Consider the following 72,089-nt stretch of genomic DNA (forward strand, 5'->3'; position numbering starts at 1 on the left):
CTACTCATATCAACTACACGCCAAATTGAGTTCCCCAGAACTCATTCATCCAAAACACAACAACGGATATTTGGAGGCAAAGTCACCAGAATTGCAGACAAGCTGCCAGAACAAATGTGTGGTAAAACCACCAGATAATATAGATTATTAAATTGTCAAATCTTCCTCCTTACTATATAGTCCCAACCCCATGAAATGTGACATGGCATGCAAAATCAATATTAAAGCAGTAAGCATGTTAAACATGCAATCGTATACAAATCAAAAAATCGATAGCCATGGTAATTTATGCTTTACAAAATAATCATTTCAAATTGTCAATGTGAACAAATCATAATAAACAAATATGTCATGGTGTCGCATACCATGAGAATTAGAACAAACTACATAATAGCAATAAATATCGTAACAATCCACATAATCAGTCACCATGTTATTTTTCCTACTAGATAACACTTTAATAATATTTAATTTATCATATAAATAACATAATAAAAAACAACCTTTTCACACAAAATACTTGAATAAAACACAAACCTTTAACTTTTTTTCCAACACATAATATATTCAAATCCAGGTAGATTGAGACTAGATTTGTACCTAACGTAACCAAATTAAAAATTAGAAATCACTCTTAACCTTAAGAAAAATCGCCTAAAATTAATAATATCTAAAGTTACACATCTTGCTTGTAATCACCACTTAACCTTAATCTACTTCTATCGGAACTCCCACTTTGATGTCACAAAAGGTCTACGATTCTCGGATTAAATCCTTCAATCCAAAAGAATCCCTTTAGTTAGAAGAATATACAACCACTCCCAATAATCAAAACTTCACAAAATGAACGATAGTACACTATGGTTGAAAATGGTGGTGATTCAAAACGATGTTGAGTAGAGAAAAAAGAATAGTAAATTATTTAAGTCAAAAGAAGAGAAATGAAATGAAAAGGATAAAATAAAAGAGAGGAAAGAAAAGAGAGAAAAGAAATAAATAATATATAAGAATGGTAAAATGAAAGATGGAGAAAAGTGATGGCACAATGTGGTTTTCGTGGTGGTGATATGGTGGTTATAGGTGGCAAGTGGTGGTGGAATGGTGGGGGAATGGTGGGGGAGAAGTGTTGATTGACACACAACAATAGAAAAATAAAATAAAAATGGAGGAGAACTTCCAAAAGAGGGTGGCTCACTGTGGTTGACAGGGAGAAGAAAAAGAGAGAATTTGATGACAAAAAAAGATAATATATAAGCCAAAATGCTACCAAGGGACGACATCAACTTGCAACCCAATTTAAAATCCAAAATTGAAACTCCCAACATCTCATTCACGAGGAGACAATGGAGGTAGAATGGATTGATGGTGAATAATCATAGGTGTTACAAAACATAACATGAATGGCTTTGAAAGTGAATGTTACAATATTGAAAAGGAGTTACATCCATGCACATATGTATGAATAGTTTACATGGCTAGGTTGAACAACATTTAACCAAAATTATTATTATTTTTAAATTGAGAACATGGAGACTTAAACTTGGTTCACTAGGGAGTTATTCAAGGTACTTAACCATTATGCCATTCCACTTGTTAATGAACTAACAACAACAATTAAAATTTTGGGATGTGACAAAATTTTCTTGGGCTTTTAGGGAGGATTCATTTCCAGGATTGCCTTGATTTTCTTTGGATGACCTCAATTCCTTTCTGGATATCATAAAACACAATTTCTCGACATTGGCTCTGAAATTGTACTTACTTGGATTGAGCTTCATATTGTATTTACGCAACACTGTGAACAACTTTTGTATGTCATTTATATGTTGTTCTATGGTAGCACTTTTAACCATCATATAATCTAAGTACATTTCCATACATCTCTCTATATGTTTCTAAAATAACTTGTTCACCAATTGTTGGTATGTAGCTCCCCCATTTTTGAGACCAAAGGGCATTATCTTGTAAAAAAAATAGCCCATCTTCAATGATGAAGGTTGTCTTCTCTTAATCTTCCTCTACCATGAATATCTTATTATAGCTCTAAAAGGTGTTTATGAAGCTCATATGTCAGTGGCTTGCGGAAGTGTTTGCCAATCGATATATTGATGGTAGTGAGAAGTTGTCTTTTAAGTATGTTTTGTTTAGGTTGGTGAAGTCTACACACATTTGTCACTTGTTTCCAAACTTGGGCACCATGACTACGTTAGAGATCTAATACGAGTAGGTGACTTCACAGATGAGCCCTATGGCTAGCAGCTTTTTCACTTTTTCTCTAATAGTCGTGACCCTTTCATTAGAGAACGTTCTCTTCTTTTGATTTATTGGTCAGGCACTAGGATCCACTCCCAAGGAGTGTTGAATGATTGATGGATGAATTCTTGGAATGTCTATCGCTGTCCAGGCAAAAATGTCCCGGCATTCTATTAACAGGGACTTTAAACTTTCCTTCTCTAGAGGGAAAGGCAGAGGTGATTTAGGTTACCTTTTTAGGCTCCTCTTTGTATGAGCTGATAGATTTTAATGTTTCTGTCAATTGTGCTTTGGGGAGTTGGATCTTTGATCTGGCTTTAAGACCTTCCAAATCAATTTCTACCTTCCCAATTACATTGGCCCTAGTAGTAGAATGGGAATGCGACGTGCAACAAGCTAGAAAGGGAGGCAAAAGTTTTTGGTTTTTCTCGGTGAGCTACAATGAGAAAATATAGCACTTTCGAGTTATTTTCTAGTCAGCTTTCATGTACCCTTCGCCTGTAGGAATAGGGAACTTCGTAGTCACACAAAAGGTGGCCACCACCATATTTTTCATCCTCATGATTGGTCTCTCAAAAATGACGTTGTAGGCTACTGAATGGTTAACCTCTAGAAAATCCACCAGTTTGTAGTGTTGTGCTCACTATCCCTCAGCATCATCAGAAGGAAAAATGATCCTTTAATTGTGATAGGCTGGTTAGCAAAGCCATAAATTGGGATTGCGGGCTTGAGTTGTGCATCCTTGAGCTTCATATGGTAAAAAGCTTTGGCTGCCAAAATGTCCACGAAACTTCTTGTATAGACTAGAATCCTTCTAACCTAGAAAAAAGAGATATTACTCGAGACCTTCAGAGGGTATTCTGTTGGAAACGTGATGGGCCGAAAATTTACTTTTTATTACACACTCAATATATTACAATACGAAGATTACAAATATTTTCTCAATGACTAGATAGTCTAGCTGCTGCTAGATTTTAACTCACTCAAGGTTTGCTAACCTTCTCACTCTCACTCACGTTGCTTCTCTTATTTCTTTTTTTTCTTATTTTTACTTCATTACAACACAAGTTCAAGCCTCTATTTATAGGCTGATAAAGTGACAACAAATGTGGCTATTAATCCACTTAATTTCCAGCCACAAAACATCTCAATAATGGAGCACTTTGTATGGCTAAAATTTCAGCACTTTGCATGGCACAAAATTGCTCCACGTCTCATGCTTCTAGATTATGCTTGGAGTGGGTTTGATTTCTAACACTCCCCCTCAAACCCAACTTTCATACCGAGCTTCTCTTTGAATTTGTTGAATGTCTCCACTTTCAACGGCTTTGTGAAAATATCTGCCAGTTGATCTTCTGTCCTGCAATGGACCAACTCCACGTTTTTGTTTTTCACTTGCTCTCGGATAAAATGATACTTCGTATCGATGTGCTTGCTTCGGCTGTGCGACACCGGATTCTTGGCAAGTGATATAGCGGATTTGTTGTCAACGTAGATGGTAATTGGACCTTCATTTGAAACACCTATTTCTCCCAAAATATTCTTCAACCACATTGCTTGGCATGTACAAGTTGCTGCGGCCATATACTCTGCTTCACATGTTGAGAGAGCAATTGTTTGTTGCTTCTTTGACGACCATGAAAAAACTGCGGAACTGATGTGGAATGCATATCCGGAAGTGCTTTTCCGATCATCCAAGTCTCCCCCATAATCGCTATCTGAGTAGCCAACTAATTTTGAATCTTGTGAGTGGGTATAGAATAAACCATGGTTCATCGTACCTTTGATATATCTCAAAATTCTTTTTGCGGCAATTAAGTGGTCTTGCTTCGGCTTCTCCATGAATCTGCTCACCAATCCTACTGCATATGTAATATCTGGTCGTGTGATTGTCAAATACCTTAAACTTCCAACGAGACTTTTAAACAACGTCGGATTTATCGACTCCCTTGTCGAATCAACACTTAGCTTCATCCCTGGATCAGCTGGCGTGACTACTGGCTTGCAATCCTTCATTTTGAACTTGTTCAAAATCTGCTCCGCATACTTCTTTCGAGAGACAAAAATTCCATCTTGCATTTGTTTCACCTCGACTCCAAGAAAGTATGACATCTCACCGATATCTGTCATTTCAAATTCTTTAGTCATAGCTTTCTTGAAATCATCAAACATACCTGGATTGTTTCCGGTGAAGATCATGTCATCCACATATAGGCATACGATCATGATATCTCCATATCCATTCTTCTTTGTGTACAGGGTGTGCTCGTGCGGGCTTTTGATGAATCCATTTCTTCGGAAGTACTCGTCGATCCTTGTGTTCCATGCTCTTGGGGCTTGCTTCAATCCATACAAAGCTTTCTTCAATCGGTAGACTTTGTCCTCCTTTCCTTGTATGCTATATCCAGGTGGTTGTTCTATGTAGACTTCCTCCTCCAAGTAGCCATTCAGGAATGCAGACTTGACGTCCATCTGATAGATTTTCCATTTGTATTGTGCTGCGACCGCTATAAGAAGCCTAATTGTGTCTATTCTTGCGACTGGAGCAAATATTTCATCATAGTCCACTCCTTGTCTTTGCTTGTAGCCTTTGGCGACTAGTCTTGCCTTGTATTTCTCTACTTTTCCTTCTTTGTTGGTCTTCGTCTTGTACACCCACTTGACACCAATCGGGCTATGTCCTTCTGGCAGACTTGTTAGCTCCCACGTGTCATTCCTTCTTATTGCAGCAATCTCCTCGTCCATGGCCTTCTTCCATTTATTGTCTTCAATTGCTTCTTCGTATGTCACTGGATCACATTCTGTCATTAGACAGAATAGTGAATAATCGAACTGCGTCTCTACAGGTTCCGTAGAATTGTAGATGTCGTTGAGACTCCGTGTTCTTGTGGGTGCTTCATCTGAGCTGCTGCTTCCGCTGCTGCTGGTTGGTGACGAAGGGGCTGTTGTACCAGGACTTTGATCATCGCCTTGTTCTTCTTGGTTGATGACATCATTGTCGTCTTCATTGAAAAATAATCCTTCCACTTTCTTTTCTTCTTCACTCCATCTCCAGTAATCCGCTTCATCGAACTCGACATCTCTTGAGATAATCAATTTCTTAGTAAGAGGATTATAAAGTCTGTAGGCCTTACTTCTTTTGTCATAGCCTATAAAGATACACTTCTCTCCTCTATCGTCAAGCTTTTTCCTCTGTTGCTCAGGAACGTGTGCATATGCAATGCATCCAAAAATTTTGAGGTGTCCAACTCTTGGCTTGTGACCGCTCCATGCTTCTTCTGGTGTCTTGTGTCTTACACTTTTTGTTGGACATTGATTCAACAGATAAACTGCGCATTCAACGGCTTCAGCCCAGAAAGTTCTCGGAAGGTGTTTACCTTTTATCATGCTTCTTGCCATATCCAGAATTGTCCGATTCTTCCTTTCTGCAACTCCGTTTTGTTGTGGAGTGCGTCTGGCTGTTAACTGATGAATGATTCCATGATCCTTGCAGAAACTTTCATAAAGCTTTGCAGTATACTCGCCTCCTCTATCGGATCTGAGTATCTTCAAATATCGACCATTCTGTTTTTCCACCATTGCTTTGAACTCCTTGAATTTTTCTAGGGCTTCCGATTTTGCTTTGAGAAAATAAACCCAACATTTTCTGCTATAATCATCAATAAAAGTTAGGTAGTACCTGTTTCCACCGAGTGATTCAATGTCGTACGGACCAGATATGTCGGTGTGTACAATTTCCAATGGTCTTCTAGCTCTTCGAGATTTTCCTACTTCAAATTTCTGCCTATGCTGCTTTCCTTTGACACAGGCTTCACACAGTTGATCTGGATGATTAATACTTGGTAATCCATTCACCATATTTGTCTTCGACAACAGCTTCAAGCCAGAAAATCCGAGATGTCCGTACCTTAAGTGCCACAACCATGATTCATTCTTCAGATCCGTCTTCATGCATTTTACTTCTCCAGACTCGATGTCGAGGGTGAAAAGACGATTTCGCGTCATATCAACTCGAACAACTAATTCTCCACTTTTGTTCCTGATGGCGAGTGAGCGGTCTTTCATATGAACTTCATATCCTTTTTCTAGGAGTTGACCAAGACTGATCAGGTTGCTCTTCAAAGCTGGTACGTAGTAAACGTCTGAGATGTACTTCTTCTCTCCATTCCTTTGTGTTATAACAACCTTGCCCTTTCCTTTGATTTCTGCATGTGAGTTGTCTCCAAAAGTTATTTTTCCATGAACTGTTTCATCTAATTCTGTGAACAGCTCCTTTCTTCCACACATGTGGTTGCTTGCACCGTTGTCGAGATGCCACACACTTCTCTTGCGATCTTCATTTTCTCCGTAAGTGAGAAAGACACTTGATTCCACTTTTTCGTTGCCTTCTGCTGCGACTGCTACATGGTTTCTTTCATCCACTTTGTGTGTTGATCTGCACTCGTAACTGAAATGTCCATACTTGTTACAGTTGTAGCATTGTACCTGAGATTTATTTTCTTGAAATCTGCCTCGGCCACGACCTCTAGATCCACGTCCACGGTTGGATGTTTGATAATCTTTATTTTCTTGATATCTCCCATATGATTGATTTCCACGTCCTCGTGATCCTCTTCCTCCTCTGTTTCCACCACGGTAGCCTCCACGGTATCCTCTGCGGTTTCCTCTTCCTTGGCTAAAGTTATTACTTGTTTCTCCGTCGTCGACGGACAACTTGCTATGCAAGGCTTGATCAAGATTTTCACTATCTTCATTTAGCTTCATCTTTTGCTCATGGGCTTGCAGAGAACCCACAAGTTCTTCGAGTGACATCTTTGACAAATCTTTTGATTCTTCGATGGCAACGACTACGTACTCGAATTTGCGTGTGAGTGACCGTAGAATTTTCTCCATCACTCTTACCTCGTCAAGAGTTTCTCCATTTCGTTTCATTTCATTTACCACCGATTTTACACGATTGGCATAGTCATCGATATTCTCGGAGCTCTTCATTTTTAACATTTCAAATTCAGCTCTAAGTGACTGAAGGCGTACCTTTTTAGCTTTTTCTACACCTTGAAATGATTTTTGCAAAATCTCCCATGCATTCTTCGCGTTCTTCACATCTGATATTTTCTCGAAGGTTGATTCATCCATACCTTGAAAGATACTATTCAAGGCCTTTTGATCCTTCTTTCGTGCTTCTCGTAACGCCTTCTTAGCGTCATTTGATAAAGCTGCTTCTGTAGCGGCATCTCCGGGCTCGATGTATCCTTTTTCAACGATCTCCCAACAATCTTGCGAACCGAGCAAAGCCTTCATTCGAATGCTCCAATTTCCATAATTTGTCTTCGTCAATTGTGGAACTTGTAGCTGAATTACGTCGCCCATATCGACTTGTTAGATGAACACCAAAGGTACTCCGAACTGGACACGAACCGGACACGAACCGAACTCCGAACTAAGCTCCGAACCGTAGCTCTGATGCCACTTGTTGGAAACGTGATGGGCCGAAAATTTACTTTTTATTACACACTCAATATATTACAATACGAAGATTACAAATATTTTCTCAATGACTAGATAGTCTAGCTGCTGCTAGATTTTAACTCACTCAAGGTTTGCTAACCTTCTCACTCTCACTCACGTTGCTTCTCTTATTTCTTTTTTTTCTTATTTTTACTTCATTACAACACAAGTTCAAGCCTCTATTTATAGGCTGATAAAGTGACAACAAATGTGGCTATTAATCCACTTAATTTCCAGCCACAAAACATCTCAATAATGGAGCACTTTGTATGGCTAAAATTTCAGCACTTTGCATGGCACAAAATTGCTCCACGTCTCATGCTTCTAGATTATGCTTGGAGTGGGTTTGATTTCTAACATATTCGCCTTTCACAGCTAGAATCTCCCTTTTTTGTTGTTCTGAAAATCTAAGGTCCCATGGGGAAGGTTTGGGTTTTTTTTATAGTAGCTACAATCGACAAGACACTTCCCATATGAGCCTTCTCCTTTGAGTTTGACGAAACCCATTTTATATGTTTTCCTCCTACCAGAATGCCGATAACTCCCTTAAACAATTTCTTTCCTCTATCATTATGTTACAGTCCTAACGACCTTACTTTTCTATCATGAGCTTTATTTGATTGGTGGGGCTCTTAAGATAGAAACTTCTTGAGATGCTATAGAAACTTCTTGAGATGCTCCTTCCGGATTACATTTTCAATGGCATTATTTAAACGCACACATTACTAAATTTGGTGCCCTTGAGATTCGTGGTATTTGTAATGATGGTTGTAGTTGTTGCAACGCTGACTAGATGAAGGTGTGGGGCTGTCTTTAGAATTCTTAGATGCCCACGTTGACTTGTCAAGGTGTCGAGGCAAAAGTATCAGCTCGAGCTTTCTCCACTTTGTCTTCTTTTGATAATTTGTCCACTATCTTATAAAGATTGGAAAGCTTGCTTGGGGTGTTTCCAATAATGATATACCTCATGTGTTAATGTAAGGTTTCAATGATAAAAGCTTGGATGACCTATTCATCAGTGACTCCCTCTACGACCATGGTGGTCGCATTGATTCTTTTGACATAGTAAGAGAGGGACTCACTCGCTCCTTGGAAAATAGTTATCAAGTATGTCGCGGATTGTTGAAGCTTTTTTTCGGCCAAAAAATGACTCATGAAATGTTCGAAAAATTCCTTAAGAAACTGTACTGATCCTCTAGGTAACGACAGGTACCATTGTTGAGCTATCTACGAGAGGCTTGTGGAGAAAGCTCTACACTTCATTCCATCAGATGCCCTCAGTATATTTATGTGGTTGTTATATTGGGCTAGATGGTCTTTTGGATCTTCCGATCGATTATACAAGAACTTTGAAAATTTGAAGGAATTGGAAATATGGTTTTCTAGAACATTGGGTGCCAACGGTTTATTGGAGTAGTTCCAGATAGATTCTCCTATTTTTACCCCTTTCACTTCTTGCATCAACTCTTCCTTGAAGGCTTTAAGTTATTTTTCTATGAAGATATTGTTGTTACCTTGGGAATGTTGAGATATTTTTGGGAGGTCGGCAGTATTCCTACAAAGGTCCTCTAGATTATTATGCTCACGCTTTCTATGGAGGGCAGATTGAGCTTCATCTTCTTAATGGGTCAGATTCTCTCGTCTTGAGACCTCCCATGTAGCCTTTAATTCAACAATGATCTTTTTTTTGGTCAATGATATGTTACTGCTCATACTGTTCATTGAAGCGACGTTCCTATTAAAAAAACTTCTTCTCAAAACATCACAGTTTTTTTTAGGTTTCTATGTTTTGGGGGTTGAGGACCTTATGCATGTAGTCAAGAACCTTGATCTAGTGGACTAGAGGTTATAGGTAGTGGGGGTTGCGTAGTTGTAAGGCAGGTTACAACTTATTGTAAACAACAAGCTATATGGTCAAATGATCCAGTAGGAGATATGCTAGTAGGTGGTTAGTGTCTTATGGTAACTAGGGGAATCAAGGAAGTTTGACGTATAGTACCTACCAATGCAATAGGGGTGACAGGGTCAGTCGCTGGAGGATCCTTCAAAGCCTTCACTAGCTGCTCTAAGGAGGAGAGGAGGACACTTACATACTAGTGGTTGCTGTAGGAGTGGAAGGAGAAAGAGTCTGGGTAAAGTTCAAACCAGTGGGAGTTCTTGAGGCAAGTGAAATGAGGGTGATGAGTGGAGCAGAGGAGTTGACCTAGTTGGCAATGTCGTTGGTCTGGTTGTTTTATATGTTTTGTTTCACCCATATGGTAAGTGTGATATAATTTAGTATATTTAAAGTTGTTATTGCTTTCTAATGAATATCATTGCATGGTCAGAAATGGGTTTGGCATATGTCCTGGTTGTGGTTACAAAATCTAGTTTTGGCTCGATTATACATTAAGAGTTATTGTCGGTTTAATATTTAAGAGAATTTTGATAAAAATATTAGAATTGAAAAGTGAATTTGAATAAAAAATTAAGTCTGTTTAAGATATAGATTAAGTTTGAGTTTTACAGTTAAAGCTCTTGACTCAACTCTTTTTTTTAAAATTTAATAATCTATTATTTTTCTTTGAACTTTTACATATTATACATATTATATTATATAAAAATTAAATATATAATACTATAATATAAACATTTAAAAATAATTAAATTGTTTAAGTTTGACAATTTTATAAAAAACAAGTATTAAATTAATAAATATTAAATAAATTAAAAAAACATATATTTAAAATTTGAGCATTTATCAATTTTACCTTGCAGCTGCACATTCAATTGCAACTCGCTGAATTACGTCTATGGAACTTTATTTAGAGACTAACTTATTTCAATTCATTCACTAAATTATAATTCCTCTTGTTAAAATGAAGTTAAAGCAAATACAAATAATCTTCAAATTTCAATAGAAGCCTGAGTTATAAATACCACTAAGCCTTTTCTAGAATTTATGATCTCTCTAAGAGCAAAAGCGGCTAAATTATTGAAATTGGTTGCATTTAGGCATGGCGTCTGCCACTTGATAAAAGACTTTTCATTTGGGAAATTCAACAAAGGGAGGATTCCATGTCACTTATAAACTCATATGGAAAGGTACCCCTACCGGCATTAAAAGAAAAATTGCAACACTTTCTAGTCTAATCACTATCCCTCGCCTTTATGTTGGAAATCCATTTGGGTCCATACAGTTTTTAGTATTTTTATAGAAGATTTATCAACCCTTCTTATAATCTATCAAATATTTTTTTATTTATGAATGATAAGTGTGAGTTGAAGTCAAACTCGATCAGCTCACACCTAAATCACTTTATTTGAGTTTTGAGGGTTTATGTTTAAAAATATTTTTAAATGTCATATCCGTCACAGGTCGGATACATATATTTGAACAAATTGAAGAGTTGGAGCAATGTAAGCCAACACTAGTTTATGTTGTTTCTGCTAATAATAAAATTTAATCTCTCCTATTCTTATCTAGTCTCGAATCTATTGCTTAATTCTAAATTAATTCAACCGTTTTTTAATGTTGAAGGGTCTTAAGCCTAATCTTATGCATGAACTCAATTTTTTAATATTTGTAAACCTAATATTTTGATTTTAGATGAAAGAAAATCTCAATTATTTAAAAATATAAAATGTCCATAAGTATTATATACCCGACCCACTTGTTGGATCTAAATATAAAATGCCACATTTCGTTCCTGAAACGTCTCACTTTTATATTTTTATTTTGAAAAGGAAATGTACTGGTAAAATTATTTTATAAAAATTTCGACAGCATTTCTGCCTATTTTATGTAAAAACCCCTACAAAATAATTTAGATTTTCACAAAATATCCACATTCAAATTATCTCTCAAATCAATTCCTAGTACTACGATTTTTCAAAACATATCAATAAACTAGATTTCTACGCTTTACTATTTTATCAAAACATTAGTTATAAATACTAGCTAAGAAAACATAATGAAAATATTTAAATTCAGTTTACGACATAATATTATATATATATAAGCCTAGGTACATGCCATTTACATCAACTATAAGGTAAACTTTTCACCAACATTATTTAGCTGAACTTCGGTTCTTCGGATGCTACTGGAACGATCTAACGAATCAAACTACCTGCGCAGAGAAAAATAGACAAATCGTACGTTGAGCAATTTTTATACTCAGTGGTGCTAATATCATATAAATCATTACATAAGTATTGGACACAAATTAATTGATAGAAATAAACTACAACATGATTTAAAATATCATTAATAACATCACAATAAAAGAAAATTTTAATATTAATAAACTTTAATATTTTGATATTGACAACTCGAATAAAGAAAATAAGCTTTTTCATTAGATTCAAAATCGCGTAATTAATTTAATTTGCACAATATGGAAATTCAAATAAATTCAACTTTTGTTTTTACTTTTCTTTCAATTTAGACCACGTACTAAAGTTTAGATTCATAATCAAATACACGAATCTGCCACCCCAAGTTGTTCGGAAACAATGGCTATTAGAATAGTCCACGACCATCTGGGAATTGGGACTGCCCACGACCCTTTAGGAATTGGGGCTAACAATAATATCAACTGACTGACATGGCCTTTTCTTCCTCGACCCTCTGGGAATTGGGGAGATCTAAATTCTCTAGTGTTAGAGTTGTGTGACCCAAATTCTAAGAGATTGCTTGCAAGTCAAGTTAAACAAAATATATTTTCTTTCTAAAAGATTTAGTATTTATTAGTATAATATATTTAGCATTTATTAGCATAGTTTATTTGACCTACTAATTTAGCCTATAAATAGGTTCTTTTACAACTTTAGAAAATACACCTATTAGAGATTATAACTCATAACACATTTAGAGAATTTTGTGCTTACGTTTTAAGGGTTCTTTATTTTTGGGTTTTTGGGGTTTAGTTTTTATCTCCATCTTTTGTACACTTCGTTCTTTTTTCATTATAGTAAAATTATCTTTGCCCCATGGTTTTTTATCCTCTTTGGAGGGGTTTTTCCATGTTAAATTTGTGTCTTCAATTTCTCAATTTATTATGCTATTTTTTTTCTTGTTGCTTAATCGGATCGATCCTAACAAGTGGTTTCAGAGCTAGTTCAATTTTCATAGATTAGCCCGTTCAGAGATGGTAGCAACAAGGTTTGAAATTAAGAAGTTCGATGGTGAGACAAATTTCAATCTGTGGCAAGTTTGGGTGATGGCAATTCTAGTTCAAACCGGATCAGAAAAGGTTGTTACAGGAAAAAAGCTTAAGAATCTAAATCAAACAGAATGAGAAGAGCTTGATGAAAATGCCTTGTTTGCAATCCAGTTATGCCTCGCGAATACGGTATTACAGGAGGTATTGATGGAGAAGACCTCATCTGCCTTGTGGAAAAGGTTAGAACTCTTTATTCTACTAAGTCTTTGGCTAATCGTTTAGTGTTAAAATAATGTCTATTTACGTTTCGCATGAATGAAGGTGAGCTTCTTAGAGATCACATCAGTCAATTCATCACTCTTTTAAATGATTTAAAGAATGTAAAGGTTCATGTTAACGATGAAGATTAGGCTATGCTATTATTGTGCTCTTTACCCCCTTCATACAAGTCTTTCAAAGAGACCTTGATTTATGAAAGAAACAAACTCTTGTTCGAAGATGTGAAGGGTCATTTGTTGAGTAGAGACAAACTCGACAATGTGTTTGGTTTGGATAGCAAGGCAGATAGGCAAGCTTCCGTTTCGGTAGCATCAAAGAAATGAGACAAAAGGTGTTGCTATTGTAAAAAGTTAGGTCACGTCAAAGAAGATTGTTATAAACTTTGAAATAAAAGAGCTTCTGAGAGTAACGAGGAAGATGTAGCTGGTGCTAATTTGGCCGATGAAAGCGGTGATGATTTCTTATCAGTGTTAATGAGTGATAACTCTAAGCTCACGTCTGAGTGTATCCTAGATTCGAGATGTTCTTTCCACATGTGTTCCAATAGAGAATGGTTCTCTACATACAGTTCGGTTGAATGTGGAGTTGTGCGTATGAGAAATGATTCATCTAGTAAGGTAATTGGTATTGATACTGTTAAAATTAAGATACACATGGGATGATTAGGACGCTCTTGGATGTCAGGTATGTACCTGATTTACAAAAGAATCTCATCTCCTTGAGTATTTTAAACTTGAAAGGATACAAAATCAACATCGAGTCGAGCGACATTAAAGTATCTTGTAGAGCTCTCATTTTGTTAAAAAGGAAAAAGAATCGATAGTCTTTATATTTTGGAAGGTTCTACATTGACCGGTGAAATTGGACGTCCCTCTTCCGTTATGGAGTTGAAGTCAAATCGTTTGGAACGGAGGCAACTTGGTCATAAGAAGGAAAAATGTATGACGTTTTGTCGAAGAGAGGTTCTATTTTGGATGCAAGTTTTGAAAAATTATCGCACTGTGTTCATGAAAATTAGACCTGGATTATTTTTTATTTGGCAGTGCACAAGTTGAAGGCTAGAAGCCTTCCAGCTTCTAAGCACAGATTTGACTCAATTAATTCCTTGCATAGTTCAAGATAGGCTTGTGGCGAGCTTTGGCAAAAATGGCGTTGTAAGAATTCGTGTCAAGGTGGAGATTGTTAGAGTTGTGTGGCCCAAATTCTAAGAGATTGCTTGCAAGTCAAGTTAAATGAAATATATTTTCTTTGTAGAAGATTTAGTATTTATTAGTATAATATATTTAGCATTTATTAGCATAGTTTATTTGACCTACTAATTTAGCTTATAAATAGGTTCTTTTACAACCTTAGAAAATACACCCATTAGAGATTAGAACTCATAACACATTTAAAGAATTTTGTGTTTACGTTTTGAGGGTTATTTGCTTTCGAGTTTTCAGGGTTTAGTTTTTATCTCCATCTTTTGTACTTTTCGTTCTTTTGCCATTATAGTAAAATTATCTTTACTCGTGGTTTTTTATCCTCTTTGGAGGAGTTTTTTCAAATTAAATTTGATCTTCAATTTCTCAATTTATTCTGCTATTTTTTTTCTTGTTGCTTAATCGGGTCAATCCTAACATCTGGCATAAAGACTCTGGCATGCCAACTATATCTGATTTAGTCTAACTTAATGAAACGGGGTAAACCAAATTTCATAATCCATTTCAATTCTATTTTCATATAATTCTCATTTCAATTCTGTTTCATATTCAAATCACATATCGCCTAATGTTGAGCTAGGTTCAGCCAGCCCTATTTTTCGATTGTAAGTCCGTTTTTGTCCTGTTTTTAATAATTTCTACGTTTTTGAGATTGTTGCAACTAGGTATAGCTAGCCTAGGGACTATTTTGCAAAACTGTTAAAGATTTTAAAAGTTTTCATTGATGAATACATGAGTATTTTGATGTTTAATGATAGATTATGAATGTTTGATGATAGTTGTAAAAGTTTTGTTAAGTGATTTTTAATGAAAATGTAAATTAAGGGCTAAATTGTGAAATGCGTAAATTTAGTGGTTAAAATGTGAAATAAATGAAAAATATAGGCTGCTAGGGGCATAATAGTAATTCGGCTAGCATAGGTTAGTATTGAATTGTATGAATTTGTGATTTATGAAATAAGGACTAAATTTTAAAAGATGTGAAACATTAGGGGAAATTGTGTAAAAATGCCTTAAAGTGAATTTTGGACTAAATTGAATAGAGAGATGATTAAATAAGTTAATTTTGATTTTATTTATATCAAGAAAGGAAAAATACGGACTTAGATCGGGGAAAGAACAAAATTACAGAATAGTTGACTTGTTTCGCCATTTTAGCATCCGAGGTAGGTTTGTATGTAATAAGCATTAATATAATTATGTTTTAAATGCTTTGATATTATATGAATTGTGAATTTGACTCTACGAATACGTTCGACGATGATTCGACATTGAAAGTCCCAGTTGAACATTAGGAATAGATTAGGATACTAGTGACATGTCATTACGGGATACATTGATTTGGTTTCAGGCTATGATATTAGCACTTCAAGTGCAAGATACATTGATTTGGCTTCGGGCCATAATATTAGCACTTCGGGTGCAAGATACATTGATTTGGCTTCGGGCCATGGTATTAGCACTTCCGGTGCGAGATACATTGAGTTGGCTTCAGGTCATGATATTAACACTTAGTGTGCGAGACTCCTGAGTATCCAACTTCTATTCTGAATGGTTCAACGGGTATATTGAAAATGTGAAATGATGAGAAATAGATACGTATTAGTACAGGTATGTACAGAAAACTATACAAACAATGAGTTAAAGGAAGTTGAGAGCTTATGATCATATATATGGTTAAATTCTATGTTAACTTGGTGATTAATGTTTAAATGCAAGATATGTTATTTATTTTGAAATGTAAATGAATGGTGATATTTATTTCTTATTTTCATACGAGCTTTCTAAGCTATGAAGCTTACATTGTTTTTTTTCCCATGTTTTATAGTGCTTTCTAAGCTAGCTCGGATTTGGGGATCGTCAGAGACTACATCACACTATCAAGCTATAAATTTGGTACTTTTAAGTTTATGTTTTAAGTATATGGCATGCATAGGTATTTTGAGTCATTTTGATTATAGGTTGTTAATGATTTTGGCCATGTGAAATGGTTTGTAAATGTATACGTTTTGACTTGTAAATATAGCCATGAGAGTTGGCTTAATTTGGTTGTTTTGGTTATGTATAAATATGTGCATATATGTTTTGTGTTGTGAGTTTATGGATGTATATATAATGCTTGGGAATTATAAAGATTAAGATGCTAAGTGGTTGATTTTAGAGTAGATACATGCTTGTGGTTTTGATGCAAAATGGTGCAAGTTTAGAAGTGTAAAATTAGTTGATTTATAAATGTGAATTGGTATAAATGGTATAACATGTATTTGTGATTTATGTGTATGGAGAATGAGAGAATAGAATGTGCATGAGGTATGGTTGAATTGGTTGATTAAAATGCCTTTTAATGTTGTGTTTTGATGCTATTTGGGTCAATATAGGTGTGCACAAGTTTGGGTGGCAAAATGGCTTGGTAAATAGCCTATTTGTCCACACGGGCAGAGACACGGGCGTGTGTCTCAGCCGTGTGTGATACACGGCCATGTACACGGTTGTGTGTCCCCTGGTGCTGAAATTAAAATTAAGTCAGTATGCTCCACACGGCCTCACACACGGGCGTATGACTTGGCCATGTGGCGTAAGTCAGTATACCCTATAGGTTTGGCACGGCCTAGCACACGGTCATGTATGGCCATTTTTAGGGCACACGGGCTAGTCACATAGACGTGTGTGTTAGCTGTGTGACCTAAGTCAGAGAGTTATATGGGGTCGGACACAGGCTGAGACACGGCTATGTGCTTCCATTTCTAATGTCCACACGGCCTGTGACATGGACGTGTCTGTAGGCCATGTGAGACACACGGGTGGGCCATACAAGAGTATGTCGCCTGTTTTTGAGAAAATTTCTTAAGTGTTCAAAAAGTTTCCAAAGTTATCGGTTTAGTCCCGAACCAATCTAAATGCATGTTAAGGTCTTCGTAGGCTCGTATTAGGGACGAAATGTTTAATTGTGATTGAATTGCTCATGAATTGATTAATTGTATGAAAGATGTATGTTTAAATGTGTGATAAGTTTGATAATGCTCCGTAACCCTATTCCGGCGTTGAATACGAGTGACGGGTGTTACACACTGGGTTGTATAAAGCCTTGATCTAATAAATCTTGCAATTGTACTTTCAATTCTTTCAACTCTTTTAGCGACATGCGATAAGGGGCAATACATACTGGAGTAGTTCTCGGATAAACTTTAATTGCAAACTCCACCTCTCGATCAGGAGGAAGTCTTGGTAATTCTTCCGAAAACACATCTGAAAATTCACACACCGTACAATTTTCCTCTAATTTTGGGCTTTTCGCAGTCAAATTTATGACATAAGAAAGAAACGTTTCACAACCCTGGTAAATCAACTTATCTGCCTTTATTGTTAAGATTATTTGGGCAAGACCAGTTGGTTTCATACCTTTCACTTCCATCTCTTCACCATTTGAAACTTGTATCTTAAAATTTTTCTTCCAGCAATCAATAATTACACCATGCTCTGACAACCAATCCATTCTCAAAATCACATCAAATTCATCAAATGGCATCAACAGTAAATCGGCCAAAAATATTTTACCCTGAATCTCAATAGGGCACCACCTACATACTTGATTTACTTTCACCGAATGTCCTATCGGATTTGAAAAATTAATTCTAACCTCAAATATCTCAACTATTAGTTTCTTTATATTAATCAGCCCAGTTCTCATGTATGAATATGTAGAACATGGATCTATCAATACATGAATAGATACAAAAAATAAAGAAAAAAATACCAGAAACAACATCGGTGGCATCACCTTCCCCTCTGGTCCTAATAGTATAAACTCTGGCAGGAATGGTAGCCTTTGCATGACTTGCAGATGAATCAATGACTCTCCCCTGACTGCCTCTACCACTAACACCACCTCGGGTACTACCACGACTTTGAGGTGTAGAAGTTGATCTCTGAGATGACACAGAAGTAACATCAACCGACTTTGGACAATCTCAAACATAATGCTCCATAAAACCACATCTTATACATGCTACGGTCTTACGCCAGCACTCTCATTTATGACGCTTCCCATAATAATCGCACTGTGGTATCCAAACAGTACGACTAGGACAATCTGCTCTAGCTATTGGAACAGATGACTGTCTAGATCAGCTTCTGCCCTCAACACCAATCTAAAGTGTAGTGGATCTCCCTTGACTTCTGAAATCTCTAGCTTGTTTAGAAGGTGGTTATGAGCTAAAACCAATCGGTCTTTTTCCTTGAGCTTTATCACCCATTTTCTCTTTATCTAACCCCATTGCTTGCTCTACCATCTTGGCTCTTTCTACTTTATTAGCAATCTCTGTAATCTTGTGAGAAGCCAGTCGGAATTTAATCTTAACTCTCAATATTTGGCGGAAGCGTTTGCAAGCAGCTTCATCAGTAAGAACCAAATCTGGAGTATACTTGGATAGGCAAAGAAATTCTCGTTCATAATCGATAATGTTCATCTTTCCCTGTTTTAGCTCAATAAACTCTTTCTTTTTTTTTCTCTTCTAGATACAATTCTCGAACATACCTCTTGTTAAACTGGTCTGAAACAACTCCCAATTAATCTGATCTGCACATTGGGAATGAACCACTGTTCTCCACCAATGAAAGGCATCACCTTATAGTAGAGACACAATACACTCCAAATAGTCAACTAGGGTGCATTCTAATTGTTCGAATATCCTTTCAATTGATTCTAACCATTGTTCAACAATAGAAGGATCAACACCTCTCACACCTCTAAACTCAGTGGCCCCGTGTTTTCTTATTTCTTTAATCAAAGAACCTCTCTGTCTAGCGAGAGGTGCAGGCTGAGGTGCAATACCAGCATGTAATGACCCAAAATTCACGGGCACAAAAAAAAATGAGTTATAGGGTCTCCGTCTTAGTGAAATAAGTTTGAAAATAATTATTAGGAATAATTGTGAGCCTAGTAATGTGTTTAATTAGGCTTTAATTAAGTGAAATTAGCTCAATTTAGTGTAAATAATAAAAAAAGTCTAAATTGAATAAAGAGTAAAAGTTTAATTGTAGATTAAAATAAAATAAAAAGGGCCAAAATGACAAATATGCCATTTACTATAGAATGAGGTGGCATAAGCGTAAGATTTTTCTTACTTTATTAAATTATTATATTGTATGATTATTATTTTATTTAAGTTATAATATGAATTATAGATAAATAAATAAATAAATCTAGTTGTATGACAAGTGTAGGGTGATGAAGTATACAAGTGTATTGAAATAATAATTAAATAGGTACACTTGTAATATATTTAGTTATTTACTTAAAATTTAAGTAAAAATATAATAATAATAACATTATTATTATTATTATTATTATAATATTAAAAAAATTAAGAAAAGACAAGTGTAAGGTAAAAATAAAAGACAAGTGTATTAATTTAAATAAGTACATTTGTATTATTTATGTATAATTAGTGAAAAGATATTTTAAATTTATTATTAATTAGTAAAAGATATTTATTAGATGTTTATTTTTATTAAAATTATTAATTATATTATATTATGAAATAGATTAGATCAAGACAATTGTAGGGTGGATATGGGATACAATTGTAATATATACATTTGCTATTAAATAGATATTTTATATTAATTAATTAATTAAATAGAAAACAAATTAAAATAAGTAAAATAAATGAAATAATAAAAGAATAAAAAGAAAGACAAAAGAAACAAAGAAGAAACAGTACAGAAGCATTTCGAAATAGGGGAAGAAAAAGAAAGAAATAAAAGAAAAAGGAAAAACTAGGGTTTTAAGGTTTGAAGCTTTAAAAGGTAAGTAAATTAAGTCATTTTCTCTTAATTTTGATGTTTTAAAAGCTTTAGAACAAAGTTTTGTTGAAATTAAGTTGAAGTTTTGAAAGTTCTTAGGTTCTTGAACATTGTAATACTACCCGTATTCATTGCCGGAATAGGGTACGAGGCATTACCGGAGTTTACGAATTAATTTTTTTTTCAATTCAACATATTTTCATGATAAATTCATGCATTTATATAAGATAACGTCATCACATATCTATAACCAAGTTTATTAACCATACTAATGGCTAACTTTACATTCATTTCACGTTAACATTTACTTTGTTAGCTTATACATGCCATTGATTTCCAAAATAAAGTTTCTTTATATACCGAAATCCTGAGGTTGACAGTGTGATGTGTCTCCGACCAAATCCGACCTCCGAGCTCTTAACACTACAAAACAGGGAAAAAGGAAACGGGGTAAGCACTTTGTACTTAGTAAGCTCATGTAACAAGAATTATACTTACCTAATATTTTCAATACAATATAATAAACATTCATATATCCATTCAATGCATTATTACCCTAATATGCACAAACTCAACATTCAAGTTAGTACAATAATTTCCATGTATCAATAATATATATATACCAAGATTGATGTACTCATCAATACCATGATTTTCATTCCCTTATTATTTTTCATATTTATCCCGTTGAATTTATCGGAATTTTGATGGATTTTCAGAGGTACACTTTTAGTGTACAATTCCGGGTCCGTCAATTCATATTCATGTGCGCACATTTCCATTTCAGAGAGCACACTCCCGCGAACCTCAACCTTGCAGCGGGATTACCAGTCCAGGCTAAGTCCCCTGCAATATAAACTCATAGAGTATTATCGAGATTACCAGTCCAGGCTAAATCCCCTGCAACGACAATTACTCTAATGAGGTTGGATCTGAATTACCAGTCCATGCTAAATTCAGACCCTAATTCTGATTACCCATCTGGGCTAAATCCATTTTACACATATTCTTCGAGAGGACTATATTAGGATAGGATCACCCGTCCGGGCTAGATCCTTTTTACCGTCAATTCCTTTTCAGAAATCCATCGAATTTTCCTTTCATTCAAACGGGATTTCTTCCCACTTTATCAAATATATCAATGTTTCATAAATTTTCATACAATGAACATTCAAATCATATTCATATCAAAAACATGCATTTCAAGCATTTAAGAATATAATTCAAGTTACATGAACTTACCTTGATACTTGTTTGTAAAAAAAAATCTACTAATTCGAACTTTTTCCTTTCCTCGATCTAGCTTCGTATTTGAATCTTCTGGATCTAAATAAATAAATTTAATTATCAATTTAATACATTTCATGTTCATATGCAACATTCTCTAGAATTCAACTATTATTATTTATAGTTTATTCAAAGTTGTCTATTTGAGTCATAGTCACTAAATTATTTATAACTCGAGCTATGGAACTCCAAATTAAGATCCGTTAATTTTACCTAAAACTAGGCTCATATATATTCTTACCATAAAATTTTCATAATTTTTTGTTTAGCCAATAATTACAGTTTATTCTTTAAAGTAACCCCTGTTCTGCTGTCTGACAGTTCTGACCCTTCTTCACTAAAAATTAATTATCTCTCCATACAGGATTCAAATGATGTTATTGTTTGTTTCTCTTAAAAATATACTCATTCAGGATTCTATACATATAAATTTAAGCCCATAATTATTTTTATTCAATTTTTTATGATTTTTCAAAGTCAGAACAGGGGAATCCAAATTCATTCTGACCTTGTCTCACAAAATTCATTATATCTCAAAATTTACAAATCCATTACTTACACTATTTCTTCTATGAGAAACTAGACTCAATAAGATTTAATTCCATATTTTGTTCATCTTCTAATTCGATTTCTACAATTTATGGTGATTTTTCAAAGTTAGTCTACTGCTGCTGTCCAAACTGTTTTTGTGCAAGCTGTTTATTACCATTTTTCCCCTAAGCTTTTAATAAATGATAATTTCGTCCCTACTCAATTAGCCTCTCAATTGAGCTGATTTTTCTCAATTAACATTTTATTCTATCACCTTAAACTAGTTTAAAACCTTTAGGAATCAGAATTTCAGCAATAGACTTTAATTCTAAGCATTTTCACAATTAGGTCCTAAAAATCAATTTCTATTGAAATTACCAAATAAAATCATCTAATAAACAAATTAAAGCTTTAATTTCATTCTATTTAATCATAAAATTACAACACTCAACCATGGTGGCTTTCAATTTCATCCATGAAATCAAAAACTAATGAATTTAATAGTAGGACCTAGTTGTAAAAGTCTTAGAAACACAAAGATTACAAGAAAAAGGCAAGGATTAACTCACTTGGTGCAAAAATTATGAAATACCAGCTTAGAGAACCCTCCTATGGCGTTTTTAGCTGCTGGAATTGAAGAGAAATGAAGAGAAATCTAGATATTTCCTATTTAGTCCTAGTTTTATTTAGTTAATTTTGCAATATTCCAATTTTACCCTTAATTTATCAATTTTTCTGCTGATTTCATACCCTTGCCGTCCAGCCCAAATAACTTTTGGGTCTAATTCCCTTTTATATCCTTTCTCATTAGACTAATAAGCTATTTAATCACTCTAGCAACTTTTACACTTATTACAATTCAGTCCTTTTCATTTAATTGACTACCCAAACATTAAAATTTCCTAACGGAATTTTAATACCACATTAATAACATTTCATAAATATTTATAAAATTATTTTTGACTCGGTTTTACGAGATAGAGGTCCTGATACCTTATTTTATCCAATTTCTTCAATAATTTCTTTTTCAAACTAATCACTAAATTGATAAAATTTTCCTATCAATATTTTCATACGATTTTCCTATCATATAAATTTTCAAGCAAAAATATTGAAATAAATTTCTCTTTAAATCGGATCTACGGTTACGAAACCACTGTTCCGATAACCTTGAATTTAAGCCATTACAACTTTCCCCCCCTTTTAAGGATTTTCGTCCTCGAAAATCTTACCAGTAAAGAGGTTTGGGTATTGTTTCCTCATTGCCTCCTCCGGTTCCCATGTTGCTTCCACAATCCCGTGCTTTTGCCACAATACTTTCACCAAATTTATCTTTTTATTTCTAAGCTCTTTTGTCTCCCGTGCCAATATCTTGACCGGTTCTTCACTGTAAGTCATATCCGGTTGAATCTCTACTTTTGTCGGAGAAATAACATGTGAAGGATCTGATCGATATCGTCGTAACATAGATACATGAAAAACATTATGGATTCTATCAAGTTCCGGTGGTAATGCCAATCGATAAGCGACCGGTCCAATTCTTTCTATGATTTCATAGGGCCCGATAAATCTTGGACTCAATTTACCCTTTCGACCGAATCGAAGAACTTTCTTCCAAGGAGACACTTTCAGAAATACCTTGTCACCGACTTGAAATTTAATCTCTTTTCGCTTAAGGTCGGCATATGATTTTTGACGATCGGAAGCTGCTTTTAGACTATCTCGAATAACCTTTACTTTTTCTTCTGTTTCCCGGATCAAATCAACCCCATGTATCTTCCTTTCACTGAGCTCTGTCCAATATAACGGTGTTCTACATTTTCTACCATACAAAGCTTCATACGGAGCCATTTTAATACTAGACTGATAACTGTTATTGTAAGCAAATTCAATCAAAGGTAGATACCTCTCCCAATTACCTTCAAACTCTAGTATACAACATCGGAGCATATCTTCCAATACTTGAATTACATGCTCAGATTGACCATCTGTTTGAGGATGAAATGCAGTGCTGAAATAAACTGAGTACCCAAGGCTTCTTGCAATTTGTCCCAGAAACGAGACGTAAATCGGGGATCTCTATCTGATATAATGGAGACAGGCACTCCATGTAACCTGACAATCTCAGATATGTACAGTTCAGCTAGTTTATCTAAAGAATAATCCATACGTACCGGAATAAAGTGAGCTGACTTTGTCAATCGGTCCACAATCACCCAAATAGCATCTTTTTTCCTCGGAGACAAAGGTAGCTCCAATACAAAATCCATAGTGATTCTTTCCCATTTCCATTCCGGTATAGTAATTGGCTGAAGTAACCCCGAAGGTACTTGATGTTCAGCTTTAACTTGTTGACATATTAAACACCTTGATACAAACTCAGAGATATCACGTTTCATTCCCGATCACCAGTACATCTTTTTCAGATCATTATACATTTTATTACTCCCCGGATGTACAGACATAGTACTACTGTGGGCCTCCCATAGAATCTTCTGTATGAGCTCTGAATTCTGAGGTACACATACCCTACCTCTGAATAATAAACAATCATCAGAACCAATCTGAAATTCAGAATCATTACCTGACTCACACTGTGCCCGTTTAACCTGTAACTTCTCATCATTCTTCTGAGCTTCACATATTTGCTGTAAAAATGTCGGTTTAGCTCTCAATTCAGCTAGGATTGAACCATCATCAGTCAATGATAACCAGGTATTCATAACTCGTAAAGCAAACAGAGATTTCCGGCTCAAAGCATCAGCTACAACATTAGCCTTACCCGGATGGTAATCAATAATCAAATCATAGTCCTTTATCAGTTCAAGCCACCTGCGCTTTCTCAAATTCAAATCTTTCTGTGTCATCAAATATTTCAAGCTTTTATGATCAGTATAAATATGACATTTCTCACCGTACAAGTAATGCCGCCATATCTTCAGCGCAAATACAATAGCAGCTAGTTCAAGATCATGTACTGGGTAATTTCTTTCATGTGGTTTAAGTTGTCTTGAAGTATAGGCTATTACTTTACCTTCTTGCATCAAAACACAACCTAAACCATTTAATGAGGCATCACTGTAAATAACAAATTCCTTACCCGGTTCAGGCTGCACTAATACAGGTGCTTTCGTTAATAGGTCTTTCAATCGGTTGAAACTTTGTTGACATTCATCGGTCCACTCGAACTTTACATCTTTCTGCAATAATCGAGTCATTGGACAAGCTATCATAGAGAATCCCTGTACAAATCTCCGATAATAACCAGCTAAACCCAAGAAACTTCTAACTTCAGATACATTCTTCGGTGGACTCCAATTGACAATAGCTGAAATTTTACTTGGATCTACCCTGATGCCTTCGGCAGATACAATGTGTCCAAGAAAACTCACTTCTCGAAGCCAAAATTCACATTTACTGAATTTAGCATACAACTGCTTCTCTCGTAGAATTTGCAACACAATTCTCAAATGTTCTGCATGTTCTTCTTCATCCCGAGAATAAACCAAAATATCATCAATGAATACTACTACAAATCTATCTAAGTACGATCTAAATATCCGGTTCATCAAATCCATGAATACTGCAGGTGCATTAGTTAGCCCAAACGGCATAACTAGAAACTCATAATGCCCGTACCTGGTTCTAAAGGCTGTTTTTGGCACATCTGACTCCTTTACCCGTAACTGATAATAACCTGATCGAAGATCAATCTTTGAAAACATAGTAGCACCTTTCAGCTGATCAAATAAATCATCAATCCGGGGTAACGGGTACTTATTCTTTATGGTTACTTTATTAAGCTGCCGGTAGTCGATACATAATCTCAAAGACCCATCTTTCTTTTTCACAAACAGAACTGGAGCACCCTAAGGTGAATGACTCGGTCGAACAAAACCCCTGTCAACAAGCTCTTGCAATTGTGTCTTTAACTCTTTTAATTCTATAGGAGCCATCCGGTACGGAGCTATGGAGATCGGAGTAGTTCCCGGAATCAAATCTATAGAAAATTCCACTTCTCTTTCTGGTGGCAATCCTGGTAATTCTTCTGGAAACACATCAGAAAATTCACATACCACTGGAACTGCCTGTATCTTTGACTCAGATACCTTGGTGTCGAGTACATAAGCCAAGTAAGCATCATACCCCTTTTTGACATACCTCTGTGCTGCCATTACTGAAATCATATCAGATAACCCCTCTGTCTGATCAGATTTAACCCGGAGCAACTCACTATTCTGACATTTTAACACAATATATTTTTATTTACAATTTACTACCGCATCATGCTGGGTTAACCAATCCATACCCAATATCACGTCAAATTCATCAAATGGCAGTAACATCAAATCAGCCGGGAAACAATAACCTCTTACCATCAGTGGACAATTTTTACAAATTTTATCCACTAACACAGACTGGCCCAGGGGGTTCGAGACTTTAACCACAAATTCAGTAGGTTCAATAGATAAATTTTTAACAATTGCAAGTTTAACACATATATATGAATGCGTAGAACCAGGATCAATCAATGCAGTAATATCAGTATCAAGTAAAGAAAATGTACCAGTAATAACATCGGGTGCTGAAGCATCTTCTCTGGCACGAATGGCATATGTCCTAGCAGGTGGTCGTACCTCAGGCCTACTTATAGTATCTTTTGTAGCTCCTCGACTACCACTGACATTACCGGATGGTCGAGGTGGTCTGCCCCTAGAAACTAGATTACTCGGCTTCGATATATGTTCAACTTCTTTTTCAACCCTTTCTGGACAATCTCTGAGGAAATGGTCAAAAGAACCACATCGGTAACAAGCCCCACTCTTAAATCGGCATTCACCAAAATGAGCTTTATTATAGTACTGGCATCTCGGTTTAGGAGTGCCAACACTGCCAACACTGGTCACTGATGGAGTAGAAGGCCTTGGATTAGTGCGTTGAGAACCTCGTTCTTAGCCCGAATACCCAATGGCTGAAGTAGAACGATCCTGATATTTCTTCAATTTCTTTGAAGCAGAAAACTGGGATTTTCCCATCAGTCTTTTACTAAAATTCGAGCTTCCCTCTCAGCCTGTTTCTTTTCTTTGCTCAATTCTTCTGCTTTATAAGCTCTCTCTGCCAATGTAGCAAACTCTCGAATTTCAAGAATTTCGATCAGTAACTTAATGTCTTCATTCAACCCTTCTTCGAATCGTTTACACATTTCAACTTCTGACTGTACCCATTCTCGAGCATATTTACTCAATCGAACAAATTCTCTTTCATATTCAGATACTGATCTATTGCCCTGTTTTAGCTCAAGAAATTCTTTTCTTTTTTGGTCAAGGAACCTCTGGCTGATATATTTTTTTCTGAACTCGGTCTGAAAGAATTCCCATGTAATTTCTTCTTTCGGAACAACTGAAGCTTTAGTATTCCACCAATGGTAAGCTGTATCTTTTAGCAGTGAGACAGCACATTTCAGACATTCTTCTGGTGTACAAGATAATTCTTCCAGAACCCGAGTAGTATTTTCTAACCAGAATTCAGCCCGTTCAGAATCATCATTAACTGCTGCTCGAAATTCTTCGGCCCCATATTTTCGAATTTTATCTACTGGAGCTTTCCCTTTTCTGACAGATTCAGTACCTGTACCTTGTGGGATCTCGGGAACCGGTGAAGGAGCAGGAGGGGGAGCTTGAACTTGCTGCACTACAGGGTTAGTTCTTAAGTATTGATTAAACCATTCATTCATCATTTGAAAGAAGGCTGTTTTTGCCTCCTCCCATCGACCCTCTGTCTCGGGCCTTTTACTGCTAGTTTCTTCTCTTTGTACTAAAGCCGGAGCATGACTCCCAGCTTCCTCAGATTGAGCTCGGTCGGATGACATTACTATAAGAAAAACACATTTTAAATGGTCAGGAGATATCACACTATCAATAATAATTTAAATGGCATGTATAGCTAATCCCGTATTTGCTACATCAGTCATAGAACCGGCTAAACCGTAGCTCTGATACCAATAAATGTAATACCCCTACCCGTATTCATTGCCGGAATAGGGTACGAGGCATTACCGGGGTTTACGAATTAATTTTTTTTTTCAATTCAACATATTTTCATGATAGATTCATGCATTTATATAAGATAACGTCATCACATATCTATAACCAGGTTTATTAACCATACTAATGGCTAACTTTACATTCATTTCTCGTTAACATTTACTTTGTTAGCTTATACATGCCATTGATTTCCAAAATAAAGTTTCTTTATATACTGAAATCCGACCTTCGAGCTCTTAACACTACAAAACAGGGAAAAAGGAAACGGGGTAAGCACTTTGTGCTTAGTAAGCTCATGTAACAAGAATTATACTTACCTAATATTTTCAATACAATATAATAAACATTCATATATCCATTCAATGCATTATTACCCTAATATGCACAAACTCAACATTCAAGTTAGTACAATAATTTCCATGTATCAATAATATATATATATACCATGATTGATGTACTCATCAATACCATGATTTTCATTCCCTTATTATTTTTCATATTTATCCCGTTGAATTTATCGGAATTTCGATGGATTTTCAGAGGTACACTTTTAGTGTATAATTCCGGGTCTGTCAATTCATATTCATGTGCGCACATTTCCATTTCAGAGAGCACACTCCCGCGAACCTCAACCTTGCAGCGGGATTACCAGTCCAGGCTAAATCCCCTGCAATATAAACTCATAGAGTATTGTCGGGATTACCAGTCCAGGCTAAATCCCCTGCAACGACAATTACTCTAATGAGCTTGGATCTGAATTACCAGTCCAGGCTAAATTCAGACCCTAATTCGGATTACCCGTCCGGGCTAAATCCATTTTACACATATTCTTCGGGAGGGCTATATTAGGATAGGATCACCCGTCCGGGCTAGATCCTTTTTACCGTCAATTCCTTTTCAGAAATCCATCGAATTTTCCTTTCATTCAAACGGGATTTCTTCCCATTTTATCAAATATATCAATGTTTCATAAATTTTCATACAATGAACATTCAAATCATATTCATATCAAAAACATGCATTTCAAGCATTTAAGAATATAATTCAAGTTACATGAACTTACCTTGATACTTGTTTGTAAAAAAAAAATCTACTAATCTCAAACTTTTTCCTTTCCTCGATCTAGCTTCGTATTTGAATCTTCTGGATCTAAATAAATGAATTTAATTATCAATTTAATACATTTCATGTTCATATGCAACATTCTCTAGAATTCAACTATTATTATTTATAGTTTATTCAAAGTTGTCTATTTGAGTCATAGTCACTAAATTATTTATAACTCGAGCTATGGAACTCCAAATTAAGATCCGTTAATTTTACCTAAAACTAGACTCATATATATTCTTACCATAAAATTTTCATAATTTTTTGTTTAGCCAATAATTACAGTTTATTCTTTAAAGTAACCCCTGTTCTGCTGTCTGACAGTTCTGACCCTTCTTCACTAAAAATTAATTATCTCTTCATACAGGATGCAAATGATGTTCTTGTTTGTTTCTATTAAAAATATACTCATTCAGGATTCTATACATATAAATTTAAGCCCATAATTATTTTTATTCAATTTTTTATGATTTTTCAAAGTCAGAACAGGGGAATCCAAATTCATTCTGACCTTGTCTCACAAAATTCATTATATCTCAAAATTTACAAATCCATTACTTACACTATTTCTTCTATGAGAAACTAGACTCAATAAGATTTAATTCCATATTTTGTTCATCTTCTAATTCGATTTCTACAATTTATGGTGATTTTTCAAAGTTAGTCTACTGCTGCTGTCCAAACTGTTTTTGTGCAAGCTGTTTATTACCATTTTTCCCCTAAGCTTTTAATAAATGATAATTTCGTCCCTACTCAATTAGCCTCTCAATTGAGCTGATTTTTCTCAATTAACATTTTATTCTATCACCTTAAACTAGTTTAAAACCTTTAGGAATCAGAATTTCAGCAATAGACTTTAATTCTAAGCATTTTCACAATTAGGTCCTAAAAATCAATTTCTATTGAAATTACCAAATAAAATCATCTAATAAACAAATTAAAGCTTTAATTTCATTCTATTTAATCATAAAATTACAACACTCAACCATGGTGACTTTCAATTTCATCCATGAAATCAAAAACTAATGAATTTAATAGTAGGACCTAGTTGTAAAAGTCTTAGAAACACAAAGATTACAAGAAAAAGGCAAGGATTAACTCACTTGGTGCAAAAATTATGAAATACCAGCTTAGAGAACCCTCCTATGGCGTTTTTAGCTGCTGGAATTGAAGAGAAATGAAGAGAAATCTAGATATTTCCTATTTAGTCCTAGTTCTATTTAGTTAATTTTGCAATATTCCAATTTTACCCTTAATTTATCAATTTTTCTGCTGATTTCAACCCTTGCCGTCCAGCCCAAATAACTTTTGGGTCTAATTCCCTTTTATATCCTTTCTCATTAGACTAATAAGCTATTTAATCACTCTAGCAACTTTTACACCTATTACAATTCAGTCCTTTTCATTTAATTGACTACCCAAACATTAAAATTTCCTAACGGAATTTTAATACCACATTAATAACATTTCATAAATATTTATAAAATTATTTTTGACTCGGTTTTAAAAGATAGAGGTCCCGATACCTTATTTTACCCAATTTCTTCAATAATTTCTTTTTCAAACTAATCACTAAATTGATAAAATTTTCCTATCAATATTTTCATACGATTTTCCTATCATATAAATTTTCAAGCAAAAATATGGAAATAAATTTCTCTTTAAATCGGATCTACGGTTACGAAACCATTGTTCCGATAACCTTGAATTTAGGCCATTACAGTTCATGTTGAACAAAATAATGAATTAGGGATTTAATTGAATGAATTTTAAGTTAGAATTAATTAAAGGATTAAATTATAAATTAGGCTATAAGTTTTGTGTTGTAGGGAGTAAATTGAAAGAAGTTTTAAATTAGGGTTTTATTATGAATACTTGATAGTTAGGATGAATATGGAAGAAAAATAAATAGAATTGAAGTATGAAATAAATGAAACAAATAAAAGAGTCAATTAGGATTAAATTTAAAATTAGGCATAAATTGAGTAGAAATTTAATTAATTATTTAAATTAATGCTGTAATAAATAATGTAAATTGTTATTATTATTATTATTTTCGTAGCTAACAAGGAAAACGATGCATCGGCATTCAAAGGAAAAGAAAAGATCGTTGAGGAGTAAACTCGTATTCCGGGTTTGTATTATTATAACTCAAACTATTTATTAATTTGTATATTGAATATATAGTTATGGAATAATTAAGGTAAGGTAAGTATTATATTTGAAATTAAATGTGAGTATGTGTGAAAATTAATTTGTATATGAATTAAGATAATAGATGTTTGAATTGATTGAGTATTGAAAATTTTTGTGGAAATGAAATTGAAATTGGAAAATAATACCCTATTAACTTGTCGGACTAGATTTGATACAAATGGCATGCCATTGGATTTGTGTTGTGATAAGGAGATTTGTAGTTCGGCCGAGAAGATGTTTCTGTTATTATATACTTCGGTTTATCTGAAGAGGCATTTAATGCCTTATTGGTGTGTTTGGGCGGATATATTATACTGGTGTGTTATGGAGGATTTATAATATTCCAGGTGTGTTTGGGTTGGGTATTCTGGTGTGTTTGGATGGAATCCGCGTATCTGTCAGAGTCTGAGCCTTGTTAATAGGGTAAATAATTGAAATGAAATTTTAAAAATGAGATTAATTGTTTTGGCACTATTGAAAAGTATGAGAAAGAATGTATGAGTTAAATTATGAATTGAGTTAGTATGTGAAAAAAAAATTATGAATTTAAGAGTTATGAGGTAATATAATTATATATAATTAGTTTAAATGATTATAAAGTTTATGGTTGATGTTTGTAATTTATTAATGTTAAATAGTTTTGATTTATAGTAATACCACTGAGTATGAAATACTCAGCGTACGGTTTGTTTCCGTGCGTAGGTCATTAGAGTTTCAGTCCGGTCTAGCATCCAAAACAAACCCGACTCCGACAAGAAAATTTTGGTGACGTATTTCTTCTTTTTGTTTAAGTGGCATGTATTAGGTGGTTTTAAGTAAAAATAAGCAGAAATACTGTCGAAATTTTTATTAACAACAACAACATCAACAACAACAAAAACAATTTACGAAAAATTTTCTGGGATACTCGAACAAGTCCCGTTCTACTTTTAATATGTGTTTTGGGCTTCGAGAATCCAATATAGAGACTTAATTATGTGTATTACTATGAATGTTATATTAATTGTGAATTATTCGTAAGTTGTCTGATATGTCCGGTAATACCTCGTAACCTTATTCCGGCGACAGTTTAGGGTTAGGAGGTGTTACACAGCAACTCTCTGTAACAAATCAACAATAATATGCAATAATGGATCATCACATTGAGCTGACTGTCTTTTTCCGGAAGTTCTCAGGGACTGATGAACACTAGTTCCCTCTTCACCAGGTGCATTAGGTTTATTTTCGTCTTCTACTTCTACTTCTTATTCCATACTATCTCTCAATTCCTCAGACATATTACTATACAAAATTTCAAACAAAAAAATTTCAGCATTCGATTTCAGCTCAAACTCAATATTTAATAATGACATGTACACTAGACTTCACTATACATAATACATCACATTTTTATACATCCGGTATCAAATTCAGATAGCTCTGATGATACCACTCAAATGTGACACCTTATACCCAACCCAGTTATTGGATCTGAATATAAAATGCCACATTTTGTTGTCGAAGCAACTCACTTTTTCATTTTTATTTTGAAAAGGAAACATATTGTTAAAATTATTTTATAAAAATTTTGGCAGCATTTTTGCTTATTTTACGTAAAACCCTCTGCAAAATAATTTAGATTTTCACAAAATATCCATATTCAAATTATCTTCCAAATCAATTCCTAGCACTATGATTGTTCAAAACATATCAATAAACTAGATTTCTATGCTTTATTATTTTATCAAAACATTAGTTATAAAATACTACCTAAGAAAACATAATGGAAATATTTAAATTTAGTTTACGACATAATATTATATATATAAGCTTAGGTACACGCCATTTACATCAACTATAACGTAAACTCTTCACCAACATTGTTTGAGCTGAACTTCGATTCTTCGGATGCTACTGGAACGATCTAACGAATCTAACTACCTGCGCACAGAAAAATAAACAAACCGTATGCTGAGAAATTTTTTTGCTTAGTGGTGCTAATATCATATAAATTATTACATAAGTATTGGAAACAAATTAATTGATAGAAATAAACTAAAACATGGTTAAAAATATCATTAATAATATTACAATAAAAGAAAATTCTAATATTAATAAACTTTAATATTTTGATATTGACAAATCGAATAAAGAAAATAAGCTTTTTAATTAAATTCAAAATCGCGTAATTAATTTATTTTGCACAATATGGAAATTCAAATAAATTCAAGTTTTGTTTTAGCTTTTCATTCAATTTAGACATCTTACTAAAGTTTAGACTAATAACCAGATACATGAATCTGCCACCCCGAGTTGTTCGGCAACGATGGCTATCAAAGAAGTCTACGACCTTCTGAGAATTGGGATTGCCCAAGACCCTCTAGGAATTGGGGCTAACAATAACATCTGACCGACTTGACCTTTTCTCCCTCGACCCACTAGGAATTGGGGAGATCTAATTTCTCTGACATAAAGACTCTAAGGCATGCCAACTATATCTGATTTAGTCTAGCTTAGTGAAACGAGGTAAAAACCAAATTTCATGATCAATTTCAATTCTATTTTCATATAATTCTCATTTCAATTCTGTTTTATATTCAAATCACATGTCGCCTAATGTAATATAGGCTTCCAATTTGAAACATATTAAATATTTTCTTGCTCAATCATCTAAAATCATAATACTCAAATCCAAATCATAACCATGAATTCGCTAATTTAGTTTTATGAAAAACATAGTATTCATCTCGAAGCATAATTTTATAAATATTAACTAAATTATTCAAGCTCATCCAAAACTCATAAAAATAAAAAAAAATAAATATAACTAGTCATATTAAATTAAATATTCTAAAGTTTTATGTAATGAAAATAAGATATTAGTACAAACCTAAGTTTTAATCGCTTCTTTTCTTCGCCTTTCTCCTTCAAATTGTTCGCTTCGTTTTTAGTTAAAATAGGAGCAATTCAATACGAAACAATATCATTTATCCATTCTAAAACTAAAACTAATAAAAACAAACTTAAATATGCATGATTATTCATATTGACAACTTAAGTTTTCTAGTCCGAAATTCGCATATCTTTCGCCTCGATTATTCATTTTCAATTTCGTCTTCACCAGAGTACTCACTGCTTCACAAGTTATCATTTATCACCAATATTACACAAAATGACCAATGTTCTCTACTTCCCTTTTAACATGACCAAATATATCAAATAAACTTCTCATTCATTTTTGTTTCTTTTTTATACTTCTAACAAGCTAAAACTCATCTTATAATAATTTCCTATCTAAAAATATATCTATTTCACTTAAGTTTTCTAAGCTTCCATCAATGTCCTTTAATGGCAACTTCCAAAATACTTGATAAAAGAAAAAACTATTGGTATATATATGTAAAGCAAGCTTTAAAGATTCAAAATCTATAAAAAAAAATTGAAAAATAACCATACGTTAAGCTTCAAATTGAAGGAAAATGATGAAAGGAGTTTTCTTTTCTTTTTTTTTCTTTTTTTCCAAACCTTCGTGAGAAGGATGAGAAAGAACTTATTTTTCTCTCTTTATATATATATATTATAATAATTAATAAATTACTATTATTTTAAATAAAATGTTAAATAATAATTATTTAATGAAATTAAATATCATTTAAAGCAATTATGAAACTTTTGATTTTTTTAAAGTAAGAGTAAAATTACCATTAAGTCCTACCCATAAAAAAATAGGATAATTGCACTTTAGTCTCTATACTTTTCTAACTTATTCAATTTAATCCATGAACTCGATACTGAATTTTAAACTTAACCACGTACTCCTACTAATAATCCTCTGTGTTTTCATGCTGACGATTTTCTGTAAAAACGATACTACTATTGTGAAAATAAAATAACATAAAATAAAGAACACACAAATTTTTACGTGAAAACCCTTCGGGAAAAAACCACGGTTAGAGGAGAAGAAAATTTACTATGTCGAATTTGAATTATTACAAGAGGAATAGACTATGTCTATTTATAGGCTTGTAAAGCCATATTCTAGTAAGACTGAAACACCTTATTCTAATCAATATCAAATAGATGGAATTTAATAAGGTTTAAAAAACCTTATTCTAAAATAAAATAAAAGAAGTGTAATTCTATATGGATTCTTCTTTTATTTTATTTTACCACTGTATTTTATTTAAATAAGGATTCGAGTCACTTAATTCTAACAACTATTTATTTATAGATCACTTATTCAAGGACTTCTACCATAAATATTATTCTTCTCTCTTTTTTTTTAAAGTGGGGATGTTACATATTGGGTGCAGTGATGACGTATATTACATTCATAGGAAGTGAGTTTAGGCTGAATATTTAATAGAACATTATTGAGAGAGGCAACCATGAACATCGAAATAATTAATTTTCATAGACAGTAAAACAGATATGAATGATATTTGATCAAACCAAAAAATTAAAATGTGTAAAGTTTGAATTTCAAAAAATTCAAAAACTTTCTTAAATTTTTAATTTAATATAATATTTTCAAAAAATATGATAAATTACTGAGTTTGTTTGAAAAAAAAAATCAAATATAAACAAAGTAAGAAACAGAATCATAATAGTAGATTTTAGCATCCTATAGGATTATTAAATAAACATTCAAGAATTGATGAATTATTGGTGTAGAACATTTGCTATCATTCTGCAGCGTTGACTATTAAGATTTTTTATTTTTAGAAATATCAATTCTTAAAAATAAATTCATGAATGAATTAAATCAACGGAACTTCAAATTTAATTAATGAATTTTCGTTCCGTATCATAAATTGTTTTAAAGTTCTCTCTCATAAGCATGAAGCATGAGCTGATTTAGGGTTTACTTTTTTCCTTTTGAACATAGACCAAGAATTAATGGATCTGAAAGGAAATTAGGACAGTTGAGCTTCGGACGTTTAAATGAATGAATTAAATCCAGGTGATGTTTAATCACAAATTAACAGAGAATTAACCAACAACTATGAACATGAAACAATTTATCATCATTTGATAAAGAAAAAAGAAAAAAAAGAAAAAAACCCTTCCTTTGTTCAGTAATCTGGGAGCCCTTTCATGAATTCAAGCAAATTTGGTGAGTTCAAAGTTCCCACATCAGCAAACTTTTGAGCAGGCGGCCTCGTTGAGCAAAAGAAATCTGTGGAACTCGGTGTAAAGAGAGGCATATCAACCAGAAACTGACTTATAGGACTCACAGTCGTAGCAACGTAAGACGAGCAGACATCATCTGTAATTGCAGAAGAGGTTTCGTTATCTTCCTGTCTGGTAATAATCTTGTTCTTGTGTGACGGTCGCGATGGTGGGGGAGCTGCAGTTTGCTTAACAACTTCACCGTCGGATCTGGAAAGCCCTGTAAGCTTTTGAACCAAGGCCATGAAATCCCGAGCCTGCGTGTGGATAATCTTGGGGGAATGGGTGTAAATGATGAGCGGACCCTGTCGCTGTTGTTGTTGTTGCTTTGGGTGATGAAGAGCTGATGAAGAAGATGGCTTTTGAATGACATGAGAGCCTTTGTTGATCTTCAATGGAGATGGACGAATACCGTTCATCATCAGTTCTTTCCTGGGAACACGGTCATGGGAATTTAAAGAACTCATACTCGAAACCTGTGAAATTAAACTGAAGAAGATGTTTATAATTTACTAAGGTAGAGATATAAATGGAGAGAAACACACACACACACATATATATATATATATAGACATAGATGTATAAGAGATGAATTGGAGGTGAAGCCAGCGATTCTGACCGTTGACGAAAATAAAGGGAGAAAACTATATCTTTAACGTATAGAATAGTAATTCTTAATAAACTAAAGGAACAACATGCGTGGTTAAGAGTGGACAAACAACTTATAATAATTCCCAAAAAGCTAGTATTTGATTTTTAATTCCTGTTTGAATTTTTGGTTTTGGTTAGAGGGCATGTTTGTCGGCGGCCAACGACGGCGTAGCTACCGGTACTTAGTACGAGTCTTTTGACTTCATATAATATAATCATCTAAAGTATTTCCCAATTGGTGTTACAAATCCAATCCATGAGATTATTTATCTTTTATTTAATCTCTTAAACTATCAATTCAACCATAATTAATTAATAAAATGATAAAATTAACAAATAATTGGTAGAATCACCTCCTTTTTTTTTTAACTTATTATTGATTTTATTACTTTATAAAAATAAGGGTATCACGTTTATATATTTCATCGTATTCAAGGGAAAAGGTAAAAAAATTTTTTAGGAGAAGCCGAAATGAAATTTTAATTTTTAATAGTTTATATCTTTATAATTTTTAAAAAATGAAATTGAATTTTTATAATTTTAAGGAGTTAAAATATAATTTTATCTTTACTAATTTAAAATTTTAAAATTTTCTAAATGACCAAAATAATAATTTTCCATTTTAGGGGCCGAGCCCCTGCGAACCTTGATTCACCTCCCATTGTATCATAATTTTATATTTAATACATATTCATATAATTCATATTATTTGTTTTTCATGTATTTTAATTATTTTTCATGGCTAATATTATTCTTTCTTAGCCTTCTCTTCCATAAAATATTGACCTTATTTTCTTTTTCTTTTTTTGTTTTTCTTGTGGACGGCCATTACAGAAATAGGTACATACTTGTTATAGGATTTGGGAATTCTTTGACTTCCGGCGTTAATTCAAGAAAAAAGTTGAAGTCAAATAAAAGAAATCTTGAAAAATTGTTATGCTAATATTTGATTCAAGGTTTTTTAATAGTGTATATTTGATGTGATGGTTAAAATGTGGCATAGGTGCCTATACTCTTCTCAGTTTTAGAATTTAATCCTTATACTTTTATTTCTAGGAATTTAGTCCCTCTATTTATTAGATTTCAAAATTCGAGTCTAATTGTTAACATTGTTAAGGCTATTTTGTTAAATTTAGGTTCATTACATCGTCATTTTTTAGTTGCATTGCTACCAGGTGAATACTTTTTATATTTTAAAATGTCAAACCAACAAAATTAACAAAGAAAAAAATAGCGTTAACAATTGGACTTGAAGTTTGGAATCTAAAAAGCCAAATTTAAAAAGAATAGAGGGACCTGTGGCACAATTTAACCTTGATGTGATAAAATAGTCAAAATGGATTCTATTGATAAGACAAAAAGTGAGTTATAATATTTTTGTTGAAAATTTAATTTCTTATGTTAAATTAAAGACCATGCATAATTGTCAACTGTATTCAATATTTAAATTAAATTAAATCAGTGCTTACCATCAATTATTCTAATATTATTTTACACCATTTTTTTGTGGTTTTTTTTATTTCATTAATAATTTTGTGGTTTATTTGAACGGAACACTAATTGATAAAAAGGATAAAATTTGGAAGAATTGAGGTAGGCAGCAAAGTCATTCATAGTGGAAAAAGTGATTTTGTCTACTACTTGCTGTTTGCGTTTTAAATAGAATAAATGCACAAAAGGTCCTTGTATTATTAGGTTAGCAGCTTTTCAGTCCCTATCAAAATAAATGTAACAATTTAATTCATGTACCTGTGAAGAAAAGGAAAATTAATTCAGTTGTACATTAACATGCAATGTTTTTCATAGTTACATTTATATATACACACACTTTAATTGTCTTTATTTCTTCAATTTCATATACATTTATTTTGATAGTGATTAATTTATTCTTTACTAAGTTTATTCTTTTAGTTTTTCGCATTTTATTAAAAAAATATATTTTTTATGCTCCCTTCCCCCAAAACAAATTTTCAAGTATTACGGTTTAGATTTTTGGGTAAACTATAAAAATAATTTGCTCAATTATTAGTGTTTTTCCATTTTGGTCATTTAGATTTATAATTTTTTATTTTAATCACTCATATATTAAATATCTAACGAAAGCTTAAGTTTATAGGTCTATTAATTTGGTCCTAATTCTAAAAATTCAATAAATTTAAGCACCAACTTTACATATTCTGTCAATTTAATCTTGATTCATAAAAATTAAAAAATAAAAGTTCATTTTCGATAAAAATACGTAAGATTTTATGAAATTACTTACAAAAGTATAAATAAATGAATTCTCATTTTTCTTACATAAATTTTATTTTTAATATTATTTTATAAATTAAATATGTTAGAATTGTAAAATAAATCTGAAATAAAACTTAATAAACCAAGATCTATCATGTTAAATCATCAAGAATAAATCAATAACATAACTAGATGCGGAAGCGTACCTAAATCCATGGATTCCTTGAAATTTTTCGGATCTTGGGGTTTTGATCTTCCAAATTAGCACACAAGTCTCTTTTCTAAAGATGAGATATTAGAAAGTTAGTCTGTATGTAATTTGGGGACCATAACTCTAATATATAACTTTGACACATTAGCCCTAATTTCTAATCAAACCATCATCAATTAAAAATTAGTTACTAGAGTATCTATACATATATGACGCATACTTTATTTAATAATTAAATCCCAATAAACCTTAACCAAATTAGACCACTTTTAATTTGGGCTAACCTATTATGATAGTAAATAATAATATGTAATTAATTATATTATATATGTGACGTCCATATTTGTAACACCTCAAACCTAGCCTAGACGTTATGGTCGAATCAAGGAGTGTTACGAAGAAGGGTTTTGAAACTAATGTCACTTCGATGAAAACCTTGTATTATTACTTGTTAAGAAGAGTCTGAGTTTTGCAAAAGTTATTTATTTCCATATTCATTACTGAAACTATCGTTATTTTGTTCCTTCACCAAAACATAATTTGCAGCGGAAGTCTTAAAAACCGTTATATCTCAAAAAACCAGTTCGTGTTTTTAGAAAACATTTGTTTGCTTAAAATCGAGTTTTTTCAATCATCACAATTTAGAAATCATACACGCATCCAAATTAAAAAGTTAAAAACATATAGTCCAAAAGTCCAGAGAGTCCAAAATTTATGAAACTCTTAAGAAAAACTAGAATTAAAAATATATAACCGATAATTAAAAGATAGCTTATATACTGGTGGTCATTGTTGAGCCTCCGTCGCACCGACCCACCTATGTCTGATGATTACCTAAACATAACAGACAAGCGGATGTGAGTTTATAAAACTCAGTGTGTAACTTATAGAAATATACATGCAGAAAATTCAGATTTCCAGTATTTTAGAACAAAAGCGTACATAAGTTCCTAGCAGAGTCAAATCATATCAGAATAAGATTTTTAGAACATACAGATACAGATTCCTACCCCCATCCTCTACACACCATATCCATCCATCCCAACACACCATGTGAGGTATAAAACACCCACCCATCCCTACACACCACATAGTGTCTGTATGACACTTATCAGAATAGTATGCAGACAAGCTGCCACTATATTGGCAATATTTCGCCTCACAGAATTAACATATGCAGATATTCAGAGTTAACAAGTCTCGCATACATAAATCATACATGCTTTTACAAAACAGACAAATCATACATATAAATTTCTTAATATCAAATCAATTTATCAAACTAGGGAGGTATCATGCATTAGGGCTCATCTGCCCTTACCGACCCTACGGAAGGCCCACAGTCGATCGAAACAGCTTATGCGACCCTAGGGAAAATTCAGAATTTTGGGCCCACATGCCCGTGCGGCTGCCCCGTGCGGCCCACACGCCTAAATTAGCCTTGCCCGTGTGGCCCACACGGCCTGGCCCAAAGCTCACACACCCAGATTAACATGACACGGACTTGGACGGATACACAAATCCAACCAACACACCAGTTTGACATCCAATGCCTCATTGGGTAAATCCGAAGTAATAACTGTGTCCAACACTATATAAATTGACACCCTGTGTCTCGTCGGTTAAATCGAAGCAAATTGGAACCTACTGCCTCATCGACTCAAGGTCGAAGTAATCCCTGAACTCTTCTTATCCTATGGCATGCCATCTATATCCGACTCATCCCGATATAGTTAATAGGGATTCATTTCACTTTTCAATACAACCAATGTCTCAATTTCATGAATATATATTATCACATATAAACATATATTCAATTTTATAATAATCATATTTTTCTCAATACACATATATTCATAATCAATATATTTTGTAATAAACAAAATCAATCCATTACATTTCAATTATGAATTTAATTCAATTTCCAAACCAAAGTGCTCATCTCAAATGCTTACCATATGCAAACATTTATCTATGAAATAATCTACTATTTAATTCGGATTATAGAAACATAAACCGCGATTTTCGAGCTATTCGACTTAGCTGACCATTTTGGAAAATTATCATTTCCACCTAGCTTTCCAGACCATTTTTGACACCTTTCAACTTAGCTGGAGTCACTCCACTTTCTGACATAGACTCCTTGTGAGTCGTACATAAATCTGAAACGTGTACATATAAACCACACTTGAAGTAAACTTTCGGAAGTGATTCATACTCAATGCGTTGAATCCGACCATTTATTTTAACCTTTGAAATCAATGGTTTTCGCAAATAAACACAAACGACCAAACATGTAAATCTCCCTTTATAAGCATTATCAGTATGTTTGTCAAGCTTAATCATTGGCCCAATAATTTGTCCTATTGCATGAAGTAAGCACCCTGAATAATATCCCTCATGTATGCCAAGAAGACATAACTAAACAATTTGAACATCAATTTCATTCTAAAATGTCGAGAAAGACAACATGTAACACCCCAGTTTTAGCATATCTAAAGTTTTAGGTGTATAGTAGTAAAAAGGTTCTCTGGCATGGTATTATCCGCCCAAATGATCGTTTTGGCCTTGGCATATAGTAACTGCCACTTGAGTTAATAAGAATTTGATTTCATGATATTTTGTTATATTAAGGAGGCGTTCGTGTTAAGGGATAAAAGGGAAATATAGGATTGGTATTTGCCAAAGGTATAATATGCCTGGTTTGTATGGAATATTATGCTAGTTAGACTTTAAGTAATCTGGTTAGAAACCAGCTGTATAGTGTAGCCTGATAAGTTTTGTGAAAGGGAACTTATTTACATTATTATTAGAAATTGTAGGCCAAAAAGAAGGTAAGTTCTGATATGTCTGACATTTGTTAAATTCCACTAAGCAAGAGAGGTCATATTTATATATGAAAGTGTGTTATGAAAAAGGTTTCTTTTTCCTCTTCCTTAATTGGAATTTTCAAAAAATAAAAGCCTTCCTCAAATCTAAATACATCCTACCTCCATAATCTAAAGGCTAAGGTCCTTTAACGATTAGTAATTACTTTTCATCAGGGTAAGTACTTCAGCTTTGCATGTTAAGTTCTAAATGAGTAAATCTATATTTGGCAGCTGAACAATGAGATTGTAAGTATAGGGTTTTTGCATGGGATTGACAACGATTGAAATGATAAGCAGCTTGTATGTATAAGAGTAGTAATGGTGTTCATATATTTTGTAAGCAGTGGTTGCTACGGTTTCATAATAGAAGTTTGAATCTGTAATGAGTATGACCAAGACAAGGTATTGAGAGGCTCTGGAATAAAAGTTAAATAAAGTCGTAAGGGTTCCATAAAAAAGAAATGCATATTTGTTTGTTGAGAAGGGTATCCGCCATAATGAAATGTAAATATGGAAAGTAAAAAGTATTACATCTTTTTCTAAAATTATTCTAAACCTAAGTAAATGTTATTTTGAAATATGAGATTCTGATATTACAGGATATAGAGTTCATCTGAATGATATACACAATAATATCAATGTAGATATGTGTATAGAACTGGATCAGCGTATGTTTGAGTGTGAACCACTAGTATGAAATTCTGCTTAAGTATTTGACTTATGTATGTATCCGCCCAAGATAATTCCAGTGAGCAATTGTTTGAAAGAAGAGTATGGGTTAAGGTATGAATTGTTGGATATGGTTTCTAAGGGTATATTCTGTTGAGAAAGTATTAGGGGACAAGAGAATTATGAAATGATAGGAAGGATTATTTAGTTAATTAGATATGGAAGATTATGTATACTAAAGGTATGATAATTGACGTGTACGGAAGTGATAAGATCGTATGGTATCAGCCCTAGTAAATGATGCTAAGTAATTGTTGACTTAAGAAATTCTTAATAGATTACAAAACATCCATCAAGGTATGGTTCATGTGCTAACTAAGTACTTGTGTACTTACAAGGTTTGTTATTGCTTTTCAAGGTTGTTGTTGATGAGATTTTACTTAGAGGGACAATACTAAAAGTATGCCAAGATGATGGCGGAGTGGGCTATTATGCATACAGTGAATTTGTGATGTACTCTTAAATACACTACGAGTCTTTCTTAAAACATTTTTTATCTTGTAAAGATCTATATCAAATCTGATGTAATAATTTATTTATCATATATTTTATTTTAAATTTTCATAAGTTAAGCTTTTCTTTTGGAGCTACAAATAACAATTTTAAAACATAATGATGAATTGTAAAATGTTTTTGTTAAATATTTTATATCATTTAGTAACACCTGAGGTCCGGACCCCATAAATCGAGTCAAGTAGAAGGCGTTACACAACATCCAGGGGCAAACTTCCATAATTACATCCCCATCCTGAAGCTCAATGTCCTCTTCCATTCTATTGTTTGCATTGGCTCTATTGTAAGTCCCATCAATGTAGACTTATATGACGCATAATTAACACCTGATATCAGAACCTTCCACCCAATCTTGTCGACCGTCGGGTCCTCTGTTTTCGGTGGATAATCTAGCCGCCTTCTTACCTTCTTCGTTGCCTGGACAACACCACTGTTTGACCCTACATGACCTGCTCCCACCGCAAACTCCACCGTTGGCAAAGTCTCACTCATTATCAAATTCTCCTATAAAATGAGTGTAACACCCCGAACCCGAAACCGACACCGGAGTCGAACACGAGGTGTTAACTGGCTTTAACCCCTCACAAAATTTATTTTCCAGACACTGCCCAATCTGTGTACTAGTCGTTTTAAAAATCATATCTTGAGTTTCGTAACTCGAAAATCAGTTTCGTAATTTTTCCCCGAAACTAGACTCATGTGCCCATCTATGTATTTTTTTCTAGAATTTTTGGTCGGGCCAATTAGTACAGTTTATTAGTCAAAGTCTCCCAAGTTGCAGGGGTCGACTACACTGACCGTTGCCCATTACGACTTGGATATCTCCCTGCACGGGGCTCCAATACTGATGCCGTTTATTTCTATGAAAACTAGACTCAGAGAGGAATCTGTACATATATGGTACGACCCCTAATTATCTCTGGTTAATTTTTAATGAAATTCCAAAGTCGGAGCAGGGAATCCAGAAACCGTTCTGGCCCTGTCCCACAAAAATCTGATTATCTCTTAATATACTGCCCATATGATCTTTTCGTTACTTCCTCATGAAAGCAGACTCATCGAGCTTCGATTACATAATTTATTCATCAATTAATTCCACTCCTACTATTTTTAGTGATTTTTCAATCTCATGACACTGCTGCTGCCAGCATCTGTTACGAAAGTAACTAGGTCCATTTCATGCCTACCCTTGATCTAACTCAATCGAACATTCGTGCCATTTTCGCATGGCTTAAAGTTTACATGCCAAAATTCAAACACAACGTAATAGCTTATACATGCCAAAATGTTCTTCTAAGCCAACTAAGAAGAAAATACCAAAACTTGCTATCCGGTGTGATGACTTCGATGACGGCCCGACCCCGCAAAAATAGATGAGTCCAAGCAGCCTATAATGGGTGACAAGGAAACACCGGGTGAGTTTATAACTCAGTAAGTCATAAGCAATGCACTACTATACATCAATAACATTATCACAAGAGGAAACAAAATGGAATGAGACAATTTACTCCATCCATACCGAACCATACCATAGTTCCTCCAACCTATCGATTCAATTTCATACCAATTTATGTATTCACAATCCACCTACTCATCAATAGGATATTCGAGGCATTTTCATAAATCATTTTATTTTCGTTACAAACATACAACTAAACGGCCTTTCACCCATTCTATGATAAATTTTATGTACGTGACTTCAAGTATATTTGTCACATAGGTTCAACTTACCGAGCTCAACACCAAGTATAAGCATAGCACCTATTAGCCATGTACTCAAGACACTTACCCGATCCGCTGTCCGCGATCGACTCAATAGTGTCGCACACATAGTGTCCATAATGATTCACGAATGTATATTGAGCCCGCACACTCAGTGCTATATAATCAACTCGCACACTTAGTGCTACGTAATCAAATCGCACACTTAGTGCTACATAGTCGAATCTCGCACACTTAGTGCCGCATGGTCAATTCGCACACTTAGTGCATCATATTCATTTCGCACACTTAGTGCAACATAGTCGAATCGCACACTTAGTGCTGTACAATTTAATCCCGCGCACTTAGCGCCAATCTCATGGTCATAAATGGTTATCCCGCACGTTTAGTGCCGAGATCAACAACTCAGTACATCTTACCTCTTTTCTTTCATTCAACAATTTCATCATCACATACGTACATGCATATATATATATATATATGTATATTTATTCATTCCATTCAGCATCAATACATACACATTATGACCATTTGAAATAATACCAACTACATGCTTAATGACTTACCTCGTGTTGGGTAAGACGGTTCCAACTCGGCTACTCGATAACCTTTTCTTTGCCTTTGCTCGATTCACCTCCTTTAACTCCTTGAGCTAAATCAATAATTTAACTAGTTTAACCACCTTGCTAAATATTTACAATCCAATTTCACATGTATATGTATGTTAGTATATTCGGCCAATAGCCTCATGCAACTACCAAAGCTGAATCAACTAAATATACTTATGAATATATATATATATCATTATCGAAATCACCTAAGCTTAGACATCAATTTTTAATTCCAAGCAAGTTGCCGAATGCAACCTTACTAAATTTTCATGGATTCAATATACCATTACCATGGAATCAACAACCAAAAATTCATAGACAATTTAGGAAAATCACATTACAAATCTCAAATTCAAGCAAAGACCATGGCCGAAATGCATGTATACATGTACAATGTCAACTATAACATCATTTAAACACCTAATTTCATCTCATGAACACTTAATCGAGTTTTCCTAATCTAGCATATTTTCACATCTATTTATAACATCATGTAAGTCCACATATAACTACATTTCTTAAGTCCCACATCTTAATGCCCATTATAGCCACTCCCCTAGTCTAAATCTAGCAATCGGCAACACCACCTTTCCACTATGTTAGCCGAATACTCATTCTCTTCCTAGTCCTAAGTTCGGCACCTCCAACAAAATAGCTTAACAATTTTCAACTTTCATGCTAACATAACAAGCAACTTAACACATCCATATAACTAGCATGCTAATAGCATCAAGGTATCAACTAGCTTTTATTTTTAAACTCCTTAGCCGAATCCTAACTCTCCAACAACCCCAAATCCAACCATGGAATAGATAGAATCTAGACTCATCACCCCAAAGGTAGGGTAAGCTTCCAAAAATATCATTGAACATACCTTGGTCTAAAGGACCACCTTGGCCGAATCTTGCTTCCTCTTCTTCCTCTAGTTAGAACAATTGCAAAAGAAAGAAAATATGAACACTCCTTCTTCCCTCCTTATTAAGCATTCAAACTCCCTCATTTTTCATGCCACAACATCAAACACTCTCCCTAGGCACAAGCAATGGCCGAATTCCTTCCAAGTTCTTTTCTCCCTTTCTTTTTCTTGGTTTTTCGGCTAGGAGATGGCAAGTATGACACCCATTTTTTTTTGTTCCCTTTTCTATTATTATCCCCATCATTTGTTCACCAAAGAAACATATTAAATTAGAATGAGTGGAGCATTATCACTCCTTGGCCGGCCACCATGAATTTTATGGGCAAATTGACATGCAAAGCCATGCTTCCTCAACCTATTATTAATTAATCCTTATAATTCATCTATCATCTTTCCTAACTTCGTCAACTAGGTCCTTTTTGAATGAATTCACAATCCTAATGCTAATATTAAGCATTTAATTTCTCATACATTCACTGTCACACAACAATTTATGCAATTAAAACACGAAAATAAATTTTTGGCTCGGTAATGTGGTCTCGAAACCACATTCCGACCAGGGTCTAATTTGGGTTGTCACAACTCTCCCCCACATAAGAAATTTTCGTCCCCGAAAATCTTACCGGTAAATAGGTTTGGGTATCGTTCTTTCATCGAGCTCTCAGTTTCCCAGGTTGCTTCCTCGATCCCGTGTTTAAGCCGCAACACCTTAACCAACGGAACCTTTTTATTTCGCAACTCTTTCACTTCACGAGTTAGGATAGAATCGGTTCTTCTTCATAGCTCATATCAGCCTGAATTTCAATCTCCGACGGACTAATTATGTGCGAAGGATCAGATCTATAGCGCCGAAGCATCGAAACATGAAAGACGTCGTGAATCTTTTCAAGTTCAGGAGGCAAAATCAATCTATATGCAACCGGCCCCACTCGTTCGGAAATTTCGTACGGCCCAATGAATCTCGGGCTCAACTTGCCTTTACGGCCAAATCTGAGTACCTTTTTCCAAGGCGAAACTTTGAGGAACACTTTATCTCCCACCTGATATTCAATGTCCTTCCGTTTCAGATCCGCATACGATTTTTGACGATCTGTGGCTACCTTCAGACTTTCACGGATTACCTTTACTTTCTGTTCGGCATCTTTAATCAAATCAACTCCGAAAATTTTACTTTCACCGAGCTCGGTCCAAAACAATGGCGTTCGGCATTTACGACCGTACAAAGCCTCGTAAGGTGCCATCTTAATACTTGATTGAAAACTATTGTTGTAAGCGAATTCAATCAAAGGTACATACCGTTCCCATGAACCACTAAACTCAAGGATGCAGCATCTCAGCATATCCTCGAGTATCTGAATTATCCGCTCGGATTGACCATCGGTTTGGGGATGAAAAGCGGTGCTAAAATGCAGCTTGGTACCCAAAGCTTCTTGCAGTTTCTTCCAAAATCGCGAGGTGAATCTCGGATATCTATCCGACACGATAGAAATAGGTACTCCATGTAATCTCACAATCTGAGAAACATACAATTCGGCTAGTTTATCCAATGAAAAATCCGTACGCACGGGGATAAAGTGAGCCGACCTAGTCAGCCTATCAACAACAACCCAAATCGCATCCTTCTTACTTGCGGACAATGGCAGTCCGGACACAAAGTCCATTGTGACTCGGTCCCATTTCCACTCGGGTATCATGATCGGCTGAAGTAACCCTGAAGGCACTTGATGTTCCGCTTTCACCTGTTGACATATTAAACATCTCGAAACAAAGTCAGAGATGTCTCGCTTCATACCATGCCACCAAAACCGACGTTTCAAGTCGTTGTACATTTTCGTGCTCCCCGGGTGAATTGACATTCGGCTACAATGGGCTTCGTTCAGTATCATTGGAATGAGTTCCGAATTCCTTGGAACGCACAAACGACTTCTAAACCTCAAACAACCATCATCATCAATCTGAAACTCCGATTCCTTGTTCGAAACACACTCAGCTCGTTTTGCAACCAATTCATCATCAACTTTCTGAGCTTCACGAATTTGATGAGTCAATAATTGTTTGGCTTTTAATTCAGCTACTAACACATTGTCAGGTAGAACAGACAAGTGTACATTCATCGCTCGCAAAGCAAACAGTGATTTCCGGCTTAAGGCGTCCGCAACCACATTAGCCTTTCCCGGGTGGTAATCAATGACAAGCTCGTAATCTTTCAACAACTCAAGCCAACGTCTTTGTCGCAGATTCAAGTCTCGTTGAGTCATCAAATATTTGAGACTTTTGTGATCCGAAAACACATGGCACTTCTCACCAAACAAATAATGTCGCCATATTTTCAATGCAAACACAATGGCGGCTAGTTCGAGATCATGGGTCGGATAATTTCTCTCGTGTGGCTTCAATTGTCTCGACGCATAGGCCACAACTCGACCTTCCTGCATCAATACGCAACCCAACCCAAGTAGGGATGCGTCACTATAAACGACAAACTCTTTACCCGATTCGGGTTGCACCAAAATTGGAGCTTCAGTCAGATGAGTTTTCAGTTGATCGAAGCTTTTCTGACATTTCTCCGTCCATTCGAACTTAACATCCTTCTGAAGTAGCTTCGTCATTGGTGTGGCTATCATCGAGAAACCTTTGACAAATCGTCGGTAATAACCGGCGAGCCCTAGAAAGCTCCGGACTTCGGTAACATTTCTCGGAGGCTTCCAGTTAAGTATGGCTGAAATTTTGCTCGGGTCAACTCGAATACCCAATGCGGATACCACATGACCCAAGAAGCTAACCTCTCTTAACCAGAACTCACACTTACTGAACTTAGCATATAACTGCTTATCCCGCAAAATTTGCAACACTTGCCTCAGATGCTCAGCATGTTCGGTCTCATCTCTTGAATAGACCAAGATGTCATCAATAAACACAACTACGAACCGATCCAAATACGGCCTGAAGATCCGATTCATCAAATCCATAAACACCGCAGGGGCATTAGTGAGCCCGAACGGCATCACTAAGAACTCGTAGTGACCGTACCTCATTCTGAAAGCAGTTTTGGGTACGTCCGAATCTCGAATCCGCAACTGATAATAACCCGATCTCAAATCTATCTTTGAAAACACCGATGCTCCCTTTAATTGATCGAACAGATCATCAATACGCGGTAACAGATACTTATTCTTTATCGTCACTTTATTCAGTTGACGATAATCAATGCACAACCTCATGGTTCCGTCCTTCTTTTTCACGAACAATACTGGGGCACCCCAAGGTGAGAAACTCGGTCGAGCGAAACCTCTATCCGTCAATTCTTGCAACTGAGCTTTCAACTCTTTTAACTCGGTTAGTGCCATACGATCCGGAGCGATCGAAATAGGCGTAGTTCCAGGTACAAGCTCAATACCAAACTCTACCTCCCGAACAGGTGGCAAACCCGGTAACTCTTCAGGAAAAACATCCGGGTATTCACAGACCACCGGCACCGATTCGGGTTTCTTTCTAACTCCTTGTCATCAAGTACATACGCGAGGTATGCTTCGCACCCTTTCCTTACATATTTCTGGGCCAACATTACTGATATTACAGCTGGCAACCCCCTTAAGTCCGCAGACTCAACTCGGATTATTTCGTTATTTGCGCACCTCAAATCGATAGTCTTGCTTTTGCAATTCACAACCGCATCATGCGCGGTTAACCAATCCAAACCAAGAATAACATCAAACTCGTCGAACGGCAAAAGCATCAAATCGGCCGGAAAACAGGATTCTCGGATTATTAGAGGGTATCTCTTACACACTTTATCAACAAGTACGCATTGGCCCAAAGGGTTTGATACTCGAATTACGAGCTCAGTAGACTCAACAGGTAGAGTCTTACTGGTTGCTAAGGTTTCGCATACATATGAATGAGTAGAACCAGGGTCAATCAATGCAATCACATTAGTATCAAAGAGAGTGAAGGTACCAGTGATGACGTCGGGGGAGGATGCCTCCTCTCGTGCGCGAATGGCATATGCTCTAGCAGGAGCACGGTTCTCGGCGCGATCGGCCGTATCAGAAGCCCCCCTCTGACTACCACCCCTGCCTCCAAAAATTCTCGGTGGTCTACCTCCAGATGTCACTCCACTAGGTCTTGCACCTTGAATCTTATTCTTCTCATCCAGCTCCGTGCAATCTCTAATGAGGTGGTCCTTCGAACCGCATCCGTAACAGGCCCTGCTAGTAGACTTGCCCCAACATTCACCTAGGTGTCGTCTTCCACATTGGGGACATTCAGGTTTCTCGTGACGATTATTGCCCACACTAGCTACCGAAGTAGCTCGGGAGCCCATCGATGGTCTTGCCCTGATGGAAATTCCCGCAGTCGCCCTCGACTTATTAATGTCCTCCCTGAACTTCTTTACAGCTAAGAACGGAGCTTTACCCGTCGATCTTTTACGATAATCTCTAGCTTCAAATTCAACCTTCCTCTTCTCCTTTCCAAGTTCTTCCGCCTTGCAGGCTCGTTCGACTAGTGTTACGAATTCTTTTATTTCCAAAATACCCATTAGTAGCTTTAAATCTTCATTCAATCCTTCCTCGAATCTTTTGCACATAGCAACCTCATCAGCTACACACTCCCGGGCATACCTACTAAGTCTTACGAATTCATGTTCGTATTCAGATACAGTCATACGGCCTTGCTTGAGTTCCAAGAACTCCTTACGCTTCTGGTCAATGAACCGTTGGCTAATAAATTTCTTCCGGAATTCCGTTTGAAAGAAGTCCCAAGTTACTTGCTCGTTCGGGACTATGGAAATCAAGGTCCTCCACCAATAGTAGGCTGAGTCTCGCAACAAAGATACGGCACATTTTAGACATTCATCGGGTGTGCATGACAATTCATCGAACACCCGAATGGTATTATCAAGCCAGAACTCGGCCCTTTCGGCATCATCAGTTACTATGGCCTTGAACTCCTCGGCCCCACGCTTCCTAATCAAGTCTACAGGTGGCTTACTCAGCCTCACAGGATCAGCGACTGATGGCCTTACAGGCTCTTGGGGTGGATTATTCAAATTTGGGAATTGTTGGACAGCCGGGTTGGTTCGGGCATATTGCGCGACCCACTCATTCATCATGGTAAAGAAGGCTTGTTTAGCCCCCTCACCTTGATTATTCGCAGATGACTAAGGTTCAACAGGCGGCGTCCCTTGTGCAGGAGCAGCCGCTACGCTCTCAACGTCATCCGCTAGGGTTCTTTCTTCACCGGGATCCATTTACTAATCAAAACAAAAACATTTCAACCGTCAGAAGTCATCACCCTTTTAAACATTAACATTAAGGCATGTATAGCTAGACTCATACGTGCTATGGTAGTCCTAGAACCGACTAAACCATGGCTCTGATACCAATAAAATGTAACACCCTGAACCCGAAACCGACACCGGAGTCGAACACGAGGTGTTAACTGGCTTTAACCCCTCACAAAATTTATTTTCCAGACACTGCCCAATCTGTGTACTAGTCGTTTTAAAAATCATATCTTGAGTTTCGTAACTCGAAAATCAGTTTCGTAATTTTTCCCCGAAACTAGACTCATGTGCCCATCTATGTATTTTTTTCTAGAATTTTTGGTCGGGCCAATTAGTACAGTTTATTAGTCAAAGTCTCCCAAGTTGCAGGGGTCGACTACACTGACCTTTGCCCATTACGACTTGGATATCTCCCTGCACGGGGCTCCAATACTGATGCCGTTTATTTCTATGAAAACTAGACTCAGAGAGGAATCTGTACATATATGGTACGACCCCTAATTATCTCTGGTTAATTTTTAATGAAATTCCAAAGTCGGAGCAGGGAATCCAGAAACCGTTCTGGCCCTGTCCCACAAAAATCTGATTATCTCTTAATATACTGCCCATATGATCTTTTCGTTACTTCCTCATGAAAGCAGACTCATCGAGCTTCGATTACATAATTTATTCATCAATTAATTCCACTCCTACTATTTTTAGTGATTTTTCAATCTCATGACACTGCTGCTGCCAGCATCTGTTACGAAAGTAACTAGGTCCATTTCATGCCTACCCTTGATCCAACTCAATCGAACATTCGTGCCATTTTCGCATGGCTTAAAGTTTACATGCCAAAATTCAAACACAACGTAATAGCTTATACATGCCAAAATGTTCTTCTAAGCCAACTAAGAAGAAAATACCAAAACTTGCTATCCGGTGTGATGACTTCGATGACGGCCCGACCCCGCAAAAATAGATGAGTCCAAGCAGCCTATAATGGGTGACAAGGAAACACCGGGTGAGTTTATAACTCAGTAAGTCATAAGCAATGCACTACTATACATCAATAACATTATCACAAGAGGAAACAAAATGGAATGAGACAATTTACTCCATCCATACCGAACCATACCATAGTTCCTCCAACCTATCGATTCAATTTCATACCAATTTATGTATTCACAATCCACCTACTCATCAATAGGATATTCGAGGCATTTTCATAAATCATTTTATTTTCGTTACAAACATACAACTAAACGGCCTTTCACCCATTCTATGATAAATTTTATGTACGTGACTTCAAGTATATTTGTCACATAGGTTCAACTTACCGAGCTCAACACCAAGTATAAGCATAGCACCTATTAGCCATGTACTCAAGACACTTACCCGATCCGCTGTCCGCGATCGACTCAGTAGTGTCGCACACATAGTGTCCATAATGATTCACGAATGTATATTGAGCCCGCACACTCAGTGCTATATAATCAACTCGCACACTTAGTGCTACGTAATCAAATCGCACACTTAGTGCTACATAGTCGAATCTCGCACACTTAGTGCCGCATGGTCAATTCACACACTTAGTGCATCATATTCATTTCGCACACTTAGTGCAACATAGTCGAATCGCACACTTAGTGCTGTACAATTTAATCCCGCGCACTTAGCGCCAATCTCATGGTCATAAATGGTTATCCCGCACGTTTAGTGCCGAGATCAACAACTCAGTACATCTTACCTCTTTTCTTTCATTCAACAATTTCATCATCACATACGTACATGCATATATATATATATGTATATTTATTCATTCCATTCAGCATCAATACATACACATTATGACCATTTGAAATAATACCAACTACATGCTTAATGACTTACCTCGTGTTGGGTAAGACGGTTCCAACTCGGCTACTCGATAACCTTTTCTTTGCCTTTGCTCGATTCACCTCCTTTAACTCCTTGAGCTAAATCAATAATTTAACTAGTTTAACCACCTTGCTAAATATTTACAATCCAATTTCACATGTATATGTATGTTAGTATATTCGGCCAATAGCCTCATGCAACTACCAAAGCCGAATCAACTAAATATACTTATGAATATATATATATATATCATCATCGAAATCACCTAAGCTTAGACATCAATTTTTAATTCCAAGCAAGTTGCCGAATGCAACCTTACTAAATTTTCATGGATTCAATATACCATTACCATGGAATCAACAACCAAAAATTCATAGACAATTTAGGAAAATCACATTACAAATCTCAAATTCAAGCAAAGACCATGGCCGAAATGCATGTATACATGTACAATGTCAACTATAACATCATTTAAACACCTAATTTCATCTCATGAACACTTAATCGAGTTTTCCTAATCTAGCATATTTTCACATCTATTTATAACATCATGTAAGTCCACATATAACTACATTTCTTAAGTCCCACATCTTAATGCCCATTATAGCCACTCCCCTAGTCTAAATCTAGCAATCGGCAACACCACCTTTCCACTATGTTAGCCGAATACTCATTCTCTTCCTAGTCCTAAGTTCGGCACCTCTAACAAAATAGCTTAACAATTTTCAACTTTCATGCTAACATAACAAGCAACTTAACACATCCATATAACTAGCATGCTAATAGCATCAAGGTATCAACTAGCTTTTATTTTTAAACTCCTTAGCCGAATCCTAACTCTCCAACAACCCCAAATCCAACCATGGAATAGATAGAATCTAGACTCATCACCCCAAAGGTAGGGTAAGCTTCCAAAAATATCATTGAACATACCTTGGTCTAAAGGACCACCTTGGCCGAATCTTGCTTCCTCTTCTTCCTCTAGTTAGAACAATTGCAAAAGAAAGAAAATATGAACACTCCTTCTTCCCTCCTTATTAAGCATTCAAACTCCCTCATTTTTCATGCCACAACATCAAACACTCTCCCTAGGCACAAGCAATGGCCGAATTCCTTCCAAGTTCTTTTCTCCCCTTCTTTTTCTTGGTTTTTCGGCTAGGAGATGGCAAGTATGACACCCATTTTTTTTTGTTCCCTTTTCTATTATTATCCCCATCATTTGTTCACCAAAGAAACATATTAAATTAGAATGAGTGGAGCATTATCACTCCTTGGCCGGCCACCATGAATTTTATGGGCAAATTGACATGCAAAGCCATGCTTCCTCAACCTATTATTAATTAATCCTTATAATTCATCTATCATCTTTCCTAACTTCGTCAACTAGGTCCTTTTTGAATGAATTCACAATCCTAATGCTAATATTAAGCATTTAATTTCTCATACATTCACTGTCACACAACAATTTATGCAATTAAAACACGAAAATAAATTTTTGGCTCGGTAATGTGGTCTCGAAACCACATTCCGACCAGGGTCTAATTTGGGTTGTCACAATGAGACCCTTAGAATTGGGTGATAGATAATAACTAATAATTTTATTTGACATTAACTTGGCTGAATATCACATGTTTTGATTTTTTAGCCGGCAAATTTGCAATATGATAATTCCAAGTTGCATTCTTATTATTCCAATACTTACGCAATTTCAAATTTCATCTTTGAATTCTTTTGCAAAATAATAATTAAAGGGGATATATAAAAATTAAAGTAATTTTATACACTTTCATAATTATTTAAATTATTAATATTTTAATGATTCAACCATTGAATTTATCAATATAATTATATTTTTCATGTATGTATGTAAATTTTCGAATCTATCTAATATATCTATTTTATCGATCTAAAATACTCTATATATTAATATATATTCAACGATTGAATTTTTTTACATAAAGCAAATAGTTAGAAATTTTAAATTTACATCAAATTTGACATGCATAATTTATGTAAATAGACTATGAAATATAATGGTTAGGTCATTAAAATATTAATTATATAAATAATTAGGAAAATGTGTAAAACTATTTTAATTTTTACATTGTGCAAGTGAATCCCTCCTCTTAATTAAAGTATCATTCTTTTTAAGACCTTACGTAGTCAAATACAAAATTTTGACCATTAACCAAATATAACTGCATCATATAATATACTCAAAATATTGATATATACACTAAATTTGTGGATTAAAAAATTAGTATATTTTACAAGGTACATTCTTTTTACTACGAATTAGAAGATGTATTTAAATCTGACAATGGGAGACTTACGTGGTAGCTTTTTTAATTGAAACCTCAACAATTTACTATATATATATATAGAGAGAGAGAGAGAGATACAAATTTGGAAAGTAATGTTTGTTGCCATAAAATCACATTAAAATCTACTTCAATACAAAGTTTTCATATTTTTACATAAAATATCTTAAATAATTCTCAATATTAAATTTAATAACGAATTATTTTAAACTTAATTAATGTCCAAAATGTAATTAAGCTCTTCTAAATTTTGTAATAAAAAAAACTAATCCATTATAATTGCTATAATAAGATTTCCACATAACTTAAAATTAAATATAATGTATGATAGTGTATTTTTCAAAAATAATATACAAATAAAAATTTAAAATTATTCAAATAAACGTAGATTATTTATGCAATAAAATTATATCTTTTGAAATTACCTTTTAAGTAAGAAATACTATATTAAAAGAGTTTTCTAAAATAAAAGAATAAGATATAATAAATGTAATAATCAAAATTTAAATAATATTACCTTAATGTTAGACAAACCAGAAATTAATTCTATAATTCAAAAGTAATATCAAATTATAATTGAGAATTCAATTTTAATAACCTGATATATATCATAATAAATCAACAATTTCTTGTATTTTTGGAAATATTAAGTTCTGGAGCAAGGTAATGTTGTATTTTTATTGTATTAAAATATAATATTTAAATAATACACATTTTACAATATATTATATAGCATTTAGAATACATTATTTAATATTGATATATACAATCAATCCATATATCGCACGCGATAAAAAAATTAATTATAATACTAAAATAATTAACACACCCTATTATTAATTTACCAATATTTATAATTTTTTAACCACCATATAATTTTGACATTAATTTTTCATTTTATTTTCATATTTAACAATAATATCAGAACATTTATCTTTGTTAAATACATTATCATTTATTAAGAAAGTAAACTCATGTATGATATCTTACTATGGAAAGAAATTAAATTCATTAATAAATTAATCCACTTTCTACCACATTAAACATAAACTAAGCGAAAACATTGGTTCCAATATCATAATGGAAGGCCTTTAAAAAAAATTAAAAAAACTTAATAGTTGTTAGTTGAGTCTCAATTGATTTGGGTATTATTGCCAATGTAGAAAGACGTGGGTTTCAATATGTTGAAGTACGTTATCTTTTTATTTATGAATTGAGAGGACTATGGGTTGTTCTATATTATATATATATATATAATCAGAACCTATATAATAATTTAATGTAAAACTTTTAATAATTGTCATTTATTTTCAATATATAAAACATATGAATTCTAGGCATAATGTCCCTAACTTTAAAATAATAATAATTTTAGTAATTTATTTAAATTTTTTTTCTCTTTTAGTCTTTAAATTTGCATTATTTTTCAAATCACTTAAAATATATAGAAAAATTTACTAATTTGATATACATGTGGATGTCACATCAACAATTAATTAATTTTTTAAATTTTAAAAAAATAAAAAAAATATAAATTTCTTAAAAAAGTATAAATTTTAATTAATTGCTAATGTAGCATACACATGAAGTTTTTAAAATATCAAATAAGGACACTTGGCAGATTCTTAAGTCTTCTTGTGAAGTTAAAAAATTACACCGCTAGTATGTCTAATAATAACCCTTATAAAAATTGTAATATATAATATTTGGTACACTAGCAGTATATATACCTGTTTCTTATTTTACAAGCACCCTTAAAAAATTGTTGTCTCTCTTTTTTAAATATTTATATTTTATCATACCCCTATAAAATTCTTGCTAATCCCTTTACCCTACTTATGAAGTGTAAAAACTTCACTAATAGCGCATCAAATATTTTCAAATATATTTTTAGGAAAATTATCTTATATATTTCTTGTGAAGTTTTTTAGACTCCACGAGTGGGTTTAAGATATGACACATGTCTTGTATAGTAAAAAATAAAAAAAGTTAAATCCATAATTAAATGTGACACTTGTCATGCACTTAACCTGTTTCTGGAATTTAAAAGAAAATGTATCAAATAATTATCATATGTTTAAATATACAATTTAAATTTAAATTTTTTAAAAAATCAAATAATTAAATTAATTGATAAATATTGAAAAATAATAAAATTTCAATTTTAAAAATTTTTAATGTTTAACGTTGAATATTCAAGAAGAAATAATTAGATTTATTCTAAAATAATTGAAAAAAATTAAGAATTAATTTCAATATATAAATTTGGTATATTATACTTTATGCTTTTACATATTTATTGTTAATTTTTTACGTTGAGTTTAAAAAATAAAAATAAAAATAAAAATATTTTGCTAAATAAAAAATATATTTTTAAAAAAATATTCATTCAAATTTTATATATTTTTAAAATTTTAAAAATATAAATACTGTTGTAATTTTAATTGCATATTAAAAAATTTTAACACAAAATATAATATACAAAAATATATAAAATTTGTATCAAATTCTTAATAAATAAATGTAATATATTTAAATTAATTCATAAAATTAATCTGTTCATTGTAGGAATTAAAAAAAAATAGGTATAATACTTTTCTTTTATTACATCACTTAGAAGTTATTTTTCTTCTTTCTAAATTACAGTCACGATAAGAAAATTATTTTTCCCATTTATTAATCATGAGATGCCCAGACTTGACTCCGGACTAACATTTAAATCTCAGTAGTCTTTCCTTTATTATAATTTGGGACGTAAAGTTTACTACAAAATTGAAAATAGCGTATTGTTTTTGTTTGGTATTGATTAGTATAGATATTCGTATTGATATGTTTGGTGTATTATTTTAGGTTTATCTATATTTTTAAATATTTTTCACATCTATATATTTATAGTTTCATTTTAGTCTTTTAATATAAATTATATATAGATTTAAATATTTTTATTTTTCTTTATAAATAATATAAAAATTTGATAATTAGTGTTTTTAAATTATTAATTAAGTTTAATAATTTAATTTAACAGCTTTAACTTTAAATATATTATAGAAAAATTTAAAATGGTTAAGACAGAAATTTTAAAATTAGTTTAAAATATCAAAATTTTGTGTCAACCTGTATAGGTACGTACGCATTGCTACAAGCTAGTAATGATTGAAACAGGTCAAAACACATCAAAATTTTGACAAAAGATAACATAAACTATTTAGTATCAGTTTAAGATTGAAATAATAGGTATCAGTTGGTACGAAATCAACTATAATGAATGGAACCGCAAGTCAAATATATTTGTAAGTTATTTAAACTTGATTTATTAAAATTGAGTTATTATGAGCTGAATCTGAATACGTTGATGCTAGATTCAAAGTACCTTATGGTAAGGATGAACAACGATTTAATGTTAGGAGTGGGAAAAATATAAAATTAAAAATTTATGGATGAAAAGATGTAGATTGATTTATAAAATTTTAGTAGACTAAAAGTATAATTTAACCATTTGAATGAAAGGGCTTACCTGTTTCTGGAGCGGCCTCAACTTGGGAGCTAAGTGAGTTTTTATTATTAACTAGTATCCACAATTTTTATTGTGAACTCAAAGTTGTGCTCCACCATAAATAATCAATCTCATTTCCATCAAACTTCCTTAATTATTTTCCCAACATATCATTTCGAGTTTGATCATACATGGTAATATTTTTTATTAAAATTAGATTTTAAAAATTATTATTTTATATTAAAAATACACATCGTAATCAACTATTTTATATTATAGATTCTATGGTGGTTGGAGCTGTAGAAAACTCAACTGAATAAAGAAAATTTGGCATCAGACAGATGGAGAAAAGAAACTTCCGAGCCATGATGGATATGAATTAGAGTCAGGGTTGGCGCCAGTTCCAGGCAACTGAAAAACCTTGGTGGCCATTATCGCTGACCAACGTTAAATTGATAAAACGTTTTTGGAGCTGATTTTTCTATTTCCCTATTCAACTTCTTCTGAGATACGCAGTGGTGAATTCAAATCCAGATTTGTCAATGGAAATTATTAATTGATATAAGTAAGCAAATCAAATAAAAGGTACTGCTGCTGTTTCCTTGAAATTAAAGCCAGGCAGGCAAGGTCAAATATGAAACTCCTTCATTTGTTTATTTTTTATTAAAATATATAAAAGTTTGAGGTATTCATATATGTATATTACATTTCGTATCATATTAACATTCCTCCACACTATGTAGTATATGAACAAGAAAACAAAAATGATAATAACCTCGTGTTCCACAATTTCATTACGCAACTGTGGAGAGCTTGCGTCGAAATAGGAGGAACAAAGAATAGGTGTAAATGTTTCTCTTTTATAATAAAATTTGGATTTTTTTTTAAACTACAATTTGGAATTCCATCAGGTTGTAAAATACTATATTTTTACCCCTTGCTATTCCATTTCAACAATTTTAATCAATAAATGAATTTCAATACTTGCCTTAAGAAAACAATGATGTTTTTTAAAAAGAAGTAAAATGTTTTCCTTTTATCTCTTCTCATGTACAAATTAATTATATATGTTAATTATAAAGTAATTTAAGGTTGCGTATTCGGTTGGTTCAATTCTTTTATACCGAAAATTAAATAAATTGAGTAAATTAAATTGACCTAGGGAACAAAATCGAATAAATCAAATAAAAAATTTTAGTTCGATTTAGTTTTTCGGTTTTTAATATTTATTTAGTTGAAAAAAAAATTCTAATTGAGATACAATTTTATTTCCTTTAATTTTTTTTTGTAAAAAAATAGAATGTCAGTAATGACAATATATCGCAAAGAAAAGAGAAATAAAAATAAAGAACACATAGATTTTTCGTGGAAACCCTTTCGGGAAAAAAACTACGGGCAGAGGAGAAGAAAATTTACTATGTCGAATTCAAATTAATACAAGAGGAATAAACTATGTCTATTTATAGGCGTTGTAAAGCCATATTCTAATAGGAGTGTAGTAAGATTGAAACACCTTATTCTAATCAATATAAAATAGATGGAGTTTAATAGGGTTTAAAAAACCTTATTCTAAAATAAAATAAAAGAAGTGTAGTTCTATATGGTTTTTACTTTTATTTTATTTTACCACTGTATTTTATTTAAATAAGGATTTGGGTCACTTAATTCTAACAATCTCTACATTGACACGAATTCTCAATGAACAAGTTCTTCACCTCTTCCATAAAACCTCTTAAGGGTTTAACTTCAACAATGAACACCAACCAAGTCTAAGCAATGCTCAAACTTCGTTATAGGAAGTGACTTAGTCATCATATCTGTAGGATTTTCATGAGTACTAATTTTGCTCATAACAATATCACCATGAGCAATAATATCACGAACAAAATGATACCGAACATCAATGTGTTTTGTTCTCTGATGAAACATTTGATCTTTTGTAAGGAAGATTGCACTCTGACTGTCACAAAATACTTTACTGATTTGAAGGTCTTCATTGAGTTCACTAAAGAGTCCCTTCAACCAAATAGCTTTTTACAAGCCTCAGTAATCACCATGTACTCAGCTTCAGTGGTAGACAAAGCGACTGTAGTTTGCAAAGTGGCTTTCCAACTGATTGCGCAACCTCCAATTGTAAAGACATAACCTGTGAGAGATCTTCTTCTATCACGATCTCCAGCAAAATCAATATCAACATACTCAATGACTCCATCTCTAGTTCTTCCAAACTATAAGCAAACATCAGTAGTACCTCGTAAGTATCTTAAAATCCACTGAACTGCTTTCTAATGTTCTTTACCAGGATTCGCCATGTATTTGCTAACTGCAATGACTGCATATGATAAATTTGGACGTGAACAAACCATAGCATACATGAGAGATCCCACTGCACCAGAGTATGGAACATGTGACATGTACTCAATCTCATCATTTGATTGTGGAGACAAAGCCGATGAAAGTCTGAAATAGGCTGTTAAAGGAGTACTAACAGGCTTAGAACTTTGCATATTGAACCTGCAAAAAACTTTCTCAATGTACCCCTTCTGACTTAGGTCCAATTTCCTTGCTTTTCTATCTCTGAGAATCTCCATACCAAGTATCTTCTTTGTTGGTCCCAAATCTTTCATCTCAAATTCTTCACTTAGTTAGGCTTTGACCTTTCTTATCTCTCCTTTATCTTTTGCTACTATCAACATGCCATCAACATAAAGAAGTAGATGTAACACCTCTCGCCCGCATCCGACGCCGGGACGGGGTTCAAGGTGCTACCTAACTTTTACTAACACTTCTATACTAAACAGGGCCATGAAATCTCAAATAATTAAAATAAATTTATAATCCCATAATCAAAATAGGCCAACACATATGGTCAAAGCCATATCACGTACTCTAATATTTAAACTCCTATACATGCCATAGACTCAAAGTACTTGAAATCACTACACCAATAGCGTTAGCTTGACAGTGTGATAATATCTCCAACGAACTCCAACCCGAACAAACCTGGAAACCTAGAGAACATGGAAAAGAAGGGGGTAAGCTTTCGCTTAGTAAGTTCATATGAAAACAATAAGCAACTCATTAACTTATTTTATCAATGTTTACAACATATTCTCAAGTTTACGACAAGCTATCTTCCTACACAATAGTCACTAAATTATTTATATCTGGAGCTACGAAACTCTGAATTAAGTTCCATAAATTTTCCCTAAAATTAGACTCATTTATCTTTCTTCCATAAAATTTTCAAAATTTTTGGTCAAGCCATTTAGTACAGTTTATTAGTTAAAGTATTCCATGTTTTAGGGTATGATTACTCTGACCCTGTACACTACGAACCAAATTTCTCCCTGTACAGAATTCCAATGACCATGCCGTTTGTTTCCCGTAAAAAAAGACTTAATAAGGAATCCATGAATGTAAGGTATGACTATTAATAATTTTTTTACAATTTATGGTGAATTTATAAAATCAGAACAGGGGATCTCGAATTCATTCAGACCCTATTTTACAAGAATTCAAATATCACACAATATAGAATTCTTTTTCTTCCACTGTTTATTTCATGTGAAAATAGACTCATTAAGATTTAATCCCATATTTTGTTATACCTCTAACTCATTTTCTACTATTTTTAGTGTATTTTCAAAGTTACACTACTGCAGTAACTCAAATCTATCAAGGCTAATTTACTCATTCATGATCATTGTTCACAAAATTAATACAACATCATTTCATCCATCATGGTAAGAACACATATTATGCATCATAGATCATCACATATCAAGGCATTCTCATAGGCTTAGTATACATACTTGCACAACTCGTAACATAACTCAAGTGCATACTCACCAATGACTTACCTCATTGGGACCATCATCAACTCTTTCCTTGGATTACCCGTTGAACACTTGGAATACTAATTGGATACTCGGAAAAGCCTTTGCACATAAGTGCCTCAATTGTAGCTAAAGCTACCTCATATCTCATGACATTTCAATGCTCACTCTCGAGCTAGTCATCTAGACTCATAATTCCTAGTGACATGTCACTCGTATCCTATTCTATTCCAAATGTTCAAACGGGATTTTTCCTCGTCTATTAAGGCTTTGTCTTATCATATTTCTATTAATCACATACACATTAATATTTGTACAATTCACGTAATGATAACATTTAAATACATGTATAACATGGTATTGTTTACATACGAACTTACTTCAATACCACAAAGGTAAAAAAAAAGACGTAATTATCCCTTAATCGATTTCTTTCCGTTCTAGGTCCAAATCTCGATTTTCATCATCTAAAACATCACATTCAACTAATTAAAACAATGTACTAATCAAATTAGTCCATTGATACACTTGGGCTATTTTTACAATTTTGTCCCTATATTTTACCAAAATTACAAAATTACCCCTAGGCTCGTAAAATAATTTTTATCATATTTCTTTACTCCTTGAGTCTAGATGAACCATTTTCATAACTATAGCAACTCATAATTTCAACTATTTCACACATTTACAACTCATTTTACAACTTAGCAATATAGCCATTTTTAAGGTGTTTTCATGCAATTTCTTTCACAAAAGTTGTTTATTAGACAACTAGAACTCATAATCTTCCATAAAAACACAACAAACAACACATTTACTCTCATGGCAAAACCCTAGACTCTTCATCATTTTGCAGAATAGTCCCCTCTTATGAAAGCTCATGCTTTAGGGGTTACAAAAATGTAAAAATCTTCAAGAAAGACATTAAAATCACTTACTTGCTAAGCCTCAAAGTTGCTGAAAATATGAAGCTTTCAAAACCCATTTCTTGGCTGGAAAAATCGGTGGAGAGAAGATGAAAAAGGGATGATATCATCCTATTTTTATTTTATTACCTATTTGGTCAAAAGTCACCTAATATCCCATAAATTTTGGCTTTTTTAAAATTTTGTCTCCCCTTGGCCGGCCACACACTTAAAAGGGGTCCAATTGCCCTTTAAAGGCCTCCAATTTTAGTTCTCTAGTCTATTAACACCTTTAGGCACTAAAATACAACTTTTACCTTTTACGCGATTTAGTCTTTTTTTGAAATTGGACTAGAAATCGCTAAAATTAACTTACCAAAATTTACATGCACTTATAAAATTATATTATAACACATAAAATAATAATAAAATAATTTTCTATGGCCTCAGAATAGTGGTCCCGAAACCACTGTTCCGACTAGGCCCAAAATCGGGCTGTTACAGTAGATACACAAAAGAACCATCACTATTTTTCTTAAAGTAAACACAACTGTCAAAACTACTTCTTTTGAAATCATGAGAAGTCATAAAGGAATCAAACCTCTTGTACCACTGTCATGGTGACTGTTTCAAACCGTAAAGGGACTTTTTTAGCAAGCAAACATAGTCCTCTTTTTCAGAGACTGTAAAACCCTCTGGTTGTTGTATGTAAATATCCTCCTCAAGTTCTCCATACAAAAATGCAGTTTTTACATCTAACTGCTCAAGCTCCAAATCGTTCATGGCCACAATACCAAACAAAGCTTGAATCGAACTATGCTTCACAACTAGGGAGAACACATCTGTGAAGTCCACTCCTGGAATATGACTGTAACCTTTTGCAACAAGCCTTGTTTTATATTTGGGTTCTTCAACTCCTAGAGTCCCTTCTTTCTTTTTAAACACCCATTTACAATGAACAACCTTTTTACCTTTAGAAAGTTTCACAAGATCCCATGTTCTATTTTTTTGGAGTGATTCCATCTCCTCTTGCATAGCAAACATCCACTTTTCTGAGTCTTCACAACTAACTGTCTCAAAATAATTAGATGGCTCTTGGTTCGTATCGATATCTTTAGCCACATTTAAAGCATAAGCAACTAGATCAGCCTTGGCATACTTCTTTGGAGGTTTAATTTCTCTTCTAGTTTTGTTTTTAGCGATAGAGTATTATGGTGAAGAGGCAATTTTATTATCAATTTTTGTACTGGCTTGAGGAGTCGACTCTGTTGTAGATTCTGTATTAAACTGATGCTCCACCTGCTTTTGATTTTCTTTATTGGAAGAGTCTTTAAGAGATAAGTTAGGTAGCATAGTAGTTTCATCAAAAACAACATCTCTGCTAATCATAACTTTTCTATTTTCAGGACACCATAACTTATACCCTTTTACACCAGCTTTATAACCAAGAAAAACACATTTAATGAATCTCGGTTCCAATTTTCCATTATAAATATGAGCATACGCAAGACACCCAAAGATATTTAAATCAGAATAATTAGCAGGATTACCAGCCCATACCTCTTGTGGAGTCTTTTTCTCAATGGCAACAGATAGAGATCGGTTGAGCAAAAAACATGTAGTAAAGGCTGCTTCAGCCCAAAACGACTTTGGTAAGTTGGCATTTGACAATATACATCGAACCTTCTCCATGATCGTTCTGTTCATTCGTTCTGCAACGCTATTTTTCTATGGAGTATGACGAATTGTCAAGTGTCTCATGATCCCTTCTGACTTGCACAGTCTATTAAACTCATCAGAACAAAACTCTAAGCCATTATCGTGTTATGGATTCCTCTGGTGAATCAAACTCTTTTTTTCTTCCCAAAAATACAGTGCTCACAGAACTTTAGTTTGCAAATTCTTTACCCATTAAGATGTCCTCTTTTTCTCAATTCTACCATGCCATTTTCACTCATATACCCTAGGTGCATATGCCAAATTTTAGTAATATCATCATCTGACAAGAAAGAGGAAGCAACAGCTGCATCACCAGTAACAGTAGAACCCTGCAAAACATATAACTTGGTAGTATTTCTTTGCCTTTTCATCACAACAAGGGAACCTTTGGAAATCTTCAAAACTCCACTTTCAGCTGTGTATCTGTACCCTTTTGAATCAAGAGTACTCAACGAAATTAAATTTCTCTTCAACTTTGGGACATGTCGCACATTACTAAGTGTTCTAACAACTCTGTCAAACATCTTAACTTTAATTGTTCCAACACCTGCAATTTTACACGAAACATTATTTCCCATCAAAATAACACATTCAGATATTGTTTCATAAGTTGTAAACCAATCTTGATTGGGAATCATGTGAAAGGTATAGCCCGAATCAAGGATCCACTCATCGCTCACTTTAGAATTGTTGACAGAAGCGACTAAAAGTTTACCATCACTGTAGTCTTCTACAACATTAGCTTCACTAAAATTTTTTGGTTGTTTTCCCTTTTGATTCACAACCTCCCTTTTGATATTATTCTGTAGCTTATATGTAACACCTCTTACCCGTACCCGAGGCCGGGATAAGGTACGAGGCGTTACCGGACAAACATACAAATATTAAACTAAAATACGGGCCATAAAATTTCATTCATATTTAAAAACATTCATTCACTTACACATAGTCCCTTATTTGAGTCTACGAAGCCCAAAACATACTTTAGAAAGGGTTCGGGACTAAATCGAGAACTTACGAAAATCTTGGAAATTTCATGCTTTAACGCTCCACACACCCGTGTCCTAAAGTCGTGTTCCATACACGGCTGAGACATATGGTCGTGTCTCTGCCTGTGTGGAATATACCTAGGCTATTTTCCAAGCTTTGGTCAACCTTAATCTCTTACACACTTAGACAAAATCAAAAGCATATAACATGGTATTCATTTAATGATTAAATATTCTCAATTAAACCACAAACATAGCATTTGTATGTCATCATACATGTGTCTCTCATACTCATTTTACCTTGTTTATTATAGTACCACTTATACATTTATACCAAGATTATCATCTTACAAAATATCTTCAGCTTAATCATCGAGCATTCATATTTAAAATAGATCATATCTTTATAAAATACCACAATTTAGATACACAAAATAACATGTTTGCCTAAAACATTTCAATTCAACTCCATACCCAACAAGCATTACATTGAGACTAGTCATATATATATATGTCATGATACATATCATTCTCTTTCTGTTTCTTATAAACACATATCATTTATTTCATTATATCAATATTTCATATACCATAGTTTCCATGTATTCCACATATATTTATTTTCCTCCTCCTCCTCTCCATTCCACATCCTTAATGTATATAGCATTCTTGTAAGTACGATTTCACAATTTACTAATAAATGCTCACATCAAACTATCCACACGAGTCATAGTCACTTACTTATTTATAATTCGAGCTACAGAGCTCCAAATTAAGATCCGTAAATTTCCCTAAAACTAGACTCACATATATTTCCACCATAAAATTTTCATAATTTTTGGTTTATCCAATTAGTACAGGTTATTCATTAAAATTTCCCCTGTTTCACTTTCTGACAGTTCTGACCTCTCTTCACTAAAAATTAATTATCTCACAATATAGAACTCAGATAATGTTATTGTTGATTTATATTGAAAATATACTCATTTAGTATTTTAAAAATATAATTTTAAGCCTCTAATTATTTTTATCCAAATTTTTTTGATTTTCCAAAGTCAGAACAGGGGATCACATAATCATTCTGAACCAGTCTCATAAAAACATAAATATCTCAAAATATAGAACTCCTTTTCTTGATCTGTTTCTTTTACATGAAAATAGACTCATTAAGATTTAATTTGATATCTTATTCAGTCTATGATTCAATTTATACTATTTTTGGTGATTTTTCAAAATCACGTCACGGCTACTATCCAAAACAGTTTTATTGCTAATTCACTCTTTCACACTTTCTTTGTATTAACCTCATTTTAACACACATATTTCAAATCATTTCACCATATTTCATACATCACAAGTATAGGCCCATGATCTCAAGGTCACCATAAAATCATCCTCATGTATAACTTACTTGTTTATAACCTCACCACATCCTGGTCACTTAATGAAGACATCATTGACATAATCAAGTTCCTGCACTTATTCATCACAAAACTCACAAAGCAATACATAGAGAGTCTCCCGTTGAACACTTCGGATCAATCCTCGATACTTGGTGGTTTCAGTACATAGCTTCACCCATCATATAGTTCGGCTCTCTTGTACACATGGTGAACACTCAGTACCACCCATGTGACCTAGCCAATTTATCTCGTAGCTCTCTTGTCTACATGGTGTCCTTCACCTGGAACCACGCATGCGACCTAGCTACATATATCCCGTAGCTCTCTTGTCTACATGGTGTACACATAGTATCACCCATGCGACCTAGCTACATCATAATGTCTTGTAGCTCTCTTGTACACATGATGTGCACTCAGCACCATACATGTGACCTAGCTACATACTATTTGTATCATCCAATCTTTCCGAAGGTTCAACCGGGATTTCTCTCTCTTTTCCAACAATTTCACCAATCAAGTAATTATCCACAAACATATTTCCAATATTATTATAAAATATCATAATACAAGTAATATTGATGTATTACTTACATATAAACTTACATCTCATTTAATATCAAGGCAATAACATTAAATTACACATTGCCTTATTAAAAATCATATGAACTTACAATTTCCCATAATATCCATAATCATAGAAATCACATTTATGTATGATAATTCAATGCACTTCATGTACCATAGACATATTTTTAAATCAATTCATAAACTTGGCACTATAATCCTTTAATTTAATATAATTCAATTAATTCACTAAATTTAACTTTCAAATATAAATTACAGCATTATTGCTGTATTATTATCATACCAACTTACATACTTTCAACACCTCAGAAATCATAATGAATATATCAATTTTACATTGAAACATTCATAAATTAATGCTTATTATACATATGAACTTACCTCGATACTAAAACGGCCATTTTACCAACTTTCCCAATTTTCAATTTTTCTCTCATTCTAGGTTCAAATCTCGTTTTCCGGGATATAAAACATTATATTTTACTTATTTAATTAATTTACTATTCAAAACAGTCCTTAACTCAAACTTTGGAAAAATTACAATTTTGCCCCTAAACTTTTGCATATTTACACTTTTGCGCCTAGGCTCAGGAATTAAACTTCATCCCTTATTCTTATGTTTTATGACATTTTGATCACTTTTCCCTTCTATGGAAACATCAAATTCTCACTCTAACATACACTTATGACTATTAGGTATTTTTACCGATTAAGCCCTTTTACTCGTTTTCACTCAAAACCGAGTAGCACAAGTTGTCTAACATAATTTAAAACCTCATATTCTATTATAAAACAGCAAAAATAAACACATTTCACCTATGGGTATTTTTCCAAATATGAACCCTAGCTTAAATTATTGCTAGAATAAGCTTAATCAATTTACCGGGATTCCAAAAACGTAAAGAACTTGAAAAACGGGGTTATAACGGACTTACTATTGAGCTTGGAAGCTTGAAAACCCTAGCCATGGCTTCCCCCATGCTAATTTCGGCCTCCATGAGAAAGATGAGTCAATTTTGGCTTTATTTTCCCTTTTTATTTCTTTTAATTACCAAATGACCAAAATGCCCTTCCTTACAAACTTTCAAAAATTCCATCTATGTCCAATTTTTTTCCATCACTTAGAAATTGGTCAAATTTCTATTTAAGACCTCCTAATTAATATTTCAAAGCAATTTCATACTAGAAACTTCTAGAATGCAAGTTTTGCAACTTATTCAATTTAGTCCCTAACTTCAAATTGAGCACTTTATGCATAGAATTGCTTCACGAAATTTTCACACAATCATGCAATCATATAATAGACATCAAAATAATCATAAAATAATTATTTCTATCTCGAATTTTGTGGTCCTGAAATTTCTGTTCCAACTAGACCGAATTTTGGGCTATTACATTATAGCACTGAGATTTAATGTGCCCTTTCTTCTTGTAGAAATTATAAGTTGTACCTCTGTTTGAAGACTTTGATCTACCGTTAGATTTACCGCGAGGATTCCGTTCCTGTGTCCTTCCACGATCATCATCAGCATTCCTATCTTGTCTCCTACGAACAATGAGACCCTCACCTTGAGAGTCTGTTTTAACCACAAGATGCTTTATCTTATCATACGAGGTCAAAGAATCATAAATCTCATCAACTATGAGAGACTCATGGCTATATAAAATCTTGTCTCTAAAGGTTGAATAAGACGGGGGCAACGAATAAAGTAGAATCAACCCTAGATCTTCCTTATCATACTGAACCTCCATGGCCTCCAAGTTTTAGAGAATTTCTTTAAACACTGTTAAGTGTTCGTGCACAGATGCACCTTCCTCCAAACGATGAGCATAAATACGCTACTTCATATGCAGCTTGCTGGTTAGAGTTTTTGACGTACATATTTGTTCCAGCCTCTTCCATAATCCAGTGTCGGTCTTCTCCTTCATCACATCTTGTAAATTTTCGTTAGATAAATGCAGATGTAACTGTGTTAATGCTTTTCGATCCTTGCGCTTCTTCTCTTCTTCCGTCAATGTCGAAGTCATCTTATCTACCCTTAGCAGGGCTTCATCTAAGTTCATCTGTGCAAGAACTGCCTGCATCTTTATCTTCCACAACGCAAATCCAGTGTTGCGATCCAATAGCGAAATTTTATACTTCAAAGATGCCATTATCGTGATCGAGATGAACAACCTGAAAGCTCTAATGCTAACTTGTAAAAAAATAGAACGTTGGTAATGACAATATACTGCAAAGAAGAGAGAAATAAAAATAAATACATATTTTTCGTGGAAACCTTTTCAGGAAAAAAACCATGGGCAGAGGAGAAGAAAATTCACTATGTCGAATTTGAAATAATACAAGAGGAATAAACTATGTCTATTTATAGGCTTTGTAAAGTCATATTCTAATAGGAGTGTAGTAAGATTGAAACACCTTATTATAGTCAATATAAAATAGATGGAGTTTAATAAGGTTTAAAAAATCTTATTTTAAAATAAAATAAAAGAAGTATAGTTCTATATGGATATTACTTTTATTTTATTTTACCACTGTATTTTATTTAAATAAGGATTCGGGTCACTTAATTCTAACATTTTTCATATGATTATCACTACATTGTATCAATTTTAATTTTAATTTTATTTCAAATTCATCATAAAAAATATTAAAAATTAAATCAAACAATTTTTAATGAGTTCAAAAAATATTATTTTCTTATATGGCCATCATATCC

At 33.8% G+C, this 72,089-nt stretch overlaps 2 protein-coding genes across 2 annotated transcripts; both read right to left on the minus strand.

The window, feature by feature from the left end:
• Window positions 1–17,450: 17,450 nt before the first annotated feature.
• LOC121228951 (uncharacterized) lies at window positions 17,451–18,855 on the minus strand. Its single transcript, XM_041111994.1, has 3 exons — window positions 18,609–18,855; window positions 18,144–18,356; window positions 17,451–18,100 (listed from the first exon to the last, which is right to left on the minus strand). The coding sequence occupies exons 1-3, from the start codon at window positions 18,853–18,855 to the stop codon at window positions 17,451–17,453; spliced, it is 1,110 nt and encodes a 369-aa protein (XP_040967928.1).
• A 17,432-nt stretch (window positions 18,856–36,287) lies between these two features.
• LOC107890207 (VQ motif-containing protein 8, chloroplastic) lies at window positions 36,288–37,142 on the minus strand. Its single transcript, XM_016814699.2, has one exon. It carries the CDS (start codon window positions 36,975–36,977, stop codon window positions 36,414–36,416), a length of 564 nt encoding a protein of 187 aa, XP_016670188.1. The 5' UTR covers window positions 36,978–37,142; the 3' UTR covers window positions 36,288–36,413.
• Between the last annotated feature and the right edge of the window lie 34,947 nt (window positions 37,143–72,089).

Source organism: Gossypium hirsutum, chromosome A05 (assembly GCF_007990345.1).
Source record: "Gossypium hirsutum isolate 1008001.06 chromosome A05, Gossypium_hirsutum_v2.1, whole genome shotgun sequence".
NCBI classification, from domain to species: Eukaryota; Viridiplantae; Streptophyta; class Magnoliopsida; order Malvales; family Malvaceae; genus Gossypium; species Gossypium hirsutum.

Coding starts and splice junctions, on each gene's coding strand:
- LOC107890207 (XM_016814699.2), bottom strand. CDS start 36,977: ATGAGTTCTTTAAATTCCCATGACCGTGTTCCCAGGAAAGAACTGATG.
- LOC121228951 (XM_041111994.1), bottom strand. CDS start 18,855: ATGAACATTATCGATTATGAACGAGAATTTCTTTGCCTATCCAAGTAT. Junction 18,357..18,608: donor TCAAGGAAAAAGACCGATTG/GTTTTAGCTCAT, acceptor ATTATGTTTGAG/ATTGTCCAAAGTCGGTTGAT. Junction 18,101..18,143: donor TGCCACCGATGTTGTTTCTG/GTATTTTTTTCT, acceptor ATGTATTGATAG/ATCCATGTTCTACATATTCA.